Source organism: Cnephaeus nilssonii (assembly GCF_951640355.1).
Source record: "Cnephaeus nilssonii genome assembly, chromosome: 15".
Classification (NCBI taxonomy): Eukaryota; Metazoa; Chordata; class Mammalia; order Chiroptera; family Vespertilionidae; genus Cnephaeus; species Cnephaeus nilssonii.
Window position 1 is genome coordinate 59,924,888 of NC_137086.1, and position 71,874 is coordinate 59,996,761.

At 45.1% G+C, this 71,874-nt stretch overlaps 1 protein-coding gene across 1 annotated transcript; it reads left to right on the forward strand.

The window, feature by feature from the left end:
- Positions 1 to 13,524: 13,524 nt before the first annotated feature.
- On the forward strand, positions 13,525 to 41,939 carry STARD7 (StAR related lipid transfer domain containing 7). Its single transcript, XM_079792434.1, has 8 exons — positions 13,525 to 17,140; positions 33,575 to 33,783; positions 34,118 to 34,167; positions 34,956 to 35,066; positions 35,151 to 35,233; positions 35,978 to 36,077; positions 39,195 to 39,279; positions 40,022 to 41,939. The coding sequence occupies exons 1-8, from the start codon at positions 16,827 to 16,829 to the stop codon at positions 40,204 to 40,206; spliced, it is 1,137 nt and encodes a 378-aa protein (XP_079648560.1). The 5' UTR covers positions 13,525 to 16,826; the 3' UTR covers positions 40,207 to 41,939.
- Positions 41,940 to 71,874: the final 29,935 nt, after the last annotated feature.

The window sequence follows — 71,874 nt, forward strand, 5'->3', positions numbered from 1 at the left end:
TTAGCTCTCTGATTCTTAAACATTTTCATCACTGTAAAAGGAAGCCCTATACCTTTTAAGCAGTATTTCCCATTCTCCCCTCCCCGATCACCTCATTACCACTAACCTCCTCCTGTTTCTATAGCTATGCTTTTTTATATGCTGGTTCTTCACATATTTAACTTCTAATTGACAGAGCTTTATTAATCATTTGTATTATTATTTTACTCACTTTTTGTTTTTATTTATTTATTTACTTATTTTTAGCCATACAATATACAAAATAAATCAGTCTCTATGCGGTCTCCATTTTCGGTCCTCAGGTATCAGGGTTCTCTCCTGGGAGTTTTCTGCTGATTATTTAGGAAGTTTTTCTGTATTTTAGTTGTAATTCCAGCTACTATAATAAAAGTAAAACTTAAATATCAAGAACAAAGCTCTGACTATTAAAATAATAACAAAACAATGCCAATGCAACACAGCAATAAGAGAGAAATCAAATTACAGACATGTTAACATTTTTAGCTACTAAATGAAATTTCTTTTGCTGTTGGTATATATTTACGCAGAGTCCTCGGACTTGGCTGCGCAAGATTTTACAGAAGTCGGGCAGCTAACCAATGCTAGCATAGCCAGAAACATGGTTGAGGAAGTAGCTTCACTTCTTGCTTTTCTACTATCTGCTGGGCTTTGGTCGTTAACTTCTTCAGATGACCCCATGTTGGCACCTTGGTCCCTTGCGTAGCCTTCAGTTTTCTTCTTCTTCCGTTTTGCTGTCATCAGGGCAACTCTCAGTCTTTTGAATGAAGTGACAAGGAGCTTCTCTGGGTCCATTGTGGTGATGCACGTAATGCTCTGGCACCCAAATTGGCTGCTCTGCTCCAACATCTTCAATGTGGCAGCTAATACCATTCCCTGAACTGGTCCAATATCAGCACAAATACGGATAAAATGCTTTCATGAGTAATTTCCAGGTGAGAAACAAGCCTCTGCGACAATATTAAGCCTCTGGTAACCTTCCACTATTAGTTCCCCTGAACTTTATTTGACCTAGGGTGTGGACAGTAAATGACACTAATTGTATTTCTGCTATCAGTCTTTTTGAGTACTTTGGAATAAGCTATTTACCCTCTGTTTGGGAGGCAAAATATAAATCACTGACTTTTAAGTGTCCTTGGTTTAGGGAAGATAGGATTTACCAAATGGCCCCAAACCGCTTGGCATTCATATTTTTTAGATGTTTGCAAACTGCTATTACATGTGAGTCACAAAATTAGAAAATTGACTCTGTAGGTCTTTGCATACACTTAATAAAAACTTTCTTAGGATTCCTAAGTATATTGAATAAATTTGTCATTTCTCCCGTAGAGATTTTTAGATAGGGTCTTAACTAATTAATGTCCTCTTTAAAAGTCATTTAAGATCTCAGAAACATCAACGATGAGAGAGAATCATTGATTGGCTGCCTCCTGCATGCCCCCTACTGGGGATTGAGTCAGCAGCCCAGGCATATGCCCTGACAGGGAATTGAACTGTGACCTCCTGGTTCATAGGTCGATGCTGAACCACTGACCCACACGAGTTGGGCAGTTTTGTTCATTTTAGATTGATCGCTGGAGTAGAGGAGACTTATGTACAGGATTTTTGCATAATCGAATGGCACTGCACGCAGTATTTGACCCTGTGATCCTAGGAAAACCTTTAAAATGGCATTGTCTTTTATTGATAAGGATTTGCTACTGGGTGCATATAAATGGTTATTGAAGCAAAGAAATCCACTAAGAGGTCCTGCAGGGTCCTCTTGTGGAGACAGCAGTCCTACTGAGTAAGCACATAAGAATGCAGGATATTCACATCTACCCAAATAAAACAACTGCTAAGCAGAGCCTTTAGCTCAAGAAGCAATTGTTGGCTGCATGAATGGCTGGTGTGATGTCAAGTAGCTGCTGCCTGTGGCCTGAAGAACATCAGGGCAGGACCAGGAGTCATCATGGGGCTGGTATGAAAGATGAATAATAAATTTGCCCTTTTCTAGGGAGAAAGTGTCTTTTTATGAGATTTTTGTCCAGGTGTGCAAACTAGGTGTGTTTCCCTGGAGCGTCTGATCACATCTTAGCAACAAGGCAGAAAGAAACAAAGGATGCTGAGTGGGTGCTAGGCCCACAGGTGGAGTTCATACAGAAAGTTTTAGCCCCAAAGATTTGGGCAGAAACAAAGTACCTGTCCTGTGGTTTAAGAGTATGCATTCTAGCCTGGCCAGCATGTCTCAGTGGTTGAGCGTTGACCTATGAACCAGGAGGTCATGGTTCGATTCTCAGTCTGGGCACATGCCTGGGCTTGATCTCCAGTGTGGGGCATGCAGGAGGCGCCAATCAATGATTCTCTCTCATCATTGATGTTTCTATCTCTCTCTCCCTCTCCCTTCCTCTCTGAAATCAATAAAATTATATATATTTTTAAAAGAGTATGCATTCCAGAGCTAGAGCCCCTTGGTTTGAATGTTACCTTTGCCCCTTAGTAACTGTGTAACTTTGGACAAGTTACTTAACTTTTCTGAGCTTCAGTTTTCTCAACTGTAAAATATAGACAATAATATAACACCAGGATGTTATAAAGATTTATATTATAATTATAATACGAAGTAATATTTGTATCTTACTTAGAACAGGGCCTTGCACATAGTAAGCATTAGGTGTTTATTAAGTGAACTCATACATCAGACCTGGAGTTCCAGGTGCCATTACTGCCCAATAACCCATCACAAACCAAGTGGCATAAACAACCACCCTTTTAGTATGCTCACATGTTATGTGGATCAAGACCCAATGGGCATGGCTTGCCTTTGCTCCACAGCATTGGGGGCCTTGGTGAGGAAGACTTGGAATGCTGGGAGGGACTCAGGTGGCTGGGGCCGGTCCTTCACTCATATATCTGAGGCCAGCTGAGACCATGGGCAGAGCGTCTGCTCATGCCTTGGTCATGGCCTGGCTTTGCACATCCTGGTAGCTGGGTTCTGAGAGTGAGTGTTTCAAGAGCATGTGAAAGAGTTAGAAGGAAGCCATGTAGCCTTTTGTTCCTGAGCCCCAGATGTCACAGGGAGTCACCCCCACTACCCTGTACTGGTTGAAGCTGTCACCCAGGCTGATATTCAAGGGGAGGTGATATAGACCCCACCTCTCCACGGTATTTGATGGGACAGAAAAGCCTCAACAGCCCCGTCTGCTTTGGGAGTCCCATGTGCACTTGCGTGAGTGGGCAGAGCTGCCACCCAGGGTGCTTCCAGAGGAGCAGAGCCCTGTGTTGACTCTGGTCATGCCCACTGGGTGGGCCTGCCTGAGAGGACTCTAAGACTCATGCCACTTTGCATAGGGACCGTGGTGCAGGACTTTGAAGTGACTGGCAAGGCCACAATGCCAGGATCTGAACCTTGCTCTGCACCTCCTGCCTTCAGCACCAGGGCTGATCTATCCTGGTACCTGAACTAGTGCTGAGTTGCTATCTTTAGCCCACTGAGGTTGCCTGTGCTCCATGGTTTTAGTTATAGACTGCTATTTCATTTTTAAAATCAGCCATAGGATTAAGGACACTGTCGTTTTAAAAGCCACACTCCTGGCCTGAAAACTCATCAGTGAGTCCGAGGACAAATGTTCCCATGGTGATGGTTAAAATAGGAGCTTTGGAAAAAGTGGCAGAATGAGATGAATGTCATTGAAATATAACTGCACTCACTGTAAGGCAAGCAGTTTTATTTTTCATATAATTGGCCATTTGTATGACTGAAAAATTACCTGTTTTTTTACCCATTTTTATTGAGGTATTTTCTTTTTTAAAATTTGTAATTGTTCTTTGCATATTAAGGGTACTAGCATTTTGTCATGTGTTTACTTGTATTTTTTCCTCTGGTTATCTGTTTTTAAGTTGTTTATTTTTGTTTTATTTCATTTTTGTCATATAGAAGTGTTACAGTGTTAAATGTTTCAGTGTTTTCCTTTAAATATCTGGTTGCACAGATTTTTTTAAAAAGCCATCTATGTCCCCCCCCCCTGGTATTTTAGTCTTTTTATCTTCTTTCATTCTGTTATAATCCTATATAATAAAAGCCTAATTGCAAATTGACCAAATGGCATTACGACCAGTGGAACCATGGGTCGCTATGACACACACTGACCACTAGGGGGCAGACACTCAATGCAGGAGCTTCCCCTAGCCTGCAAGCCCCAGGCCAGCCAAGGCAGGTGCCAGTGGGGCCCCTCAATCGCCCTGCTGGTCGCCTCCCGCAGATGGAGGCAACAGGCAGTGGTGGCGGGGCCAGTGAGCAGGTGGCACCAGGCCAGCCAAGGCAGGTGCCAGTGGGGGCCCTGATCGCTGGCCAGGCCTAGGGATCCTACCCATGCACGAATTTCGTGCATTGGGCCTCTAGTTTTAGTATAAGAGACCCAACTCTATTTTTGCTTCCCAAGTGGTTATCCAATTAGGATTTATTTTTAAAGTCTTGGTTAGAAAGGTAGAGAAAAAAGAAGCTGGAGAAAACAGAGGCTAAAAAGCAGGGCTGGGTCCTCTCTGAACCTCCCTCCCAGCATCCTCTCTGCTCAGAGGATCAGGAATAAAGGAATCCAGGATGGCTTCAGGTGTGAGCTTCCCAGGAATGTTGGCTGAAGCCAGAAATAGAATGGGAACCCCCAAGTTTCCTTTAAGGGAATGACAAACAGGATGGTGTTGAGGTAGCTCATGTAATAGAGTTTCCACTGCCCTCAGAAGTCACTCTTCTCCACGCCGATTTCATGACCATTAGAGCCCACGTGTCCTTCCCTTCTCCCTACCATGGTGTGGTATTAGTGCCAATGCTGGCTATGCCGGTGAGCAGCAGTCCATGCTTCTGGCCTAAAGCCCCTTGAGGATTGGTACTGACCAAGGCATCCGAGTGTCCCCATGTACCCACACGGTCCCTGGCTCATAGCTGGCACTCAGAAGGCCCTTGCTGGAACAAAAGGAAATGACCGCTGGAGTTAAGCTGATTTTGTTGGGTTCATGGTGGACACTAGTCACCACTAGATGTCATGATGCATCAAATAAAATGTGGGCTCTTAGCCAAAAATTATGCTTTTACTATATTCATTTTCATGCATGCCTTTATTTTTTCAACAATCACATGTTGGGTCTGCTGCAGTGGGCACTGTGCTGGGTACTGAGAGTCCTGGTGGGAAGAAAGCCACAGTAGGAGCTGAGATGGAGCAAGAGCCCTTGAAGACACCCACAGGCACCTGATCATGCCCAAGGAATCCAGAGTGACTTCTCAGAGAGCTTCAAAACTGTAATTGAAAAATAAAAAATGCCCGGCCAGTGTTGCTCAGTGGTTAAACGTCGACCCATGAACCAAGAGGTCACCAGTTCGAGTCCTGGTCAGGGCACATGTCTGGGTTGCGGGCTCGATCCCCGGTAGGGGGTGTGCAAGAGCCAGCCAATCAATGTTTCTCATCGATGTTTCTATCTCTCTATTTCTCTTCCTTCCTCTCTCTCTAAAATCATTAAAAACATATTTTATAAAAAGAAAAAGTATTTAAAGTTAAAAAAGAAAATGAGTCTTAAAGAATAAGGACAGGTAAGAAGTTCAATTCAATATTTACAAAAACACTTTCTCCTTGGGAACTCAGGGCAGAAGGGTGGCCTGAGAACAGGTCCAGGTATTTTAAAGCCTTAAAGTCCCTTGTAAGCCCTGGTTAAATGATTTTCCTACTCAAATTTGTAGCCTCTATGGCAGAGGTAGGGAACTTTTTTTCGGCCAAGGGCCATTTGGATATTTATAACATCATTCACAGGCCATACAAAATTATCAACTTAAAAACTAGTCTGCTATATTTGATCATTTAATTAACTCACCCCTAATGCCTTGGCAGGGCCATATGACACGCAGGCTGGACATTCCCCACCCGTTCCATGGGAAGATAAGCTCTATGTAATTCACACAGAGTGTGAATTATGGGCTACTGGTACCTCACATTCAGCCAGCTTCTACAAGGAGCAAGACCAGCCATCTCTGATGTGGGCCATCAGGGCTGGCCATTTGCCCACGTATGCTCCCTCTAGCCATTCTGCATAACAGACCAGTCTATGTGGACAATTGGCCATTGCCCAGGAGGCAGCTGGGAGGGGCCTCGCTGAGGCCCAGCATTTTGTGGTAGAACATGCAGTAGCTGCAGTTGTGGACCAGTGTCCTATGAAGAGACACAGACTGAGGGCAAACCCCTTATGAGAAGGTGGCTAAGCAGGAAAGCTCAAAAGTCCCCCAGACAAGAGATCAAATTCTACACTTCCAGCCCCTAGCTGTAGGTGGGAGCTGGTTGTCCCAGCTCCCAGCACTGATGTGAGGACACTCCCATCTCCTAGCTGTGTGACCTAGTGCTGTAGGTGGAGATAACTGTCCCCACCTCCCAGCACTGAGGTATAAGTTGCTCCACTTCCTGCCCTAGCTGGTTTGACTCAGTGGATAGAGCCTCAGCCTGCGGATTGAAGGGTCCCAGATTTGATTCCGGGTTGCAGGCTAGATGCCCGGTTGGGGGCATGCAGGAGGCAGCCGATCAATGGTTCTCTCTCATCATTGATGTTTCTTTCTCTCTCTCTCCCTCTCTCTTCCTCTCTGAAATCAATAAAAAAATATATATATATATATATAAATTGCTCGCCCTGACCGGTTTGGCTCAGTGGATAGAGCCTTGGCCTGCGGACTGAAGGGTCCCAGGTTCGATTCCGGTCAAGGGCATGTACCTTGGTTGCGGGCACATCCCCAGTGGGTGGTGTGCAGGAGGCGGCTGATCAATGTTCTCTCTCATCAATGTTTCTGACTCTTTATCCCTCTCCCTTCCTCTCTGTAAAAAATCAATAAAATATATTTTTAAAAAAATTGCTCCACTTCCCAACCAGGCTCTTCCCTAGTGGCAGTGAGGGAGCCGCTTAGCCTCAGGCTCTCCTCTGAGCACCAAATTCAACAGAAAACAAGGCTCTTTCCTTGCAGTTTACAAATGTTCCAGGGTTCATTCTGATTTGGCTAGCCTAGGATGGACCTTGTTCCTGAGGACAATTCAGTGCCCTGAGTGGCCAGGCCTAGGGTCACTTGTCAACTATGTGGATGAGGCGGGAGGGAAGGTTCCAGGAAAAGGAAAGCGAAGTACTTTTACCAGAGGGAGGGAGGATGGATGCTGAGTGGCTGAAATGCAAATGTCTCCCAGAAATGGAGAAGACTCTGGGCTTGAGGCCATCCTTCATCCTAACCTGTCCCCTCCCCCGTAGGGTTAGGCTCCTGTCGTGTTCCTGATAGGTGTGTTTCCAGCCCCATCATAGGGCACTAGCACTGTTTTTTCCCAGGTCTTTCTCTTCAGTTTTTGTTTACCCAGCTGGTATCAGAGTGTCTTCTCTTAGATTTCAACTAGTGAGGGAAGGAGATAAAAGGCAGTTGCCCAAATAATTAAATGTCATAGTGGATATACACCAAAACCAAAACAAAACAAAAAAAATCCACAAAACATACAGTGGGAACTCAAAGGGCAAGACTGAAGGGATCAGGAAAGCGATTCTAGGGTCTCTAGAAACAATGGAGTGGCAGCAGGGTCCAAAAATGTATTATTGAAAGAGAGGCTGGGCAGGAGTACATAGTGTTAGGTTTGTTTGGGCTAATACAGATCCCATGAGGCTGACCACCCTACCTAGAGAAAGCCCCCCAGCTGCTGCCCTGCTCCTGTAGTCATAGAGCCCACTGCAGCAAGAGCAGTGGGATTCTGTACCTTGCAGGCAGCTCACACAAGAGGAAGGAGCTGGCCCATGCATGACCAGTTTTCCATCTCCATCACCAGAGTGGTCATCTTTTACTTTTCCTGAGCAGCGAGAGGACAGGAGTATTACCCCTATTGGAGCTCCTTGCATGCAGAAGGCAACAGGTCAGGTTTCCAAAGGTTTCTAAAAGGTGGCATTTAAGATGGGTCTACCTAGGTCCTAAGCAGGAGGGATTGAGAGTGTTCAGGCTAACACTCTTACATGCAGCTTCTTGTCACCCCACTGTGGTCCTACCTTTGTCTCAAGGCTCTAATGACCATCCTCCTACTTGCCTCCGGCCTGGGCTGCTATATGCAGAACCTCTACACCCTGGTGTTTGGGTTCTGAGTTGCTGGCACATGGTTTTGCATCTCCGAACCCTAAGATACTCTCCCAGCTCCAGCTGGCTTGGTTCCTCTGCACCTGCTACCTTGCAACAAGCCAGTCTATCTTCAGGTGCAGCAGCCCCTGCTGTTTGGCTTCTTCTCATTGTGCACTGGGCCAGGCTGGAGACAGATAGTAACCAAAGCTGAGCCGCAAAGCGCTGACTGGAAGGAAGAAAGGAAGGAAGGGAGGGAGGGAGGGAGGGAGGAAGGAAGGAAGGAGTAGGAATCTCATTAATTCATTCCGAGCTCTAGGCCTTTCACTGTCCACTTGGGAAAATTCTTGCCTATAGGAGGCAGGGAAGCCTTACTCCCCGAGCAGGGTTGGTGGAGGCTGCCTGAAGAAGATTCTCACTGGGAATTTTCATCTGGTTCTGAGAAGCGTTGACCTATATGCAGCTGCATCCTTGATGACAAACCCGGATGCTTTCATGAATTGTTTTAGATTATAAATCAGGGGGAAATTGCCTGCTATGAAGAGATTCACACACTGATTAGTAACTGGATGGACATTGTAAACACTTTCCATTCTGAATAGAGCTTTGGGTTATATATCACTTTGAAGAAAAGGAAAGGCAATTATCGCTGCCTTGTGGCCTGACCATTGAAGCGGTACTTGCAGAGAAATTTCTACATACAACACTGCTAATTGGTGCTTCTTCACTCTGCCAGGTTCCCAAACTGGGAGAGATGATGTCCAGTCATCTCACCTGCAAGCCACGAGGAAGGGCAGGACAGAGGGCAAGGATATCTGTGGAGGGACAGCGGAGAAGGCTGGCTGCAGAGGGGAGTGTGCAGTGCCCCCAGCACTTCCTGGGCAGAGATGGAGAGCCCATGACCTAAACCTCAATACAACTTCTCTGAACAGGCATACTCTATTGAGCTCAACGACAGTCCGTTGCAGGTTGGGTTCCCCAGACAGCTGACTTTGAGATGGTATTGGGGTTGCTCTCAGGTTCATCACCTATGGAGGAAGGGAAGGAAGCAGCCTTGGGTCAGAGGGAGAAGGCGGGGTATACTCTCCACAAAGGCCTCAGCTGACCCCATTGAGAGGGCCTTTTGAGTTGTCCTGAGGGACAGTCTTTATACCTCAGCTTCAGCCACTTTGAATGCTTGCTGTCCCCAGAAAGGAGAGCGTGACCTTGGGTTAGGTAGCTCTCTTCACTTGGGGTAAATTCCCGAAGAGGGCTGTTAGCCAGCAACAGTTCCAGCAACTACTTTTAGTTATGAAGGTAGACCTAGATCGTTTATCATGTTGTCCATTACTCCTTTGCTACTCAAGAGTCACTTCTTTGTATAAATTCTGGGAGCAGCTCTACTTTTCCTGGAGGAAAGTGATGGTTAATGGGACAAACCACAGTCCGAACCTCTGCAGCTGGTCTTGAAGCCCCAAATGATAATAGTCATCTTCCTCCTCTACTACCCATTTTAGATTATTTTTTAAAATAGTTTTCTTTTTAAAAAAATATATTTTATTGATTTTTTACAGAGAGGAAGAAAGAGGGATAGAGTTAGAAACATCGATGATAGAGAAACATCGATCAGCTGCCTCCTGCACACTCCCTACTGGGGATGTGCCCGCAACCAAGGTACATGCCCTTGACCGGAATCGAACCTGGGACCTTTCAGTCCGCAGGCTGACGCTCTATCCACTGAGCCAAACCGGTTTCGGCTAGATTATTTCTTAAAAAATGTATTTTTATTGATTTCAGAGAGGGAGAGGGAGAGCTAGAAACATCAATGATGAATCATTGATTGGCTGCCTCCTAAATGCCCCCTACTGGGGATCAAGCCCGCAACCTAGGCATGTGCTCTTGACAGGATCTGAACCTGGCGCACTTCAGTGCACAGGCCGACACTCATCCACTGAGCCAAACTGGCCAGGGCCATTTTAGATTCTTCTCCCGCTCAGGAAGGATCTCTGCTGAGCCTCTGGTCACATACCATTTTCAGGCCAGGGCTGCTGTACTTGTCTACTTACCATTAAAACTGAGCAAGGGTGTAACAGACACCCAACTGGGTCATCTGGGTGCCAAACATCTTTTTTGCTCCATTGTGTAACCAAAGCCCTAGCTCTTGCTGATGAGCAGGGTCAATTGTTCCTTCCAGGACGGTGCCTCACCTTTCTTGCCTGCTGGTCCCTTGACATGAGTTCAAAGTGCCTGGTGGCAAGTGTAAATTAAAGTTCAATAGGGCTTTTGCTCTTATCCTCTAATGGAAATATTTCCTTTTTTGGGAACAGGGCTTCAAACCCCTCAAAGCTCAGAGTTGTGGTGACAGAAATACCCGCAGTGGGATCATTGGGTTAATGGCAAGAGGAGCCACTCCTACTTCCACCCCTTGGTCCCTGGACCTATCCATTCTTCTTGGGGACATAGCACCGTATTGATTGTTGATCGAGTATACACCAGTGGTCACCAACCGGTGGTCCACGAGAAAATTTTGGTGGTCTGTAGAAAAATTTGGACATTTTTTGCATTTTTTATGTTTTATTAATCCTAATAAATAATAAAACAAATATTCTAAGAAATTCTTATATTCTGACTGAAGGACAATTTTCGCCTTTACATTGTATTAAATTCACAAAATGTACTCGAGTCTAGTACATTTTGTGAATTCTCCTTTCCAGTAACTAGAGAGCGGGAAACAAGAGAGGTGCAAACGGCTTCAGTATTGTTTCGACCATTACAGCAGTCACCCGCTCGGCGATTACTGATTCTCATCCAATTGTTTTATTTGTGTATTGTATGTAACTGTGTGTTTTCTTTAACTGTTATGTTTAATGGCATCAAACAGTTTGACTTTAATTAAACTATCATTTCTTGTTTGGTTTTAGATTCGAATGAAATAAACCCATAATGAGTGAAAAAAAGCAAAGAAATATTTTTCATTTCTTTAATAATACAAAAGATAATGTAACTAATGATAATAGTAACAATAGTAATTATGTATACTTCACTTAACCCTGAGCTGATCAATGAATCAGAGTCTCCACAGTCCTCGTCAGGCACCATTAGGAAGAATATTCGAACTTGAGGCGGAGAGAAGAAAAAACTCAAAGTATCAAGAAAATATGATTCAAACTACTTGAAATTTGGATTTGTTCAAGGACCTGGTAGTGAGCTTTGGTTGTGTGTTCTGAGAGTTTATCCAATGATGCCATGAAACCTTTGAAACTCAAAAGACACTTGCAATCAAAACACCCGGATTTTGCTAAAAAACCACTTGAATATTTTCAAAGAATGTGCGAAAATATGCAAAAGCAAGTAACTGCTCTAACAAAAATGACTGTTGGAGATAAATCCTTATTAAAAGCTTCTTATCTGATAGTACTTCAGATCGAGAAAAATAAAAAACTGTATACAACTGGAGAAGAATTAATTAATAAGCCTTGTATGTCACAAGCCAGTGAAGAGGTTTTGGGAAAGCAGGCGGTCCAGAAACTGAAAGCAATTCCTATGTCCGCTAACACTGTCAAATACAGAATTGAAGACATGGCTGAAGGTATTAAAAATCAAGTTATAAAAATGGTGAAAAATTAACCATTTTATTCAATTCAACTTGACAAAACAATGGATGTAAGTAACAAGACACTTCTCCTTTGTTTTGTGAGGGTTGAGTGCAAAGGAGAGTTACAGGAAGAACTATTTTGTTTGCTCAAGCTGCCAGGTGGAACAACTAGCTCTGAGATTTTTGAAGCACTTAATAGAATTTCCTGGAACACGGAACTGAATGGAAAAAATGTACTGGGATATGTACAGATGGTGCCACAAACATGACTGGACTCAGGAATTGTTGCAAAGATGAAAAATGTTTGTCACCGAGACATTTTGTCTATACATTATACATCGTGAGCAACTTGCAGTGAAAAAAATGTCCCCAGAACTACACGAAGTACTATCAGATGTTATTAAAATTATAAATGAAATTCGACACAAAGCGCTCAATTCTCGAATATTTGAGGCACTTTGCGAAGAAATGGGTTCCCAGTATACTCACCTTCTTCACGCTGAGGTGAGATGGCTGTCGAGGGGCAAGATACTAACCCAACTATTCGCTCTGCATGAAGAAGTCAAAATATTTTTCCAGTGGCAAAATAATCCGAAATTATAGGAACTCTTCTCTGACGATGAGCGGGTAGCCAAGCTTGCATACCTGGCAGATATTTTTTCGCTATTAAATGAACTAAACATATCCTTGCAAGGACAACTTAAGGACGTGTTCACACTACGAGGTAAAATGGATGCTTTTCAAAAGAAAATATTACTATGGCAAATGTGGTTGGCTGAAGATCTGCAAATGTTTTCAAACTTTGATGAATATATGAGAGAGAAGGATCTCAACCGGCAGGTGGTATTAGTAACCCTTGTTCAACAGCACTTACAATCACTCACAGAATCTTTTAGTCATTATTACCCAAAGAAAGAAGATCCCAGACATGGCAATATGTGGATAATAGATACATTTGCAGCAAACATTGAAGATAGCAATTTAAACGTGAATGAAAAAGAAAGCCTCATCAATCTATCACTTGATAACAGTCTCAAAGCTAAATTCCAGTCATCCTTATCAAGACCTCATTTTTGGATCTCCATTAAAAGTGAATACCCATTGCTGAGTGAAAAAGCAATGAAAATTTTGATTCAATTTTCAACAACATATTTGTGTGAAAAAACATTTTCATCTGTCACAGCAATTAAAACTCAGAACCGGTCTCAGCTTGAAATAAATACAGCTCTCCGTCTTGCAGTAATGTCATTGGAGTCAAAAATCCATAAACTTATTTCAAGCAAACAGGGGCAAATATCACTATAAAATCTATAATACTTAAATAAGCTTCAACTATTTCATAAAAATTAAACTTACTTTAATAAATTTGTTACAATTAAACAACCTCTGAAGATTTTGTTGATTAAATAAGTATAATGTTGTTATATTAAATAGGTGCATTTCATATTAATAAAATGGAAGTTCTCTGATCATTTTACAAATGTATTTATCTTTTAAAAAAATCATATTAGTGGTCCGCGGGATTTAAAATTATGAATTTAGTGGTCCGTGAAGTCCGAAAGTTTGGCAACCGCTGGTATACACTGTGTCCTGGAAGATGGTGCCCCATCCTTAGATGGTAGCATTTCTGTGCTGGCAGCCCAGCTATGCCTTCACAGGCCATTCCTTCTCTCTGTTCAGGCTGGATCTTCTGGATGGTACAGAATGAGATAGGGCTAGTGGATCCCATGGTCTTCTCCCACTGTCATGACTCCTTTGCTGTGTAAGGGGTCCTTTGGTCTGATATGATGTTATGTGGGATCTACCAATGGGTCAGACGTTCAGAAAACACAAGATAGTGGTGCTGGCTGAGGCCCTACAGGCAGAAAAAGCAAACCATATCCAGAATGTGATACCTGCAGTCAAAATAAATTGCTGCCATTTCCAGGATGGATGGTATCCGATGTAGTCATCTTGTCATTAAATGGCTGGTTGCTCTCCTAGAGGAAGACAGCTATTTTTTGAGGAGGGTGGGGAGGGGAGGGGGGAAAGGGCAGCACTGAATTTGTTGCTGGCAGGTTGGACATTCAGCAATGGCAGGATCTCTTTCAGCCTTTGTGAATGGAGCCCATGCTCTGGGGTCAATGTATGGCTCCCATCTCTGCCACCATGGCTACTCCATTCATGTTCCCATTGTGCCAGTGATGAGATGGCCAGTAGCATCTGACATTAATTGGTGAGTCATTCTACTTAGCTGTTCAATGCCTCTTTCATGAAGATGCATCTGGAGGGCATCCACACATTTCTTTCCCACCCACATAGTCCATCCACCCAGCTCTCATCTTTTTTTTAAAAAATATATTTTATTGATTTTTACAGAGAGGAAGGGAGACGAAGAGAGAGTAAGAAACATCGATGAGAGAGAAACATCAATCAGCTGCTTCCTGCACACCCCCTACTGGGGGTTTGCCCGCAACCAAGGTACATGCCCTTGACCGGAATAAAACCTTGGACCCTTGAGTCCACAGGTCGAGGCTCTATCCACTGAGCCAAACCAGTTAGGCAAGTCCTCATCTTTGATATTCTAATCTTTCTCCTCCCAGAACCTGGTCAACCAGCCAAGCCAACAGCTAGTGACATGAGTTGGTATGTATTCTAACCTTGGCTACACTTCTGTCCATGCCAAGTGAATGACCAGGTATACCAATGAGAAAATTTATCCATTGGGAGAATTTCCCTTGCTACTGTCTTTCAAGATCACCCCAGAGTGGAGCTACAGTATAGCCATCATTCATTTTTGACTTGTACCCACATACCATTCAGACATATCAGTAAATTAAGCTTTGCTTTTTTTCCCCTCCTTGGTCAGCTGGTCATAAAGAGACCCATCTCTTATGCAGTCTTATGTGTGAGCTAAGGGAGAGGTGTTGGAGCAAAATGGTAGGTGATATGGATGTCTAGGGCATCTGCTGTGTAGCTTATCAGTACCCCTGGCCCTACTCATGCCCAATTCTGGATGTACCACTTCTGTCTTACTATGGGTTATTTTTGGGCCTACTCAACTTTATGTTTTGGTAATCTAATAGGCAGAACCTAACTTAAATAAGACGAGCTCATGATGAAGTACTTTGGATCAACTTAAAAATATACAAAGGGAATTACGTTTTTCAATATTGTTCTGGAATACACAAGCAAGCTTGTTGCAATGGATTGTGAGGTTGGGCTAGAGAGTACTGTTAGGGTCTAAACAAAAAAGTGTTTGAGAAAATGGTATAGAAGATATGAACATTTAAAATTCTAAGGAGGAAGAAGTGGTCGGTAGATGCAGAAATGGAGACAGCAAGTATATTTATGCTATCCTTTTAAAAACAAAATCAGAGCTGTGAAAGAAAAGAGAAGGGGGTGGTATCTGGACAGAAGAGTTAAAGCCTCATTTTTTTCAAAGATATTTGATGATGGGCTTGGTTGTGTTTATGTACTAAGAGAAAGAGGCAGTAGAGATGGAGGAAAATGGAGGGATTGGAGGGGCTCATTTCGATAAACAAAACAAATTAAAAACAGGAACACAACAAAAAGACCAAGCATAAGTGCTAAGCTTCTTTTAATCATGGGAAGCAGGACAGTAGGCAAGTTCAACCTTTCTGCCAACTGCCCCCTCCTGGCCATCTTACCATCGCTGAGAAAAAGCCTGGCTCAACATAGTGTCAAATACTACTTTCTGTTACATATCCCTTTCTCCTTACCTGTTTTCAAGGGAAAATAAACATCAATACCAACCCCCAGAGTAAAACCAGACAGTCTGGATAGGATAGATATAAATTTCAGCTCCCAGTAAAGCATGATTTTCTTTTTCGAAAAACGTATTTTATTAAAAACATCTAAAATTGCTCCACTAGATAGAGTAAGAGAAAAATTTCTAATGCATTACCTTGGAATGAGCACAGTCCCTTTAACATCAAGATGTCCTTCTCGACATTTTGTCTGTCTACAAGGTACTTTATATAAGTGGAAAAAACCCAGAAACAATTTAGTGTAAGGTTTTCCTATTGGACACTCAGCAGCTTCATTTTTATAAGGTTAGCGACAGAGTAGTCATTGAATGCCCTTGGAGATCATTTAGTCAGGCTTTTCATGAGAGCTGCAAAGTAGGTTTTAGGAAACCTGTTCACCCCCTCAAGCTGGTACCTTTGGGTCACAAGGAGAGGGGCAGGTACTCCCCGACCCAGGGTAAATGCAACTAACTCCAAAGGGCTACCGCTTTTCCAGACTTAGACGGGCCACCTGTCCACGTGGCTCTCCAAAAAGTGTCGGGCTTTAAGGCTGTCCTCCCTGATTTGCAAAGATTAGACGGGTGCGCAGACTCCGACCCCGGGGAACTGTCTCCGTGTCCCAGATATTCGGGGACAACCAAAAAGGGGAGGCCGAGAATGGTGTGATGGCAACTGCCGCCAGGCCACACTACCGCAACTAACTCAACACCCCCACTAATCGAATGCCCCCAGAGCCTCCAGGGAGGCAAGCCAAGTCCCCATCCCACCCAAACCTCAAATTAGTGAGTGCGGCTACGCAACACCGCCCTGGATTCCGATGGCATCTGGCCACACCCCTTCCTCCGCGGGGCGGGGTCGGCAGCCCAAAAATGGCGGCGGCGGCGGGGCCCGACGGTCAATCTCGGGGCGCCCTTGACTAGTTCCCACTGCTGCGCCACCTACCTTGCTAGATAGGGTCCCCAGCGCGTGCGCGAAGGGGCGGGAAAGAACGGTTATGAGCAGTTGGTGCGGCCAATCAGCAGCGAGGAGTCCGGGCGGCGCCCAATTAGAGCCCGGGCTGCAGAGAGGCTAGTAGGTTGTAGGTGGGCCGCGTGTGTGGCGGGTGAGGAATGCCTGGGATCTAGTCGTCTGCCTCGCTGCTTCCCGCACGCTCCGCACTGCAGCCCCTGTAGCCGGCGTGAGAACACTGAAGAGGCTGGTGCCCGCTGCCCGCCAAGTTCCCATCCCCGGCCCACGTCCGCTTCCTGCAGCGGTCACAGGCCACCTCCTCAAAGTGGACCCCTCCTCACCGGCTGCTGCTGAGAGACATGACAGGCTTGGCGTTGACCAACTAGGAGCGTCGGCAGGAGCCCGCCGGGACCGCGAAGACTCGTTCCTCCGTCCAGGGTGTCCGGCTGGCGGCATGTTCCCGCGGCGGCTGGTGGGAGCAGCGGCTGCAGCGGCAGCGGTGGTGGCTGCAGGCGCCGTGCCGCGGGGCGGTGGCCTGCTCGCCCTGCTGGCCAATCAGTGCCGCTTCGTGACGGGCCTGCGCGTGCGTCGCGCGCAGCAGATCGCGCAGCTCTACGGCCGCCTCTACTCGGAGAGTGCGCGGCTGGTCCTCCTGGGCCGCCTGTGGCGCCGGCTGCGGGGCCGTGCTGGCCATGTCTCGGCTGTGATGGCGGCGGTTGCGGGCTTCGTTTGGGACGAGGAGCGGATCAAGGAGGAGGAGCTGCAGAGGTAGGCCCTGCTTTCGGGGGGGATGGGGGGGTGGCGCGGCCCCGGATGGTAGGGCGGGACCTTGAACCTGGGGCCGCACCCGGTAGTCCTTGAAGCGGTGGTGCAGTAGCTGGCTCCTGTTTAAGCAATCCCTGTTGTTGTTGTTGTTGCTTTTAATTTCCTCTGTTAATTTTATTGGTCCGGCTGGAAATAGCAGGTCGTGTAGGTTAATGTAGAGAGAGACTTGGAATGGGGAGCAACAAATAATAGATGTTTAAGGCTCTTACTTGCGGCCATCGTTCGCCTAATCTTGAACACACCCAGACAGGTGCAAATTCAAGAAGGTTTCAAATCTGACGCAAGGGGATAGACATGCAGTTCACCAAGTGACTTCATTCAAAGTGGGACTTGGTCAGAAGTGCCAGGAGAGCTCTCCTCATTGTGACTTTTGTGGGAGAATGATGAAGCTGGAAATGATTTTGCCCTCCTGTCACAAACCAGTAGTCCAGACACTAACCTATAAGAATTAGGTCAGTATTTTACTACTGTAACTAGGACTTTGAGAGTACTATTTCATTAGCTCTGAAATTGTGCTCTCTATTAAACCTCTGCGTGAAAAGTGCGTGTCATTGACTGAATTTGTCAACCTGTGACTTGAAATCGAAGTCCTTATAATTTTCAAGTAATAGCCTAGAGAAGCCTTTACTTCAGCTCTTGCTTTACATTGTCTCTGTATTTTCTTTTTAACAGATATTCTTAAACTGTTCTCTCTCCCCACCACATACACTGTGCCCCTTGAACTATGAAACTGATTTCAGGAACCTGGAACAGCCCGGCCCCCCTTCCCGCCGTAAATCCCACACAAATCTACTTATCCCAGATATTTCTTGTTATTTCACAATTTTAGTTTGGTTAGAAATGGAAATAATTAAGGTTAATATTGTGGCCTGTTTGGAGATGTAGCGCCCAGGTGCCAGGCATATTTGTGCAACACTGTGAGTTGTGGGTATTGCAAGTTTACCTTAAGAATTGGTAATTCTTTTCCTAGCAGGGAGGATGACTGTTTTATACATGCAATTTAAAATCATAACCACAAATAGTCTTATTCACAAAAAAGTTAAGATACCAAAGCATGATTGGTAGTTTGCCTATTTTTTGTTAGTATTCTTTTGCTACTTGGCCATTTCTAATGAAGCAGTTTCAGGTGTAAGAAATAAAAGGAAACTTTTAAATTGAGAAGTTATCCATTAGCTGTTTGAATTTTCATATTGTTTTTGATGGTGAAATACACTTGTTCCACAGTGGTGAAGTTTGTGGGGAAATTGCCGTTGGGTCTCTTTGGGAAAGAGGAGAAAGACCAGAAAAGTGCTCCTGGGTACAAAGAGAGGGAAGATGTTTTGGGGTGGGAGTTGAATGGTGTTGGAGCCTAGGCGGCAGATGGCATTCTTTGGCTTACTCCTTGTGTTTTTATGGAGAAATGACCTGGAGTCTCTGTTTAGTAGATTTCCCATTTGCAGGAGTTAGAGGGGAAAATTAGATAGGAAATCAAAGTTGTAAATGTTTGGATTTAGTAGTTAACTATCCACTGGAGCAGAAAGATCAGACCAGCTGATGACCAGGCCTAGTATTCATTCCATTTCCCTCTCTTCTGACTGTTTCTGAAAGGGGGAGGCAGTTGAAATAATCTTGGTTCTAATCCAACTCCTAAAAGAGGTATTGCTCTGGGTTGACCCACCTGAGAATTTCTTAAGCTTAGGTGAGGGCCAGTCAGAACACGTAAGGTGCCTTTTGACCCTCTCCAGGGTTGGTATAGTAAAGGTCCTCATCTACACTTTATTGTCCAGTTCATGCTTGAATTCATTTGCTTAAAATTTGATCAAGTTACCCATTTTGAGGATTTAAAAAAATATTTTTTATCTTGATATGGAGGCAAACAATATGCTCTTCAACTATATGCAGTAGTTCCATAGATCTTTGTTCTGATAACTTGTCATATTTATATATTATTTAACACAATATTCTGGGTACAGGTTAACTTCTTTTGCCTAGTGTTTGCTTTAACAGAGGCACTGCTGAGGTTGTCATAGCTAGCTTAGAACACCTTAGGTTTTTGTTCTGGTGAGGTGATTTTGGGTAGCTTCCATGGAACACAGTTGAATGTGCCTCAGGACAAGTGCATTTCTTTCATTGTTAATGGAAAAAGAGAATAATTGTCCCATGGTCCTTAAATCACAGCCTTTAGCTCTTCTGTGCTGTTTCTGTACCAACTTGAGCTGGTACACACTAATTCAATGGCTGCTGTCTTGGTTAAACAGTGATGGAGTGTGCAGGGTATCTCTGTGAATGTGTGCTTTAAAGTGGCATGTGTTTTCTTATGTTGTTTGAGTTTCTACTCAGAATGAAAAAGAATAACCTTGGTTTCTATTCTTTTGTGTTTAAGATCATCTTAATAATAAATAGAAATCAAGGCTTTTAATGCTTGGTGTCTAGTATTCTTACCCACTTAGCTTTAATTAAACCAACAAAATAATTCAACTACTATTTTTGGTGCTACCTTGAATTCTGTGAGCCCAGGGCAAATCTTATGGAAAAACACAATAGTTAACTTTTTAAAAATGTGTTTCTATGGATGGATTTTTAAAGAGAAAGGAAGGGCAAGAGATAGAAACATAGGAATATCGATGAGAGAGAAACATAGATTGGCTGCCTCCTGTACCGGGGATTGAGCCTGCAACCCGGGCATATCCCCTGACTGGTAATCGAACCTGAGACCTCTTGGTTCATGGGTCGACACTCAACCACTGAGCTATACAGGTCAGGCGATAGTAAGTTTTGATTACTTTGAAACATTAAGAAAAAATTGCAGGAACAAAAAGAGGAAGGAAATTAAGAAATATGCAAGGCTAGGGGAAAATCTCCCATTAACCTCCCCTCTTTTTAAAAAGATTACAGTTCTTCGCTCTAGAAATTTGAGTAAATAACTGCCAGTAAAGTTTCATACAGAAAATTGACTTGTTCTCATTTTTGCCTTTCAGGGCGTTCAGAATACTTTTCAGTTTGCTATTAACTAGATAAATGATCAATAAAATGTCCTTTTGGCTTAAATGATTTTTTTTTTTAAACCACTGTCACTTGAGGGTATTTTATTGACATACCCTTCTTATAGAACTACATAAAAGCTTACTTGAACTTTTTTATATTGTCTTCACTATTTTACCATTAGCCAGTTGGCCCAGAATTGCAATGAAGTAGTTGATGTCTTTTATTTCTAGCTGAGTCCCATAACAGTTATACTTAAAAGTCTCTAACTTTGACAATATGGAATTTGACAATATGGGATTATGTGAAATGAGTCAGTTGTCTTAATGAATGGTTGGCTTCATTTGAGTCATTTTTGAGCCTTGTATCAAACTCTACACTGAGGGCAGGACCCCGTACATGAACCAACCATGGTTATACTTATTCTTCCGTTTTATGCCTTCAATTTTCATAGCTCTCAGTCCAGCCTTTCTCAAATATTGAGCCCACTTTAGTTTTGGAGAAAGGAAAGAAGCATTGACTATCTTTCCTTGATCCTCTTACTAATCTGCTGATTCTGTTACTATTTTTGGAATAATCTTTTTTGTCCTTATTACTTGTTTAAGTCTCTTAGATAACAAGGTGTAGACATCCATCCTGCCCAAATAAGATTTGGCACAGCAGGCTACACATATATGTAGTGAGAGGTTTTCCTTCCTTTGCATACAGGGTATTGAGGGCTTGGTGCACCTGGATCTGTCATGTCAGCATTTAGCAGTTGAGACCTTTCAGAGATGTTGAACCTGGGGAGGTAATCATTTACCTTTTCCTGATGCAATCTTGCTCCAGCATTCATATTGTGCTATTCAGAGAATAAATGTTATTTATTCACAGGCCATTTCTTGTCCCCTGTAGGAACTTAAGTCTCATAATTTTAATAAAAGGCCACTTCAATTATATAGGTCAGAGCTCTGTGCCACCTGGAGTCTTAGGAGGCCATTAAGCTTATAGTTCTGTAGTTTAATTTTCTTAAAACCCTATTACTGTGTAATTTAGTGAACCTCTGATGTACTTTTAATAAGATATTCCTGCTTGTCTTTATAATGTGATAAGAATGACGTTTGGGAGTGTTGTTTATTTTAATTAAAGGATGCTTTATTAGTCCTGAAAAGTGGCCATGTGATGCCTGACTTGTTCTCTGAGCAAGCCTAGCTGTGGTTATGTTTTTTTCCTTTGCAAGATCTTATTGCCTACTCTAAGAGTTCCTTCCCTATTTCTATACCTGGTTGCAGTGGTAGCAGTCAATCCTATTTTGCAACTTTTAATTCAAATTAAAACTTCTAAAATGGTTAATGTGCGGGCCCAAGGGTTCGGTGAGCCTGAGGGGTGGTGGTGAAGGATTAAAGAAAAGACAGACAAAGAGAACAAGCTGGGGCTGGATGGATCTCCTATGCCTGGCTGAGGCCACAGAGGGAGATCCAGCCCAAACTGAGGCTTTATTTTATAGCCAGAGGTAAACAAGGTAGTGGTCACCATAGTTACAGTGATCTTGTGAGTTTCACTTGTTTTGCCAGCACTTGCTGCACCTCCCACAGCCCATTAGCTACCTAGGAAGGATCTAGGGAGCTCTTAAGGTCAAGCTTAATTATTTTTAAGCTGGGACTTGTTTGTGGCTTTGCCAACAGGTCAGTCTGAGGCTTAACCCTATAGTTGCTCCCTACAGGTTAAACCTTTTATCAGAACAACAGTATAAATAAAAGGTTCTTGTTTGCAAACAAAGAACCAATATTGGTTAACTTAAGACAAAAAGGAATTAATCAGAAAGGTATTAGGTCATTCAAAACATTGGTAAGAATGCCAAAGAACAGGTTGACCAAGAGAACTGCCAAGACCATCTAACTATAGGAATAATCTTAGGGCATTGTTGCTGATTTTGTTTTGGTTGCACTACTGCACTCTCATCTCCCTCAGGATCACTGAGAATAATCTCCAAATGATCCCATGCCTTTCTCATTTCCTCAAGATTCAAAAGTCTCTACCAGATGTCTCAGATGTCTAACCTCACTTAAATCAGGAGCTATGCTCTAAAAGAGAAGGGGTTGCATCCCACCTATTCTTTGATTCCCCAAATGGAAAAAGATTTCAGGCAGTCATAACAAATTTCCCTCTGTAAATATTTTCATCTAAGTTTGTAATTCAGAGAATTGGAATTTTAGAAACTTTCAGGAAATAATGTCCTCACTTTACGGGTGGAAGCAGAGAGGGCTTTAATAAGAATTTGAATTATTGAGGCCTGCTTTCATATTAATTTATTTGTTCAATTTATTCAGTAAACATTTGTTGAGCATCTAATGCTTACCACGCACTTGTTAGGAGCTGGGGATACAAATATGCAAATGACTGATTCTGAGCCATCAGGGAATTCATAGTTTAGTAAGGAAAGCAGATATAAAGATAAATTAATTATAATGTGATATATTTCTGTAGAAAGTAAATGTATATGGTCAATTGCCTGGAAATTAATCTTGAACTTTTGAGGATTTTTTTTGAAGGTTGAAGAGGAGAAAAAAGGGGGGGGGGGGGCATGATCAGTCGTTGGTATCTTTTTTAGTCTTGAATCACAGAAGAGTTGTAAATGACATAGCCAACCATTTTTCTTTCATGTCTGCTATTTAAAGGTTAAGGGGAAAATACAAGCCATGTTTTAAAAAATTATGAAATGCTCCCAGATATATAAAAAGATTTAAAGAGTAACATGAATGTTACATACACAATTATTTTTAAGAAATAAAATACTATAAATAAAACCTATTCTGTTGTATTTTATATATGATGCATAATTGTTACTGGAAAGGGGACCTGGCCCTTGGCTAGTCTGCCTAGGGGCCAGCCTGTAGTGTGTGGGTTCTTTACTTTGTGCAGGAAAAATTTTACAAGACGAGTCCAGATGACTGTGGGGGAACATTTATTAAAGCTGGGGACAGTAAAACAAGAAAGGGCTTAGTATAGGAGAAGCAACAGGAGAGCCTTGGCTGGGCTGCCCTAGCTCTCTGGGAAGTCAGAGAAAAGGGGGACCTTGGGAACAGGTTCAAGGGTCTAGCCTGCAATAAGCTGCCACTGCCCATTGTTCCCTAGGTTGCAAGTCTCACAGAAGATGCATGCCCTTGGGGAAAGAAGAGGAGAAAGGGAATGGGGAGGTGCTCCCCCAAGGGAGAGCACACACTGGCTCCTTTGTCTTGAGGCTTTCTTTCTTTCTCACTGGTGGGAATCTTAGGGAGGTCTCAGAGGAGGGTTGCAACGGAATATTCATGTTTTCTAGGCGTGCTCCTTCAGAGTCGTGGTCTGCACTGGTTGGTCAGAGTCAGGGCAGGGGGTTGTCAGTCATCACAACTGGCTTTGCTGCTTTTCTTGATCTGGAGCTGAAATACATCTGAGGCCTAGATGTTATTTCTAGTGAGGTGACTTGTATCTGCTGTAAATTGCCCTGTCAGTTTGTTCAGCTTTGTCTCAGTTTCTCTATTCCATTTGTCCTGGCTTATTGGCCTGTCTTAAAATGTCACATCCTATCTAATAATAGACAAATATGCAAATTGACCATACCTACGACACACCCACAAGCCACGCCCACAAGCCACGCCCACCATCCAATCAGAGCGAGTATGCAAATTAACCCAAACCAAGATGGCTACAGCCACAGAGAGCAAGGTTTCCTAGGTAACAGAGGAAGCCAAGCTTTCCGCCTGCTCTTGCCAGGTCTAAGCCTCCACTCAAGCTACAAAGTTTCAATTATAGAAGGTAAACAAATTCAAACAAATGGCGGCAGAATGGAGCTTGAGAGAGCAGGCCAGGGTTGCCGCCGGCAACAGGGGAAGCAAAGCTTTCCACACACCCTGGCTGGGTCCACCCGCTTAAGGCAACAAAGTTTCAATTATAACCCCAACACAAATGGCTGCGGGCCTCGGAGGGAGCCCCAGGCTTGGCTCTGCTCCAGGCTACAAAGTTTCAATTGTAGAAGGAAAATAAATTCCAGATACCAGGGCCTCCGCTTAGGGTAGCCAGGGGGCGTGGCCGGCCTGCAAACGACCACAAGCCCCTCGCTCAGGCCGCCCCACGGGAACCCCACCCTGATCAGGGACACCCTTCAGGGCAAACCAGCTGGCCCCTACCCCTGTACCAGGCCTCTATCCTATCTAATAAAAGAGTAATATACAGATTGATCATCACTGCAACACACAATATAGCTGCCCCCATGTGGTCAAAGATCCTGTCCCCATGTGGACACAAGGTGGCCACCACAAGATGGCCAGCAGGAGAGGGCAGTTGGGAGGCACCCGGCCTGCAAGGGAGGGCAGTTGAGAAGGACCAGGCCTGCAAGGGAGGGCAGTTGGAGGTGATCAACCCTGCAGGAGAGGGCAGTTAGGGGTAACCAGGCCGGCAGAGGAGGGAAGTTGGGGGCAAACAGGCTGGCAGCAGAATGGTTAGGGGGTGATCAGGCTGGCAGGCAGAAGCGGTTAGGGGCAATCAGGAAGGCAGGCAGGCAAGCAGTTGGGAGCCAGCAGTCCTGGATTGTGAGAGGGATGTCCGACTGCCCGTTTAGGCCTGATCCCAGGGATCGGGCTTAAACGGGCAGTCGGACATTCCTTGAGGGGTCCCAGATTGGAGAGGGTACAGGCTGGGCTGAGGGACAACCCCCCTCCGTGCACGAATTTTGTGCACCGGGCCTCTAGTAGTGTGATAAACAGGCAGCCCAAACCCCAGAAAATGTATTGTTGGACAGCCCCAAGTCAGAGGGAGAGGGCTTGTCCCTACTTCGATTCTAGTACAAATGAATTTAAATGAGATCCTGATTGAATTGTGATAAACCCAATTTATTGAAGCAATTAAAGCAAACAAATTTGCTAAAGAAGCATGGCAAGCAAATCTATCATCCAACATAACGTGTGCATGGCTTCTCAGATAATCTGAAGAGTGAGTTGGGTGGGGGTTTCAGGCTTTCTGTATATACCCTCCTGTCTATAGGTTTCAGATTCCTCTGTTGAATATCTTGGTATAGATTAATTCTCATGATCTTTTTTTTACCTTGTTGTGGCCTTCCCAGAATTCATGAGAAGTACCTGGCAATTTTATCTTACCACGTCTTGAGACTGCTGGCTTCCCTGTTAGGGGGTTATAGAGACAAAAAACTGCCCTTTTTTTTCTTTCCCCTTCCCCTGTCCTTTCCTGCTTTCTCTTCTTAAGGAGGCTTTTAACCATTTTCTCTCAAGTGTCCTTGGCTGGGGAAGATAAAGGGCTGTACATTTACAAGTTGGCTGCGAAATGCCACACTGTTTGGCCTTGTTAAACTTGCCTGTCTCAGTTTCCCTATTCCACGTGCCATGGAATTTTCCTAGCTTTTCACTATCCTGTAACAGTATTGTTTTGAATGTTTTAAAGCTTTATGCAGGCTTGTACAAAATAGTAACAAATGAATCCAGCAGCATATAAAAAGGATTTTATACACATGAACAAGTGGGATTTACCCAGGCAAAGCAAGGTTAGTTCATCATATATAAATAACCCAGCTGGTGTTGCTCAGTGGTTGAGCATCGACCTATGAACCAGGAGCTCACAGTTCGATTCCCAATCGGGGCACATGCCTGGGTTGTGGGCTTGATCCCCAGTGGGGGTGTTTGTGGGAGGCAGCCTATCAATGATTCTCTTTCATCACTGATGTTTCTATCTCTCTCTCCCTCTCCCTTCCTCTCTGAAATCAATAAAAATATGTTGAAGAAATAAATAAAAATTTAAAAATCAATTTAATATACTATGTTAATAGACTAAGGGAGAATAGAGGGCATCTGTAATATTGTCAACAATAAAAAATAAAAAATAAAGGACAAAAACCACATCATCTCAATAAATGCTGGAAAAAAATTTGACAAAATCCAACCTTCCATGTTAAAAAAAAAACATTTGACAGAGAAAAGAAGGAAACGTCCTCAAGCTGATAAAGAGCATCTATGGAAAACACAGCTAGCTAACTGCATAGTGAATGGTGAAAGACTGAAAGCTCTCCCCCTAAGATCAGGAACAAGACAATGTGTTCTCACAGCTTTTATTTAACATTGTACTGCACGTTTTTGCCAGGGAAATCAGGCAAGACAATGAAATTAAAAGGCACCAAGATTGGAATAGAAGTAGTAATACTATCTCTTATTTGAAGCTGACCTGATCATCCTATAGACAATCCTAAGGAATCCACAGGAACCTATTAGAGCTAATAAATGAGTTCACCAAGGTTGCAGGATATGTAACCAGACAACCAATGGAATGGGTCTAGGCTGCCTGTCACTACTTGAGCCAATTAAGCAGAGACAGGGTTGAATCATCTATGAGTGTTTATTCCAATAATGCCAGCAGTATGGGAGAGCAGCAGGTCATCCACAAAAATCTGCTCTACCCCTCCCATTAGCCAGCTGCTTATATTGGGTAGAAGGGCAAAGATTACATGGGAAAGTAAGAATTACAGGTATGGGAAAGTAGGCAAGGTATAATGGTTACAGATTACAATGCTGGCTGGGGGGAGGAGGGTCACAGTGGGCGGGTGCCTCTGGGCGCCTCAAGGATCAGATTACAGGATATAGGAGCTGGGGGTTGAGGGTGGGGACAGGGAAGGGGGGACTTCAGGACTAGATTGTTTCAGCCCCTAGGTTGTAAATCTATCCTATATAATAAAAGCCCAATGACTGAATGGCAGAACGACTGGTTGACTAGTCGCTGTGACGCACACTGATGACCAGGAGCTGCCCCCTAGTGGTCAGTGTACTACCACAGTGGGAGCGCCGCTTGGCTGACCTGGGTGAGCGGCTGCTCCCAGTGCAAACCCTGGGCTGATGTGCAGGAAATCGGGCTTCGATTATTGCCTCCTCGCCCCAGGCTCCTCCTCCTCACTCCCTGCTGCTTCCTTTGGACGCCCACAGAGCTGACCCCGGAGGCTGGGAGGTGGGTTCATGGCCACTGCAGGACTGAGGACTACTCCACCACCTCTCAGTGCTATTGTCCCTGGGCCCGGCCCTGACCGGGTCCCCTGGAGAGGTGACCAGGTCCATGGAAGATGCCAGATCAGGGAGCAGCTGCTCAGAGGGCGGGTCCACAGCCGCTGGGCTGACAGGGATGAGCGGTGCTCCCACAGCGGGCTGAGCCCCACAGGCTGCGTCCCCTATGAGTGCATGAATCTCATGCACTGGGCCTCTAGTATATACATAAAAGCCTAATATGCAAAGTGTCCCCTCAGGAGTTCATCCAGGAGACTGGGAGTTTAATCATTCACTATGACATGCGCTGACCAGCAGTGGGTGGCTCAGAACGAAGGAAGGCCCCGGCCAGCAGCTGGGGAAAAGAGGCCCTGGCTAGCAGCTGCTAGGGACCCTACCCATGCACGAATTTCGTGCACTGGGACTCTAGTCTTTCTATAATGATAAGCAGTCTTGGGAAAGGAGGATGGACTGCATTCCGATGTTAGTTCCCATGTCCCAGGGCATACAACTCCCAGGCAGGTTAGAATGTTCTTTCTCTAATCAGAACAGAACAATCACAGTAAACAGAGCATGACTAATATTTCTTATAATTATAGCTAGTCCCCAATATTCTATTTCTGCCCCTAACACATACATGATCAATATTTAAAAATTGTATTTCTATATACTAGCAATGAACAATCCAAAAATAAAATTAAAACAATTTCATTTATAGTTAATATAAAAAAGAATAAAATCTAAGGAATAAATTTAACAAAAGTGCATGATAGTGAAAACTACCAAAATCATTGAAAGACATTTTGAAAGACAAATAAATGGAAAGCTATACTATGTTCATGAATTAGAAGACTTAATATTGTTAAGATGGCAATACTACCCAAATTCAACACAATTCCTGTTAAAATCATAGGCTATTTTGTGGAAAAAAACTAATAAGTATTTTTAGTGATTTCAGAGAGGAAGGGAGAGGAGGAGAGAGAGAAACATCAATGATGAGAGGATGTGGAGTAAAGGGAGCTCTAGTACTTGCTGGTGGGAATGCAAAAACTCCCATTTGACCCAGTGATTCCACTTCTAGGAATATATCCTAAGAAACCAGAAACACCAATCAAGAAGAATATATGTACCCCTCCCTATGTTCATAGCAGTGCAATTTACAATAGTTAAGATTTGGAAACAGCTCAAGTGCCCACAGCAAATGAGTGGATAAAAAAGCTTTGGTACATTTACACAATGGAGTACTATGCAGCAGTAAAAAAGAAAGGATTATTATCCTTTGAGACAGCATGGATGGACCTGGACCAAAATAAGCCAGTCAGAGAAAAATAAGTATCACATGACCTCATATGTGGAATCAAATGAACAAAATAAACTATTGAACACACTAGATCCAGAAACATAGAAGCATGGAATGAACAGACTGACGAATTTCAGAGGGAAAGTGTGGGTGGGGAGTGAGTAACTTGAGAAACTATCATCCTATCTAATAAAAGAGTGATATGCAAATTGGCCATCACTCCAACACACAAGATGGCTGCCCCATGTGGTCAAAGATGGCTGCCCCCATGTGAACACAAGATGGCTGGCAGGGGAGGGCAGTTGTGGGCGATTAGGCCTTCAGGGGAGGGCAGTTAGGGGTGACCAGGCCGGCAGGGGAGGGCAGTTAGGGGTTACTGGGCCAGCAGGGGAGGGCAGTTAGAGGTCACCAGGCCGGCAGAGGAGGGCAGTTAGGGGCAATCGGGCTGGCAGGGGAGTGGTTAGGGGGTGATCAGGCTGGCAAGCAGAAGCGGTTAGGGGCGAATCAGGCAGGCAGACAGGCAAGCAGTTGGGAGCTAGCAGTCCTGGATTGTGAGAGGGATCCCAGATTGGAGAGGGTGCAGGCTGGGCTGAGGGACACACACACACCCGTGCATGAGACCTCTAGTCCTATCTAATAAAAGAGTAATATGCAAATTGACCATCACTCCAAGACACAAGATGGCTGCCCCCAGTGGTCAAAGATGGCCGCCACAAGATGGCCTGCAGGGGAGGCAGTTGTGGGCAGTAAGGGGTGACCAGGCCAGCAGAGGAGGGCAGTTGGGGGAGACCAGGCCAGCAAGGGAGGGCAGTTGGGGAAACCAGGCCTGCAGGAGAGGGCATTTGAGGGGGACCAGGCCTGCAGGGGAAGGCAATTGGGGGGGACCAGGCCTGCAGTGGAGGACAGTTGTGGGGGGACCCAGGCCTGCAGGAGAGGGCAGTTTGGGAGGGACCAGGCCTGCAGGGGAGGACAGTTAGGGGTGACCGGGCCAGCAGAAAAGGGCAGTTGGGGGAGATCAGGTTTGCAGGGGAGGGCAGTTGTGGGCAATCAGGCCAGCGGGCAGGGAAGTTAGGGGTGACCAGGATGGCAGGGGAGGGCAGTTAGGGGCAATGGGGCTGGCAGGGGAGCAGTTAGGCATCAATCAGGCTGGCAGGGGAGTGGTTAGGGGGTGATCAGGCTGGCAGGCAGAAGCAGTTAGGGGCAGTCAGGTAGAGGCAGGCGAATGGTTGGGAGCCAGCAGTCCTGGATTGTGAGAGGGATGTCCGACTGCCCGTTTAGGTGGGATCGGGCCTAAACAGGTGGTTGGACATCCCTCAAGGGGTCCCATATTCGAGAGGGTGCAGGCTGGGCTGAGGGACACTCCCCGCCCCCCCTGCACGAATTTTGTGCACTGGGCCCCTAGTATATAATAAAAGGCTAATATGCAAATCGACCAAACGGTGGAACAACTGGTCGCTATGATGCGCACTACCACCAGGGGGCAGACACTAAACACAGGAGCTGTCCCCTGGTGGTCAGTGTGCTCCCACAGAGGGAGCGCTGCTCAGCTAGAAGCCGGGCTGGCAAGCACAGCAGCGGTGGCAGGAGTGTCTCCCAGGATGCTGCTCCCTGTGGGGAGTGGGTCTAAGCCATCAGTCAGACATCCCTTGAGGGCAACTGGACTGCGAGAGGGCGCAGGCCGGGCTGACGGCCCCCACGCAACCCGAGTGCACGAATTTTGTGCACTGGGCCTCTAGTATGTATATATGGACACAGTGGTGAAGGCCTGGGAGAGGTGGGTTGAGGTAGAGGGGGTCAGTGTGCAGCCACTGTGGAAAAACAGTATGGAGTTTCCTCAAAAAATAAAAAATGGAACTCCATTTGACTCAACAAACAAACGGGGGCATCGGTAACACTTTCAACAATAAAGAAAAAAACAATAAATGAAAATATGTTCAATCAAAAAAGCTCACGTCAGTGATGAGAGAGAATCATTGATCAGCTGCCTCCTGCATGCCCCCTACTGAGGATCAAGCCTGCAATCCAAAATTTTTGCAATAAAAATTGAGAGTTTAAAAATAAGCCCTTAAGTTTATGGTGAATTAATTTTTAGCAAAGGTACCAAGACAATTCAATGAGGAAAGAATAGTCTTCAACAGATGGTACTGGGACAACTGGAGATACACATACAAAATAATGAATTTAGACCCCCCTACCTCACATCATACACAAAAATTAAGTCAGTGATCAAAGACCTAAATATAAACTAAAACTATAAGAAGAAAATCCTATCTAATAAAAAAGTGATATGCAAATTGACCATCACTCCAACACACAACATAGCTGCCCCTATGTGGTCAAAGATCCTGCTCCCATGTGGATACAAGATGGCTGCCATAAGATGGCCAGCAGGGGAGGGCAGTTGTGGGCAATCAGGCCAGCAGGGGAGGGCAGTTGGGAGGGACCAGGCCTGCAGGGGAGGGCAGTTAGAGGTCACCAGCCTGGCACAGGAGGGAAGTTGGGGGCGGTTGGGCCTGCAGGGAAGGGCAGTTGCGGGGGGGGGGCAGGCCTGCAGGGGAGAGCAGTTGGAGGGGACCAGGCCTGCAGTTGAGGGCAGTTGGGGGGGGACCAGGCCTGCAGGGGAGGGCAGTTAGGGGTGACCAGGCTTGCAGGGGAGTGGTTAGGGGGTGATCAGGCTGGCAGGCAGAAGCGGTTAGGGGCAATCAGGAAGGCAGGCAGGCGAGCAGTTGGGAGCCAGCAGTCCTGGATTGTGAGAGGAATGTCCGACTGCCCGTTTAGGCCCGATCCCGGCAGTCGGACATCCCTCGAGGGGTCCCAGATTGGAAAGGGTGCAGGCTGGGCTGAGAGGACCCTCCCCCCTCCCCCCCAAATTTCATGCACCGGGCCTCTAGTATAGGGACTTATAGACTCTGGATTGGGCAAAGGTGTGATATAATTCCAAAAACATAAGCAATCAGAGAAAAATAGATTAACTGGAATTTATCAAAGTTAAGCTTTTGTGAATAAAAGGTCACTATCAAGAAATTGAAAAGACAACCCCCAGAATGAGAGAAAATACTTGTAAGTTGTATATCTGGTAAGGAATTAGTATCCAGAATATATAAAGAACTCTTGTAATACAGCAATAAAAAGATAACTCAATTTAAGAATAGGCAAATATTTCAATAGATATTTCTCCAAAGAGACACAGATGGCCAATAAGCACATGAAAATATGCTCATCATTAGTCATTAAGGAAATACAAATTGAAGGCCACATGAGTTACCATTTCACATGCTTTAGGATTGCTGGGATCAAAAAGATGGACAATGACAAGTGTTGACAAGGATGTGAAGCACTTGGAACTCTCATACATTGTTGATGGGAATATAAAATGATGCAGCTGCTTTGAAAAATAATTTGGCAGTTCCTCAGAAAATTAAAATAGTGTTAAACATGACCCAGCAAATCCATTCCTAGTAATCTACACAAGAGCACTAAAAACCTACATTTAGACAAAAACGTACACAAATATTCAAAGCCATATTATAGTAGCCAAAAGGTGGAAACAATCTGTCATCCGATGAATGAGTAAGTGATAATATGCAAATTGACCCCCACTCTGTCACACCATCACAAGATGGCTGCACCCACAGTGGAGGCAGGGTTCCCGTAACACAAGATGGCTGCGCCCACAGCGGAGTCAGGGTTCCTGTAATGAGCCATAATGAACAATCAGCAGGGACCTGAGGCTGTGTGGCGCTGGGCTGGGGCGGGGAACCTGAGGCTGCGTCCCCCGCCCAGTGGGGCTTGATGGTGTACCTCAGGCCGCACCCTCTGCCCCAGCGCTGGGCCAGGGGACCTGAGGCTTTGCTCCCGGCCCAGCGGGGCTTGACGGGGGAATCTCAGGCCACGCGCGCCCTCCCCATTCTGATGCGGGGCCAGAGACTTGAGGGTGTGCCAGGGGACCTGAGGCTGCGCCCCCTGCCCTGCGGGGCTTGACGGGGGTGGGGCCGGCCGGGTCTGGATCTCGCCCAATGGGGGTGGGGTCAGCTGGTTCTGGGTCTCGCATGATTTCAAGTTGCACGTGGGTGGGCATGGACTTGACTCGGGGTCCTGCGGCGTGCCCCAGACTCTGACAGGAGGAAGATTTTCATATACACTTATTAATTTTCTTTCATCTCTGACACTTATGTTATAGAGGAAGGGCAAATAGCAATATTAAAATATTTCCTCTAATTCCCTTTTAGTAGTGTGCACAAATTTCATGTACTGGGCCACTAGTTTAGTCATAAAAGAATAAAACCATGAATGAACCTTGAAAATAGGTTAGATGTAAAAAAAAAAAAAAAAAAAAAGACACATGCAATCATAGTGTAGGATACCATTTATATGAAATGTCCAGAATAGGCAAGTCAGAGAGAGTAGTAGTGGTTGCCAGGAGCTGTGGGGAGGCAGGAATGGGAAGTGACTGTTGATGGGTATAGATTTCTTTCGGGTGTGATGAAAATGTTCTGGAATTAATGGTGATGGTTGCACAACCTTATGACTATATTAAAAAGCACTAAATTGTATACTGTAAAAGGATGGTATATGAATTTTGAAGAGGAGAGGAAATATATATATAAATACTCATAACGTAATAGGAAGATAAAGAACCCAATAAAAAAAAAACAATAAAAAAGGGCAAAGGGTATTAAATGATCTTTGACAGTCCTAAACCTTAATAGTTAACATTTGTGGGCTAATTATGTGCCAGGTACAAATCACTTTACATATAAGTGTATTTAATTTTTACAATCAACTTTGAGATAGGCACTATTGTTAGCCCCACTTTACAGGTTTAAGAAATAGGGACAGTAATTCAATATGCTAGTTAATGAATATTGGAGTCAGAATTGAACCTGCAACCCTTTGGTGCATAGGCCGATGCTTTAACCACTGAGCACACCAGCCAGGGCTGTCTTATTTTATTATTTTAATCCTCACTGGAGGACATGCTTAGAGAGAGAACTCACATTTTTATTCACACTTTATACTGTTTTAAACCCACACCATTCTTTTACAAGTCTTTGTGTGGACATGTTATTTCCCAGGGCTGACTCCAACCATCTGCAACATAACTATTGTTTTTTTCCTTTCCAGGTCCATTGATGAGATGAAACGGTTGGAGGAAATGTCAGCTGTGTTTCAGAGCCCTGGGGTTGAGCGCCACCCTCCAGAACCAAAATCCCAAACAGAAGGAAATGAAGATTCAGGGGGCAAAAAGGCACCATGGGAAATGGTGATGGATAAGAAACACTTTAAGCTGTGGCGTCGCCCTATTACAGGCAGCCACCATTACCAGTACAGAGGTGAGCCCAGCTTGGCTGCCTTGTCGGTTTCATGGTTACCCCAGGTGCTCAGGACTTGTGTTCCTCAGACTGTAAATTGTCTGTTCTGGTTGTTTCTCAGGGAATTTGTCATGGTTTACTGTTTGTTGTTTTTCGTCTCCTAGATGACAAGAGTCTCCCAATGTCTTCTTTGCTGTACTATGCAGTAGGGTGTCTTTGCCACCCCAATATGACTTCTAGTTTCTGAATCTGCCTTTAAGATCTGTCAGTATTATAATTGAAATACAGTAAAATGATAAGAATATATGGTGAGTGATGAGAGTGTGGTAAACATCCCTGATTCTTATCATTCTAGTTTTTGGAACCTACACAGATGTTACACCCCGGCAGTTCTTCAATGTTCAGGTGAGTAATTTTTCTTCCCTAATTTGGAGCCGTTAAGCCTGAAAATTCACTTAGCCACCATCCACATGAATAATTTCTCTGACTCAGAAAATGTGTTGTGGCTTCAATACATTCATCCACCTTGGTACCCCTCATCTCACATTGAATAGCATCGGGATAAACATTTGACTTACAATTTCTTTGTCTAGTGGGGACAGGACCACTTCTACCCCCTCAATAACTAGTTGATGATTATAGCACCCACTATAATATGCAAGTGCACACATTTCTCTTAAGGACTGAACTTTGTGAATTTACATTGAATTTTTATTGGTTTCGATGTGTATGATAGTGTCTTATTTTATAATTCCTTAGTTACTAGTGATGCTGGAAATTTAAAAAAATATGCTACTTGCATTTCTTTGTAAGAGGTGTCTGCTCATCCTTTTGTACTTTTTGTCTGTTTAAAACTTCTAGAATTGTTTTACCCTTACACATTTGTATCACTATCTATTGTATTTTTCTCAGATGTATGTACCTGTTAGAGTATTATTTTATTTTTACATTGTTCTTTGGTTTATCTTTTTCTTAAGATTCACTTTCAAGGTACTGGTATTGGCCGACAAGAAGAGATTTTAAGACTTATATGTAGTAAACCAGCCATGTCTTTCACACTGTAGCGCTTTCTGCGCTGTCTTTTAGGTTGGATCACAATTTCACAAGAAAGTCCTTATGTCAGAGGCCCAAGCGTCTGGGGAAGGCTTCTGCAGCTTTGTTTTAAATCTCTTGGGTCTTTTCTCTTTCCATAGCTGGATACAGAGTACAGAAAAAAGTGGGATGCCCTGGTAATCAAGCTGGAAGTGATCGAGAGGGACGTCATTAGTGGTTCTGAGGTTCTTCACTGGGTAACACATTTTCCTGTGAGTATTTTTACTTCTGGTTTTACTTTTACCACATACATGTGAGGCAGAACAGTAATCCTGCTCCTCCTTTTTGTTTTTTAGTATCCAATGTACTCCCGGGATTATGTGTATGTTCGGCGGTACAGTGTGGATCAGGACAACAATGTGATGGTGTTGGTGTCACGGTATGTATGGTTACCTGGGATTCCTGCTGAGTTCTGTTAGCTGTGTCCTTTACTCATATATGTCTGTAGTGGGTTTGCATGTTCTCCATGCCCTTATATAAGTGAAGCCCAGGCTCTACCCATCCCAACTAGAACATGAGTTTAAAGGGATATATGCTTTTCATTTAATCGTTTCTTCAGTTTCTTAATATTGATTTAAAAAAGAAGTGCTCTGTCTTCAACACCAGGCCTAGTGAACTGGGATTTACCAAGTAAACTCTCTTTGTCTTAGAAGTTAGTTTGTGTTCATTTGTCTTGGTGACTCGTCTTTTATTTATTTATTTTTTGGTTAATCCTCACCTGAGGATATTTTTTCCATTGATTTTTAGAGAGAGTGGAGGAGAGGCAGGGAAGAGAGAGTTTCATTTTATTTATTTATTTAATCCTCACCAGAGGACATGCTTAGAGAGAGGGAGAGAGAGAGAAACATTGATATATGAGAAGAACATCAATTGGTTGCTTTCTGTACACTCCCCAAGTGGGGATTGAACCCGCAACCCAGGTATGTGCCCTGACTGGGAATCAAACCTGCAACCTTTTGGTGTATGGGATGACACTCAAACAACTGAGCCACTGTGGCTGGGCTTCTCTGTTGTATTTTACATATTAGTGTCAGCTTTTTAGATTTTTCTCATAACTTTAGCTCCTGTGCTATTTTGTATGTAGACATTATTACTCAGTTTCCTTAATTTTTCTCCTTATCAGCGCTGTGGAGCACCCTAGTGTGCCAGAGTCTCCAGAATTTGTAAGGGTCAAATCATATGAATCCCAAATGGTTATCCGTCCCCACAAGTCATTTGATGAGGTGAGTTTACATCATTCAAGAGGTGATGTGTGGTGGCTTTGGAATTTTCTCAAGGAACGCCTTTTATCTGAAATGCAGAGGGCCTGGGTGCATTGGTTCTCAGAATCCACTGGAGCCTGAGAAGTTGCATTTTTATTAGTTCCCAGATGAGGCTGATGCTACTGGACTGGGGACCACACTTTGGGAACCTCTGCTGTGGGCTGACAGACATGGAGGACGCCCCTATGACAAAGTCCCATTTATCTGAGAGACAAGAGAAGATGATAGCCCCTAACTCAGCCTGTGGTTAGCAGCATTCTTTAGGAATCATTAAAATTTCACCACAATTGGCAGATCATATATAACCTTTCTTAACTTCTGTTTCCTTGTCTGTAAAATGAGAGGGTTAGACCAGCACTACTTAACCTTTTCATCTCATGGCACATTTAAACTAATTAAATTCTGTGGCACACCAAAAAATATTATAATTTTTGCTGAACTGACAAAAAAAAATAAGTATAATTGATCATTCACACCAGACAGCTATTGTTGTGTGGGCTGTCATTTTTTAATTTACAGTCCAAAGGAAAAGAGGCCAGTGCCCCTGACTAAATAGTCGGGTGTTGCATGTTTTAAAAATTCTTGTGGCACACTGGTTGAAAATCACTGGGTTAGACTGACTCTGCCTTCCTTAAAATTCTGTAGCCATTTTTTGAAAATGCGTTCTTTAAGTGGGGTGTTTTATTTGTTTTTACCAACGTTTTTGTTGAATGTACATGTTGATTCTAATGTTTGCTGTTTTTAGTTCCATTTCACTTTATATTTTTGTGCTGCCTTTTAAAACTGTATGAACTGTATTCTTTAGTACGGTTTTATTGTTTTCATCAAGTTGTCACCCATAAACTTACAGAGTACGGGATGATGATCCAACCAGCTGAGCCACACTGGCCAGGGCTCAAGTTGTTTTATTTATACCACTTTAAAAACCACATAGAAATTGTGGTTCACCTCAGGCAATATGGTGTTTGCCTCTCTTTTTACTGGGAGATCTGTGTGTTTAATTCAGAACTATTTATAGAGAAGAATTTTTTTGTTTTATTTTGTTAATCATTCAAGGATATTTTTCCACTGATTTTTAGAGAGAGTGGAAGGGAGGGGGAGAGACAGAGAGAGAAACATCAATGTGAGAGAGACCCATCGACTGGTTGCCTCCTGCACAATCCCCAACTGGAGCCAGGGATCAAACCTGTGACCCTTTGATAGCACAAGCCAACAATCTAGCCACGAGGGCCAGAGCGAGGATTGTATAGTTGTTATTTATATTTATATCTACCCTTTTTCCCTGTGCTGAAACTAAATTCTCACCACCACCCCAAGGTAACACTCATTCACTTTAACCTAAAACACACAAACCAGCCTCAGACTAGTAGTACCAACAAGATTAATAATGTGATGATCGAAAAAAATGTGTGTCTCCTAAGTTTTATAACTGGCCTCTGTGGTGGGTACTGTTCCCATTCCTATTGCCTGGGCCTTACCTCTCCTTCCTCTTTACTTCCATAGTATTCATCTATGGCTCTGTTATGGCATACATTTAGGTACCCAGTTAGCCTACTAATTGGAAATTCCCAAGTACAAGGACTAGCACATTTTTCTTTTCTCTATAGCGCCTAGCAAGCACAATGCCAGACATATAGCCGGCATTCAGATGATATTGAGTACATGAATAAAAGAATTAACCATTCACTCAGGGAAGAGGATATGGACTTTGGTATAAAGGCACAAGAGAAAGTCTAGGTCTGCCACCTGGAGGTGTGGCTATCTGCCCTACAAAGTGCAGGCACAAAGTAGTTCCCTCTTACCCCTTTGGGTGGAGCATAATTGATTCGGCCCCCTTTCCTAAGATCAGGACACTTATAAGTCTCTTAATCTTCATTCTTCACACTGTCAGGCAGTGAGAGGGCTGACCCAGGAAATGTGGATACATGGGCCCCATGGTCAGAGTCTTGGGTTCATGTTGGCTCTCGAGTATATAGGGGGTGACCTTGGGCCAAGTTACTTAACCTCTCTGAGCTGAGTTTCCTCATTTGTAAAGCTAGGGCTAATAGGTCCTACATTCTGGGATTGTTGTGAAGAATTGAAGCAGTTCCTGACAGATAGTTAAGCACTATGTAAATGTTTGCTGTCAGTAGTAGAGTTAATACCATTCTGGCAAAGGTTAAGATCTTTAACCATTGGGGGTATGTGTTGGGGTACTCAAGACCACCCTCACATTAGAAAATTCACTAGAAGGACTCACGGGACTCAGCATGAAGTTGAACTCACAGCTAGGTTCATCATAGTGACATCTCAGAATGCACAGCTGGCCATAGGGAAAAGGCAGAGTCCACCTCAGAAGACTAAAGGCACGTGCATGCTTCCCATGCCCTCTTCCTGTGTGAGAGTCACAGAGCCCATTCTTTTGCCAGCAACAACAGTGCAGCAACATGGTTGTAATGTTCCTGCCCAGGGAAGCCCATTAGAGACTTGGCACCTGCTATTTTTTTTTAAAATATATTTCATTGATTTTCCACAGAGAGGAAGGGAGAGGGACAGAGAGTTACAAACATCGATGAGAGAGAAACATCGATCAGCTGCCTCCTGCACACCCCCTACTGGGGATGTGCCCACAACCAAGGTACATGCCCTTGACCGGAATCGAACCTGGGCCCCTTCAGTCCGCAGGCTGACGCTCTATCCACTGAGCCAAACCGGTCAGGGCAGCACCTGATGTTTTTATTGGGGGTGGTCACACAGGCACCCTCTGTCCAGCACATAACAAAATTGCAGAGCCCCAGGAGGAAAGCAAGTGCTCAACATAAATGGTTTGTACTAATAGACACACAGGGGTCCCCCTTAACAGTTGACTGGGGACACTCTGGGAGCCAAGTTCCCGGACTCCAGCCAGGGCCAGCCTCGCAAGCAGGCCTTCCATGGATGCCAACCTCGCGGTCTTCAGTGTTAATTAACTCCTCTGCTTAATGTAAAACAAATGGCACTCTTACCCACACTCAGGTCATGGTCATGCTGAGGGCCTGGATAATGGAGGCTGTGGTGGGTAATTCAGGTACCTTCATCTTCGCTGTTTTTCTTTTCCAGAATGGCTTTGACTACTTGTTGACATACAGTGACAATCCCCAGACTGTGTTTCCTCGCTACTGTGTTAGTTGGATGGTTTCCAGTGGTGAGTGGGCTCTTGTGTGCAGGGTCTGGAACCAGTGTTGAGCATTTTGTTTTTCTCTAGCTTCTTATTGACAGCAGCAAGCTTAGTACTTGTGTCACTGGAGCCCTGTTGCGGAAATTCAGTGTCCTTCCAAGCTTGTGCTTGAATATTGTAAAGCTGTAGAATCATCCAGCTAGGTTTAGAGGGATGAGAACTATGAAGCCCCAGAGAGGAACTGTGCTCAGAGGGGAGTTTTAAGAAGAGCATTTGTTTGAAGCCTTAAATATGGACTGTGGGCATTAATGCACTTAAAATTTTTCTTCTTGGATAATGTTGGGGACATAAACTGGCAGAGAAAATGTGGTTGTAGGACAGTCACCTGGAGAAAGGGGCAGCAGCTGTCCTAACAAAGGCTACACATCATGGCTGTGCCTACACCTTTCCCTTTCAATGTCTTGCCTTATAAAGCACCCTGATGTGATTTTCTTCTGGAATCTTCTTGTACGTCAGGGGAAGAATGCAGAGGATATTTATCGAAATAAAATAGGCAGATATATAGGCTGTGCCACTGAAAAGTGATGTCTGTATCACCTGAAAGAGCTACTTAGGATTTAAGTGGCCTGATTCACATGCCTTTTCAAAGGATTTCAGAGGTCATGAGTTGTTTTCACTCCCTATACATTAAGGATAGGCTCCGCCATGAAGGAATTTTGAGCCCACTGCTGGTTTGTCAGCCTATTCACATTCCCCTCTCTCCCAATAGGCATGCCAGATTTCCTGGAGAAGCTGCACATGGCCACTCTGAAAGCCAAGAACATGGAGATCAAAGTAAAGGACTATATCTCATCTAAGCCTGTGGAAATGGGTAGTGAAGCCAAGGCCACCACCCCGACTTCTGAGCGGAAGAACGAGAGTAGTTGTGGCCCTGCCCGGATCGAGTATGCTTGAAGGGCTTTGGGATAAGAAGGGACAGGCTGCTGCTAGCCCTGTCTTGTTCCCTCACTCTGATTCAGAACAGGGACATGTACTGGAAGGCGCCTGCTATAACCACCAGTGCAAGATAATTCAATAGCTGGTGTCTGATTTCATTCAGAACCGCCTTTTCACTTTATCAAAACAGAGAAGAAGGAGGCATCCATGGAGGCGTTGTCATATTCTCAGGCCAAGCATTTTGCAATTCAGTATTCCATTGAGCTAATCTGGAACAAACTGCACCTCAGGCCAGAAGAGGATAACTTGTTTTGCTTCCTCTGAATAGTTTCCTCTGCCAACATTCCAGTTTCCACCATCAATCCTGCCGCATTTGGACTTCCTTTAGTCTGAAGGTGCAACTGGAAGGTGAAGGTGGCCAGTTGATGGTTCTCTGAGGGGTCATTGGGAGTCCCTTGGTACTGGGTATCCTATTGTTGAATGGATGTGAACTGTTGCTTGGCAGTGTAAGTGCCTTGTCCTCATCTTGCTTCTATCTTTAGGAACATCAAGTTTGTACCAGGAAATTTCTTCGCCTCCCAAATACCACCCACTGACGATCCAAAGCCTTGTCTTTTGGACTGGCTATATTCAAACACTATGTTAATTTGGCTTGGCCCCTCCTTTCTTGGCCCATTTACCAAGAACACTGGGAAATGAATCCTTTCAGACAGTAGCTTCCTGTATTATTACTGTTTTGATAGGATCAGTGGAGATGCTCAAAACATCCCACATTAATATATATATTTTTTGATGTTAAAAGTTTATTAGTTCAGTGTTTCACTTAATTGAATTTGAAGTATATATATTTTTTAATCTTTTTGTCAAAAAGTAGGGATTGGGGAGTTGAATAGAATTTCTCTAGTCCATTGTCTAGAAAACATTTTGATTTAGGCATTATTTTTCACACTTCACGTTTGGATGCTGAGGACTTGTCCACCTCAGAAGGCTAAAGGCAGAGGAGTGGTGTTGGGCCACTCCCTGGAGCTCTCAGAGCTATAGACAAGCTGTGTGAACCATTAGATGAAATCTTGCCCCAAACACTAGTGTAATGGGTTTATGTGACTCTTGTTCCTCTGAAAGTTTTTCCTCTTCAGAGCTAAAATAAAAGCAAACTATGCTGTTTGGATGAAGTCACAGTCATATTGGATGCATCAGTTTGGCCTTGCTGATTCTGCTTATGGTCATGCTGCCATCTGCTGGAAGAATAGGGATCAAGTTTTAAATTCTCCCCTCCCCCCTTAAAAAATAATCGAAATGATCAGATTCTCCCCCCCTCCCTTTTTAACTTGCTTCTAAAACTGAGACTAACTTAAGCCCCTCAACCTTTTTGTTGCCTGTGAAGTTTTGTGCCAAGGAAATAACTGCCCGATGTTTCCTGTCTTGCCTTCTTTGAGTTTGGCAGAGCAGAGATGCACTAGACAGCCCCAGCTTTTATTGATCAGTTCTCTCTTCTCATCCCTAGGACCTGACAGGCCAGGAAGAGGCCCTGGTTATGCCTGCACTTAGCGCCTGTGATTGCCAGGCGTGGGTGGATGTGGGCAGTAGTGTGAGGGTAGAGCTGTTAAGGAGCTGGGTGTTGCTCATGTTCTGATTTTGGGGAATTTGATTGCATTGCGGTAGGTCTGTACAGTTACTTATGTCATCATAATGATTTCACTCCTGATATTTTTTTCAAATGTGTGAATAAATACATAAAGATTGGTATAAAAGAGTGTTTGTTTTCGGACAGATGGTGGTGGGGAAATCCTGCATATTGGGCTTATCTTTTCTTCCTGACTATAACGTTTGAGAAGAATAGTGTTTCTACTCAGAATTGGCATGTGGAAGTCGTCGCGATCTTTCCTGGTGGTGGCTGCCTCAGCTAACCACTTGGTCTAGACACTGAGCCCTTTCTAGGTGACCAGTTGGCAGCTGAAAACAAGCCAGCATTTCCACTTTGTGCTGATCTACTAACACATGTCCTTTGTTTTTAAAGAAGGGGTCAACTTGGAGGAAACAGTGATAGAGCTTTGCTGATAAAAACTTGAGGGAATGAGGAGAGGAGGGGACTTGAGCAAGCCCAGGTCTAGATTGTGGAGGGGTGAATTCAGGGCCCTGTTGGAGAGGGAGGGTGGTGAGCTCAAAACACACGTGGCCTGTGGAAAGTAGTGTCACACAGGCAATTATGCTAGAATGCAGATTTGTTCCAAAGCAACTGATAGAGACACTGGGAACATAATGTGAAACTTTAATTGATGTGTGATTTTGCTCATGGGAAACACTAGCTCAACACAAATGCACACCCAGACTCTTAACTCTTTTCTCCCAGATTTCTCCAAGATGACTGGAGAGACAAGTCAGGGAGTGTATGCTTGCAGGTGCACATGTGTCTGTAATATCAAAAGGGCTATTCCGGTCTCCCCGCTGCAGAGGCCCCTACACGTGTCCCTGCTCTGGTTCTCCAGGTTGAGTTGAATGCTGATACTCAGCAGCTGAGCTCTGGCTGAGAGCAACATGTCCCGGGTCGGACAGCTCTGGCTCCCAGAAGTTCTTTATGTCCTCGGATTGGCAGGAAAAATGCTGCCATTCCTGGAGACAGTGTTCATGGGATTCAGCTTTTCTCAAGCTTCATGTCTCCAGCAGCTTCAAAAATCTTCCAAGTTGAAAGAGTAATAATACAGGGTGTTGCAGAAGTACATTTATAGTTTGAATGGAAAAAGGCAGGTTATGATTATTACAATAGCTTTATTAACTTTTGTGTCCTCACAACTGTAAACCTACTTTTGCCCTACCCTGTAATAAACCTTGTAGACCCGCCCCCCCCCCCCCCCCCCCACCTTTGCAGATAGTTAACAGCTTGCTGTGGTGTGTGCCTTTTCTCTCTACATATACTGCTGTGGACAGAACTGTGTCGCTATAAAATTCATGTGCCAGGGCCCATGTGATGGCATTCTAGGTGGAGTCTTCGGGAGGTGATTATTATTAGATGAGGTCAGAGTGAGCGGCCCCCATGACAGGATTAGTGCCCTTGCTTGTTCTACCTTCTCGCCATGTGAGGACAGGAGGTGGCCATTGGCAAGCTTTACCAGTGAGACAGCTCTCTCCAGGAACAGAATTGGCCAGCACATCGATCCTGGACTTTTAGCCACTAGAACTGTGAGAAATTCTGTTGTTCATAGGATTTTGTTATGGCAGCCAAAGTATAGAGTGATACACTTTCATCACCATTTGAAAGTAAGTTGTAAACATCACCATATTTCACCCCTAAACATGTGAGTGTGCTCTTTTATTATGGTCTGTGTAACAACACTACCACTCGCATACATAATCTAATAATGTAGTCCATATTAAAAGTTCCCCACTTGTGCCCCCAAAGGACTTTCCTAGCACCTCTCCCCCAAATCCAGGCTCAAATTAAGTGTCCCGTGTTGCATTTGTGTCTTCAGTCAATAGCCACATAGCTAAGGCAGCCCAGCATGTCCTTCAGGTGGAATCAGTTTCACAGGTGCTTTTGGGTAGTACAGTTTAGTGCAGGAGTTGTTCAACTCAGCTGTGCCTGAGCCCCACCTGCAAAGACAAATCGCAGAATTACTGGGGTCCAAAGTGGAATGTTCATGCAGCCAAAAGGATCCAAAAGAGGCAGCAGCCTCCCTTGGTCTGGTACTACCAATATAAGCTAAGCTGTCGTTAGTTTGTCACGCTGTTGGCTTATGTTGGGATTACTGAGCACTCGCTATGCTGGACGCGATGCTTCAACATTGCTGTGAGTAGGTAGCTATCCTGTTTTATAGGGAGGGAACGGTACCAGAGAAATCATTCTGTTGCTCAAGGTCACAAGAAGTGACAGCCTTAACACAGACCTGGCTTAGACCTTTCCAAAGACACTTCTAGCAGCATGGCCCGGTTAGTTTCTCATAAATGCTGCCATGCAAATTTCTTCCCAGGGCTATTGACTTATTTCAGGACCTGGATCATAGGCTTTCTTTTGATCTATCTTCGTTAAATTTTATGTACTTTAAATCCCTACTTCTCCTCTTGGAGGATCAAAGCATAAATATCTCTTTCCTGAAACTTTCAGGGTATACAACACTTAATATAAAGGGATGGGGCAGTATTCTTGGGGACATCTGGAGGTTTCATTTTCTAAAAACGTTTATTACAAGATGACCTGTCTCTACCCAGTGTGGTAGGACAGGAGTCTGAAAATAATCTTCATAAAATCTAACAACTATGATTTCCAATGAATAAACTTGAAAGTGTCTAAAAAAAACTATAGCACGTGGATGGAAGTGATCTTAATGTAAAATATGCTTGTTTCTACTAACTTCAGTGATTACTTGATAGAGCATCATTCTAAAAGAATCCTCAGGCCACATACTGTCACAGTTGCTCTTAGAGCCTCCTGGTTGATTTTGCTCCACAAATACACTTAAAATTTTTTCAAACAACTTACAAAATGACCTAACTTTATCATCTACTTTTAAAGAGCCTAACCATGCCCCAAAAGGTAGGATGAATGTTTGAAAGTAGTAATATTTAGATGTTTTTATGGTTAGTGCATTTTTTCATATCTTAAAAACTCTACTGTGTGTGTGTATATGAGTTAGGATTATGTCCTCCCAGACCCATGCTACTGCTGTCTTGAACCCCCTTCCATTACATGGCATTGTGTTATATTTCTTGATAAACTATAATTTGTTAATGCCTTTCCTAAAATGTGGAATCCAGGACTGGACCCAACTGCTCCCTGGTGGATAGCCACCCTGAGGACAGAGGCTGTGCCTGCTCATTGCCTGCTTGCTGAGTCCTCCATGCCTCATGTGGGAAAAAAATGTCCCTTGCTGAGTCCTGGATGCCTCGTGTGGAAAGAAAATGTCCCTCCCCTTGAGGACACTTCCCAGAATGCCACAACATTCCTGCTTATATCCCAGTGGCCAGAACTTAGTCAAAAGGCCACACCCAACTGCTGAGAGGTAATCTAATATACTTCAGGCAGCCAGAATGGAAATGGGGATAACTGACAGGCTTTGCCAAATTATAGCTAAAACATATTTACCTCAACTTTAAAGGCATCGCTTCAAAGACTGGATTCAGTTAGAAATGTCACTGGAAATAGGGCCAAGCCCCCAGTGGGTCTGCCTTGGCACAGCCTGGGGTGTGTGGTTTGTTTGTTTTTTGTTATTTATTTCAGAGAGGAAGGGAGAGGGAGAGATAGAAACATCAATGATGAGAGAGAATCATTGATCGGCTGCCTCCTGCACGCCCCCCTACTGGGGATCAAGACCGCAACCCGGGCATGTGCCCTTGACTGGAATCGAACCCAGGACCCTTCAGTCTGTAGGCCGATGCTCTATCCACTAAGCAAACCAGCTAGGGCTGTGGGTTCTTGACTTGTGCAAACAACATGTCAAGACGGGAATCCAGGTGAAAGAGTATATTAAAGCTTGGGACAGGATCGAGGAAGCAAAATCACAGGAACAGGATGGAGCTGAGGCAGAGCTGCTCCGGCTCTGAGAAAAGTGAGCCAAGAGGAGGGTTCTTGAGCTTAGGAAGAAGAAAGGAAAGTACCTGGGAGGAAAGGGAGGCTCAAGGGAGTGAGCAGGGCAAGTGCTGGGACCTTTGTCTTGAGGGTTTTACCTATTTTCCTAGGTGGGAGTTTTAGGGTGAGGATCTTAACAATATTTAGCTTTCCAGGTGTGTCCTTGAGTATGTCAATTTATCAGAATGAGCTTGGTCACTTTCAGCTCTATCTTGGATTAGTCTTCACTCTAATTGGTTTTCTGGGTTTGGGTGTTTGTTATGTGTTCCCCTGAGTAGGGTGGCTTAAGCCATTTGCTCTTAGATCTCTTTGGTTGGGGAGGAGAGATTTAAACCATCGGCTCCTAGGTGTCTTTGGTTAGGGAGGACAGGGCCCTGCGGCTCTTTAGCTGGCTGGTGATTGCTCAGCCGCTCAGGCCATTTGTTTCCTCATTCTGATACCACTGTGATTAGCTAATCTTAAATAATAATAGACAAACATGTTAATTGACCATACCTCCGCTACACCACCAGCCAATCAGGAGTGATATGCAAATTAACCCAACAAAGATGGCAGTTAATTTGCATACACAGGCACCGAGGGATGGGGGCGGAACGCTTGCATCATTGCAATGGCAACGGTGCAGGCATTCTGCCCCACCCCTGGTTTCTCAGGGCCTCTGGGCAACGTGGGAAGGTGGGGCCAGAGCGGAAAGGGGCCGCTCCGGGGCCTGAGCAGAAAGGGGCTGGTCCAGAGTGGAAAGGTGGTGCCGGCAGCCAGGGAAAGCAAAGCCTATTCTAGCACGAATCTTCGTGCATCGGGCTTCTAGTTATTAATAACAGCAAAGGAGCAAAAGGAAGGCTAGACATAGGCACGTTCCCTGCTAAACACTGGGGCAAGGAGACTGAATAAGGGGAAGATAGACACATACCCAGTTAAGTTGGGGTGACAGGGAAGATAGTTGCCTGTGAATCACACCTGGGGACAGGTGGTTGGCCAGAATGGGCGTGGCCACTGCAAGCTCATGAAGATTTGGAATACTTAATACCCTGAACAAAGACACTCACTCTCTTGGTTCCTCTTGGCACGCTGGCTCATGGTTCATGCTTGGCTTCCTGGCCCATGGCCATGTGGACCCCACACACAATGGACTAATGGACCTCATCTAGTGTGATGCTCTACTGGATCTGCTACGACATGGGACAGACACTGGACACTGGCTTCTTATCTCTACTGAAACCCCAACTACACTTCTGACTGGACTAAGGGAAATGGGACTTTAGAAACCAGGGATTTAATTGCACGCAAATAAAAATCATTCTCCCATGTGAGTCTTAGAACATTCTTTTTCTGGGGATATCGTAAGAAGTCCACCCTCAGCAGCACCCAGTGGGGAAGAGAACCCCTCACTTCATCCGATATCAATTCCACTTGCCAGGGAATTTTCCCAGTTTCTTACTAACCTGCCCCAGAAAAGCAAAAAATTCCCAGCAAATTTGCTGGGGCTGCTGTGACGAAGCACAAACTGAGTGGCTTGCACAGAAGTCTGAGATTGAGGTGAGGCAGGGTGGGTTCCTTGTGAGGCGTGAGCGTCTTGGAGCTCCTGATGGCTGGTGGCCTCCTGGGCTTGTGGATACATCACCCCGATCTCTGCTTTCATGTCCACACGGCCTTCTCCCTGTGTGCCTGCCTCTGTCCAAACGTCCCCTTTTTGTCAGGACACCAGTCACGTGGGATTAGAGCCCCACTTTATTCCCGTATCATCTTAAGCCACCTGATTACATCTGCACCAGCACTAGTTCCAGTTAGGTCACACTCTGTGGTCCTGGGGGCTAGGACTGCAGTGTAAGAATTCTGAGGGGACACGATTCAATTCGCAACAAAGGGAGACTTCAGGGAATGCAGTTGAAGGATAGCTTTTCAAAAGAAATGGCCCCTTATGGAGTCCCGAGAGACTTCCCTGCCTGGCGGAGCCCCTGTCCTGTAGTGTCTGTGTGTTGGCAGCAGGGGGCAGGGTTGCACCTCCTACCTGCAGCCTCTCAGGCTGCCCTGGGCTGCAGAGGGATCTTAGCCCATAAAAACCCATGGTTCAATGTGAGTCTATTTGGGCACCACCATCCCACGCAAAGCCTATGAATAAACGAGAGGAAGTGGGTCAGACGACCACAACCTGTGTGCGTACAGGGGGGAAGAGGAGGCTGAGGGCCAGTGGGAGATTCCCAGCTCCCAGCCCTGAACCTGCACCAGTCGGGGACAGGGGTGAAGAGAAGGAGGCAGAAGCCCTGATTTGCTGCCTCCTTCCTCTCAGCCTTCTTGCTCCTGGTGGCCCATCCAATTCTCAGTCTAGGGAGGTGGGGTACCCACAGGTCCAGGCAGGACTGGTAGGCCAAGTGGGGGACCCAGCCCTGTGAGGTTCCAATCCTTCTTCTTTGCCTGCTGTGTTCTTTGATATTCAGAAGAAATTAATGAAGGCCCACTATGTGCCCGAGGGCTTTCAGAAGCCCTAGGGAGATGACACTAAAGTAGACGGTATGAAGGAGTATGATTTCTGTGTGGTGAGGAGAGGGTAGCCAGGCAGGAGAGCCAAACAGCCTGGAACATCAGAGACCACTGTCTGCTGATTGATTCTTCACTGAGAACATTCTTGACACTTATTTGGATTTTGCCTTCATATTTTTGTTTTCCAAAGTAATTGTGTGATTGAAAGGGTAAAATATTTTATGCATAAAAATATAAAGAAAAATGATCTTTAATCCTTACAAACCAAAGAAATCAGTCCTTTTCTACCTCCATCTGTACATAACATTTTTGTAGTTTTATCTAAACATTGGTGCACACAGTTTAAAAAGTCAACTTGTTCTTGTAAAGTAAACTGCCACTTCCCCTTCCCAGGGATGGCCTGCTTCGTCTCTCAAAGGGATTATGTTAGTGTTTTCCTTCAGGTCAGTAGAGAACCTCCTACATTACCACTCCCTGACTTGTCATTTTAGGCATTATATGAAAACTAGAGTCCCAGAGCATGAAATTCGTGCTTGGGTAGGGTCCCTAGCAGCTGGCTGCCACCAGCCAGAGCCTCCTTTCCCCACCTGCCGCTGCTGGCTGCCAGCTGGGGCCTTCTGTTGTTTGGTGCTGCCCCCTGGTGGTCAGCGAGCATAGCAAGTGATGGAACTCCCAGTGGGTCAAACTCTTGAGGGGACACTTTGCATATTAGGCTTCTATATATATAGACTAGAGGCCCGATGCATGAAATTCATGCAAGAGTAGGCCTTCCTTCCTCCGGCTGTTGGCACGGGCTTTCCTCTGGCATCCAGGCGGGACCCAGGCTTCCTTGTAACCCCAGCTTCATCCAGAACGTCGTCCGGAAAGACGTCCATTCTAATTAGCATATTGTGCTTTTTTTTTTTATTATGGAATTCTCTCTTCCTTCCCCTTCCTCTGCCCCTCCCATATCCTCATCCTCTCTAAGTTACCTTGAATTTCAGTCCCAGCATTATTGCACATTTATGTTGAGATGAGCATGGAAATGTTATTCACAGACAAGACAAGGCACCACAGTGACTTCTTTCTTGCACACCTTTTCAGTTCTGAGAGTGAGTGGTTGGTGTTTCTTTTGCTTCCTTTGTTGTGTTATCACAAATTCAACTCTATCCTCCATGACCCTCATGAACCCTCAATATTCAGGGAACCAGGTATTAAGTTTCCCCTCCCTGAGGAGGTCTGGGCAGGTGGTGCCTAGCTTGGTGCCCATTTGGCGCTTGAGACCTCCCTTCCCCTTCACCTGGGACCCTTCCACGTCCACCCGGGTGATCTGTATCCCATTCTCCCTCTGTTTTCCTTGATGGGCATAGGAGAACGGATCCACAGGGGGTGAGTTTTTCAGCTTCTTATGGGTTGGCTAATTCAGCAAGTCCTGGTATATCATGAGAAGTGTCAGTTGGAAATATTTTGCCTTTAGAATTTGGGTGAAGTCTGACAATGTTTTGGTTCCTGATCTTTTATCCGTGATGTGTAGCATCCCCAAACCAAATTGAGAGTTCTGCTCTTCTGCTCACCCCCATTGATTCTTTTTTTTAAAAGAAAAACGATCTTAAATATAATAACACATGCAATAAACATTAATATCTCAAGAAAAACGATTTTAAATATAATAATGTTACATGCAATAAACACCAATTATTCAAGAAAAACTATCTTAAATATAATATTACATGCAATAAACATTAATATTTCAAGAAAAAAAGGATTTTAAGTACAATAATATTACCAAAACTGTACTAACATAGTATGATATCACAAAAGTTGTGGAAATATTAAAAATCTGCAAATAACAGGATTACTTCTATTATATTCTAAAATATCATTTTTTCCCTCTGGCTCTATTTTTGTTCTTCAGTTTATGATGTTCATTATATTCCACAAATGAGTGAGACCATGTGGTATTTATCTTTCTCCGACTGGCTTATTCCATAATGCTCTCCAGGTCCATCCATGCTGTTGCAAATGGTAAGAGTTCCTTCTTTTTTTACTGCAGCATAGTATTCCATTGTATAGATGTACCACAGTTTTTTAATCCACTCATCTGCTGATGGGCACTTAGTCTTTTTCCAAGTCTTAGCTATTGTAAATTGTGCTACTATGAACATAGGGGTGCATATATCCTTTCTGATTGGTGTTTCTGATTTCTTTGGATATGTTCCTAGAAGTGGGATCACTGGGTCAAATGGGAGTTCCATTTTTAATTTTTTGAGGAAACTCCATACTGTTTTCCACAGTGGCTGCACCAGTCTGCATTCCACCAGCAGTGCATGAAGGTTCCTTTTTCTCTGCATCCTCGCCAGCACTGGTTGTTTGTTGATGATAGCCATTCTGACAGGTGTGAGATGGTACCTAATGTCATTTTGATTTGCATCTGTCGGATGATTAGTGACTCTGAGCATGTTTTCATATGTCTCTTGGCCTTCTTTGTGTCCTCTTTCGAAAAGTGTCTATTTAGGTCCTTTGCCCATTTTTTGATTGGATTGTTTATCTTATGTTAAGTAGTATGAGTTCTTTGTAAATTTTCGAGATTAAACCCTTATCAGAGATAACATTGGCAAATATGTTCTCCCATGCAGTGGGCTTTCTTGTTGTTTTGTTGATGGTTCCTTTTGCTGCAGAAGCGTTTCATTTTGATGTAGTCCCATTTGTTTATTTTCTTTTTAGTTTGCATTGCCCTAGAAGCTGTATTGGTAAAGATATTGCTACAATATATGTCTGCAATTTTGCTGCCTATGGATTCTTCTAAGCTTTTTATGGTTTCCTGTCTTACGTTTAAGTCCTTTATCCATTTTGAGTTTATTTTTGTGTATGGTGTAAGTTGGTGATCTAGTTTCATTTTTTTGCATGTAACTGTCTAATTTTCCCAACACCATTTATTGAAGAGACTGTCTTGATGCCATTGTATGCTCTTGCCTCCTTTGTCAAATATTAATTGAGCATAATAGCTTGGGTCGATTTCTGGGTTCTCTGGTTCCATTGGTCTATATGTCTGTTCTTGTGCCAATACCAGGCAGTTTTGAGAACAGTGGCTTTGTACTATAGCTTTATATCTGGTATTATGATCACTCTAACTTTGTTCTTCATTCTCAGGATTGATACAGCTATTCCGGGGCCTTTTTTAAAATTTTATTCCAGATGAATTTTTGGAGAGTTTGTTCTAGGTCTGTGAAATATTCCGTTGGTATTTTAATTGGGATTGCATTGAATCTATAGATTGCTTTGGGTAGTATGGACATTTTAATGATGTTGATTCTACCAGTCCATGAACACGGTCTGTTCTTCCATTTGTTTATGTCTTCCTCTATCACTTTTTTCAACGTCCTGTAGTTTTCCGAGTATAGGTCTCTTACCTCCTTAGTTAAGTTTATTCCTAGTTATATTAATTTTATTGTTGCAATAGTAAAGGGGATTGTTTGTTTAGTTTTTCTTTCTGTGAGTTCATTATTGGTGTATAAAAAAAAATCCATAGATTTTTTGGGTGTTAATTTTGTATCCTGCTACATTGTCAAATTCATTTATTAAGTCTAGTAGTTTTTTGATGGAGCCTTTGGGGTTTTCTATGTGTAATATCATGTCATCTGCGAATAATGACAGTTTTACTTCTTCTTTTCCAATTTGGATGCCTTTTATTTCTTCTTCTTGTCTGATCACTATGGCTAGTACTTCCAGTACTGTGTCAAACATGAGTGGTGAAAGTGGGCATCCCTGTCTTGTTCCTGTTGTTACGGGAAATGGTTTTAGTTTTTACCCATTAAGTATGATGTTGGCTGTAGGTTTGTCATATATGACCTTTATCATGTTGAGGTATGCTCTCTCTATTTCAACTTTGCTGAGAGTTTTTATCAAAAATGGGTGTTGGATTTTGTCAAATGCTTTTTCTGCTTCTATTGATATGATCATGTGATTTTTGTCTTTCAATTTGTTTATGTGATGTATCACATTTATTGATTTATGAATATTGTACCAGCCTTGCATCCCTGGAATATATCCCATTTGATCATGGTGTATGATCTTTCTAATATATTGCTGGATGCGATTTCCTAATATTTTGTTGAGGATTTTAGCATCTATGTTCATCAGGGATATTGTCCTATAATTCTCTTTCTTTGTAGTGTCTTTATCTGGTTTTGGAATTAGGATAATGTTGGCCTCATAAAAAGAGTTTGGAAGTGTTCCTTACTCTTGAATTTTCTGAAATAGTTTGAGGAGTATAGGTTTTAGTTCTTCTTTGAATGTTTGGAAAAACTCCCCTGTGAAGCCGTCCCGACCTGGGCTTTTGTTTGGTGGGAGTTTTTTGATTACTGCTTCTATTTCATCAGTTGTTATTGGCCTATTCAGGTTTTTGATTCTTCCTGATTCGGTTTTGGGAGATTGTATTTTTCTTAGGAATTTGTCTATTTCACCCACATTGTCCAGCTTGTCGGCATATAGTTGTTCATAGTATTTTCTTACAATCCTTTGTATTTCTATGGTGTCCATGGTTGCTTCTCCATTTTTATTTCTGATTTTATTTATTGGGGCCTCTCTCTTTGTTTCTTGATGAGTCTGGCTAATGGTTTATAAATTTTGTTGATCCTTTCAAAGAACCAGCTCTTGGTTTCATTGATTTTTTTGTATTGTTTTTTTTTTTTTTTTTTTTTTTTTTTAGTTTCTCTCTGTGTTTCTTCTTCTCAGCAATCCCTTACAGCAATTCCTTTAGCATTTCTTGTAATGCTGGCTTAGTGGTGATGAACTCCATTAGCCTTTTTTTGTGTGTCTGGGAAGCTCTTTATTTGACCATCTATGTTATTTATTTTTGCTCTAATCTTTGTTATTTCCTTTCTTCCACTTACTCTGGGCTTTTCTTGTTGTTCTCGTTTTAGTTCTTTAAGTTGTAGGGTTAAATAGTTTATTGTTGATTTTTCTTGTTTTTTTGAGGTATGCCTGTAGTGCTATGAACTTCCCTCTCAGGACTGCTTTTGTTATGTCCCAGAGATTTGGGGTTGTTGTGTATTCATTTTCGTTTGTTTCCAGGAAGTTTTTGATTCCTTTTTTTATCTTGTTGGTAACCCATTCATTGTTTAATAACATGCTATTTAGCCTCGATGTACTTGAAAGTTTTTGGGTGTTTTTACTGTAGTTGATTTCTAATTTCATTCCACTGTGATCTGAGAAGATGCTTGATATGATTTCAATCTTCTTGAACTTGTAGAGACTTTTTTTGTGTCCTAACATGTGGTCTATCTTTGTGAATGACCCATGTGCACTTGAGAAGAATATATATTTTGCTGCGTTGGAGTGAAATGTTCTATAAATGTCAATTAAACCCATCTGATCCAGTGTGCCCTTTAGAGTCTCTGTTTCCTTGTTAAGTTTTTGTTTGGAAGATCTGTCCAGTGAAGTCAGAGGGGTGTTAAAGTCCCCTACTATGACTGTATTGTTGTCAATCTCTCCATTAAAGTCCTCTAGAACTTTTAAAAATATATTTAGGAGCCCCTATATTGGGTGCATATATGTTTACCAGGGTTATATCCTCTTGTTGGATCGACCCCTTTAGTATAATGTAGTGACCTTTGTTGTCTCTTGTGATGGCTTTAATTTTAAAGTCTATTTTGTTGGATATGAGTATTGCTACTCCAGTTTTTTTTTTCTTTTCCATTTGCATGGAAAATTTATTTCCATCCCTTCACTTTCATCCTGTATGTATCTTTTTTGAGGTGGGTCTCTTGAAGACAACAAATAGTTGGGTCAGGCCTTTGTATCTATTTAGCTACCCTATGCCTCTTGTTTGGAGCATTTAATCTATTTACATTTAGGGTTATTATTGAGAGGTACTTATTTTTTAAAATATAGTTTTATTGATTTCAAAGAGGAAGTGAGAGGGAGAGAGAGATAGAAACCTCAATGATGAGAGAGCCTCATTGATTGGCTGCCTTTTGCACACCCCACACTGGGGATTGAGCCTGTAACCCGGGCATATGCCCTGACTGGGAATCGAACCATGACATCTTAGTTCATAAGTCAATGCTCAACCTGTGAGCCATACCAGCTGGGCTTGAGAGGTACTTATTTATAGCCATTTTAATTCTGTATGGCAAGGTTCTCTCTCTGTTTCTTCTTTTCAGCAATCCCTTACAGCAATCCCTTTAGCATTTCTTGTAATGCTGGCTTAGTGGTGATGAACTCCTTTAGCGTTTTCTTTTTTTTTTTTTTTTTGTCTGGAAAGCTCTTTTTTTGACCATCTATTTTGAATGATAGCCTTGCTGGATATATTAATTTTGGTCTCCGATCCTTGTTTTCCATTCCCTTGAGTACTTCATGCCATTCCTTTCTGGCCTGTAGAGTTTCTGATGAGAAATCAGGTGTCAGCCTTATGGGAACTCCTTTGTAAGTAACAGGTTTGTTTTTGTTTTTCTGTTGCTGCCTTTAACCTTTTGCACTCAGATGTCAAGTGTGACTCGACACGGTTAGCATTAGAATAAAAGAATCGAGAAAAAAGCAAGCGAGTGCAAAGGGTTAAGATTCTCTCTTTGTCTTTAATTTTTGGCATTTTAATTGTTTTGTGTCCTAACATGTGGTTTGGGCGTGGGTCTGTTTGGGCTCTTCTTGTTTGGGGTTCTCTATGCCTCCTGAACTTGTGTGACTTTTTCCTTTACCAGGTTAGGGGAGTTTTCTGCCATTATTTCTTTAAACACGTTCTCTAGTCCTTTCACCCTTTCAGCCTCTTTTTGCACACCTGCTATTCTAATATGATTACTTTTCACATTGTCCCACAGCTCCCTTAAGCTGTCCTCCTGTTTTTTTTTTTTATTGTTTTTTCTTTTTGGTTCTGATTGAGTGATATTTTCAATTCTGCCTTCTAATTCACTGATTCAATCCTCAGCTTCCCCTAATCTGCTGTGTATTCCTCCTAATGTGTTCTTTATTTGTGTTATGTCATTCTTTATCTCAGACTGTTCTTTTTTCATAGTTACTATATGTTTTTTCATGCTGTTGAGCATCTTTACCATCATTACTCTGAACTCTGCTTCATATAAATTTCTTATCTCTGCTTCATTTATCTCTTCTTCTAGAGAATTCTCTAGTTCTTTCATTTGGGGGTTGTTTCTTTGTCTCCTCATTTTGGTTGTCTGTTTGGGTTTGTGACTATATAATTGGTAGATCCTCTTCACCTCTCAATCTCTAGTACAGGACAGTGTTAAAGGCTATTTCAGACTAATTAGATCAGGCAAAGACTAGAGACTGCCTCTGTCTACAGACTAATAGGATTCTGACTTGAATTGACCCCAGGCAATCGTCCTCAGGTGTGGTGAGAGTTTTTTCAACAGTGGAGGACATGCAGTGGAGGACATCATTCTCATGCAGTGGAGGACATCTTTCCCATATAGGCAGTTGCTTCTGCCTGGAGGCTAATTGTTACCTTTAATCTTTAAGTGGCCTCAGGGCAAGGTGTTTTCCAATAGGGTGTGTCAACTGTCTTCCTCCCAGGCAAGGCAAATGTCTATATGGGAAAGATGTCCTCCACTGCATGAGAGAATGACTCAGCCCAGGAAACTTGGGGTGTCTGCCTTCTGAGCTCTATCCCCCGAGTCCCCAGTCCTGGGTTCTGCTCTCACAGCTCCAGTCCACTTCACCCTCCCTCTGCCAGAGCACAAGGTGGGTGGCTCCACAGGGAATGTTTGTGCATTGGCCCTTAAGAGAGTGCCCGAACTTTCAGCTGCCACTCCCTGGCAGACAGCACCCTGCTGCTTTTCACAGCTAGATGTCATGTGGGTTCCCTCCTCAGTTTGGTGCTCTTTGCTGGGGAGCCCAGTTTGGGGATTAGATCCCAGAATTCTCAGTGACACCCCCCACAACTGAGATATCTCTTTGGGACTTCAGTTGCCGTCTGTGGGTGCCTGGCCAGCCCTTTTGCACCTCTGCCCCTCCTGCCAGTTTCTATGTGGTCTCCACCTTCCATCCTCAGGTATCAGGGTTCTCTCCTGTGAGTTTTCCATTGATTATTCAGGAAGCCTTTCCATATTTTAGTTATAATTTCAGCTTTTTCCTGGGAGCATATCCTTGCAGCATCCCTCCATTGATTCTTAGAGAGAGTAGAAGTGAGGGGGAGAGACAGAGAGAAACATTGATGTGATAGAGACTCATTGATTGATTACTTCCTGACCAGGGCTGGGGATGGAGCCTGCAAGCAAGGTACATTCCCTTGACTGGGAATCTAACCCTGACCCTTCAGTCCATGGGACAATGCTCTAACCACTGAGAAAACTGGCTGGGGCTGTGAGGTCTGCTCTTCATTCCTGGTTTCTGTCTGAGTTATTTTACCTATTGTACTCTCATTGTACCCTCATTTGTAAATTCACATGTCTCAGTTCTGGGGAATTTCCTGGAATTATTTCATTTTCTCTCTTCTCTCTTTTGGCCCTTCTGTTATTCAGAAGTCCACTCACTTGAACTTGTCCTCTTATTTTCTTTTTTCTCCTGATCTTCACCTATTTGTCTTCTTGCTCTGCTTTCTGGAAGTTTCCCTCATCTTTATCTTTCAGCCCTGATATTGAATTTTAATTTCTGCTTTCTTATTTTTACTACCCAAGATAATTGCTTTCTGAATGTTCCCTTTTTGTGGTAACCATCCTTGTTTTATGAGTGCAATATATTCCCCCTCTAAGCATGTTTGTGATTTTTGTTAAAGTATTCTCTTCCCCGCTTAATTTGTTTAGTCCGAGTTGCTTTTTTTCTATTAGATCCCTCTCTTGCTCAATAGTGGCTAAAAGCTGTTGGCTATTAGTTCATATTAAGAAGAAACTCAGATTGGGGACTCTGAGCATGTATATGTTGGTGGCTGGCTGTGAGCTTCACTCACTGTAGGGTGGGCTGGCTGTGTGTTGCACAGATTTTCTGCTATGTAATACACAGAGCCCCTCTCTTTAACCTCTTCCCCCACCCCCCCTTGCTGTGTCTCACTTATCTTGAGCCTTTTAAGGATTCTGCTGTGCAAATTGGATTGGCTCTTGTCCCCACACCTGGCTAGGAATTCAATTTTTTGTTTCTCCTAAGCCTTTTACCATTTTGTGCACTGCTTTCCAGTTTCCAGAACATTTTCCTGTTTTCCTTCTTCTTGATCATGAGGGGTTTGCCTTAAACTCTCCCTCCTTTACTGTTGTTGAAGTGGGGTTGCCAGAGCGAGCAAAAGTAAACCTATGTTTTCAACCTGACATCTTTACTTGGGTCTGTTTTTGTTTGTTTATTTATATACTTTATTACATCAACTCTATTGATGTTTAATCAAAGTACAGTTAACTGAATGTATTTAAAATGAACAATCTATTCCATTTTGACATGTGTATACACCTGTGACATCATCATCACAATTAAGATAATGAATATTTCATCACCCACAATGGTTTTCTTGAACCCCTTTGACATTCTTTCCAGCCCCATCCCCAGGCAACCACTTATCCTCTTTCTTTCTTTCTTTCTTTCTTTCTTTCTTTCTTTCTTTCTTTCTTTCTTTCTTTCTTTCTTCTTTCTTTCTTTCTTTCAATACTTTTTAAAAATCCTCACCCAAGGATATGTTTTTTTTCTTCTTTTAATCCTCTCATGAGGATTTTGTTTTATTGATTTGAGAGAGAGAGAGAGAGAGAGAGAGAGAGAGAGAGAACATTGATCAGTTGCCTCTTGTACATTCTCCAGCCAGAGATTGAACCTGCAACCCAGGTATGTGCCCTGACCAGGAATCAAACCCACCACCTTCTGGTGTATGGGATGATGCTCCAACCAACTGAGCCATCAGTCAGGGCAATACTTTTTTTTTTAATTGATTTTTTTAGAGAGGAAGGGGGGGAGAGAGAGAAACATCAATTTATTGTTCCACTTATTTTTGTATTCATTGGTTGATCCTTGTATGTGCCCTGACCCAGGATCGAACTCTCAACATTGGCATATCAGGATGATGCTCTAACCAACTGAGCCACCTCAAATGTTGCCCAGCCGATGTTGCTCAGTGGTTGAGCATTGACCTATTTTTTTAAAAATTGATTTTAGAGAGGAAGTGAGAGGGAGAGAGATAGAAACATCAATAATGAGAGAGAATCATTGATGGGCTACTTCCTGCACACTCCCTCCTGGGGATCTAGCCCGAAACCCGGGCATGTGCCTTTGACCGAATCGAACCTGGGACCCTTCAGTCCACAGGCCGACACTATCCACTGAGCCAAGCCAGGTAGGGCAGCATTGGCCTATAAACCAGGCAGTCAGGGCACATGCCCAGGTTGTGGGCTCGATCCCCAGAAGGGGCATGCAGGAGACAGGTGATCAATGACTCTCATCATTGATGTTTCTCTCTCTCTCTCCCTCTCTCTTCCTCTCTGAAATCAATAAAAAAAAATATTTTTAAAATATCTTAAGTATTCCCTATTGGTTGATTCTTGTATGTGCCCTGACCAAGGATCAAACCTGCAACCTTGGTGTATCAGGATGACACTGTAACCAACTGAGCTACTATGGCTTTTTTTCATTCAGCACAATTATTCTGAGATTTGTTCATGTTGCATTATCAATAGTTAATTCCTTTATATGGCTAAGTATTATCTATTGAATGGAGACATCAGTTTGTTTATTCATTCACTATTGAGGGACATGTTGGATTACTTCTAGATTTGGCTATTACAAGTAGAGCTGCTCTAAACATTTATGTACAAGTCTTTGTGTGAATATGTTTTTGAGGTGTTTTTTTAAGTGGAATGGATGAGTCATGTGGTAGGTGTATGTTTAAACGTTTTTGAGTAACCACCCAACTGTTTTCCAAAGTGGTTGTAACATTTTATATTCCCACTAGTAGTATATGAGAGTTCCAGTTGCTCCATCTTCTTGCCCAAACTTGTTATGACCAGTCTTCTCATTATAACTGTAATTTGCATTTCCCTAATGACTAATGATGTTTAGCATCTTTTTATGTGCTTATTGGCATCCATAAATCTTCTGTAAAGTGTCATTTTAAATCTTTTGCTCATTTTTACTGGATTGTTTGTCTTATTACACTGTAAGAGTTTTTACAACATAAGAATTTTAATTTTTTTCTCCTTTAAAAAATGAGTTATAGTTCACATACCATAAAATTCACCCTTTTAAAGAATACAATTCAGTGGTTTTTTAAGCATATTCACAAAGTTGTGCAGCCATCACCACTATCTAACCCCAAACATCCCCCCACCTTATTAATCCCCAGACCCTTAGCAATTACACCTCCAACCCTCTCCCCCTAATCCTTGGCAACCACAAATCTACTTTCTGTCTCTATGGGAAATTTGATACAAATGGAATTAACACAATATGTGGTCTTTTGTGCCTGGCTTCTTTCACTCGGCATAATGTTTTCAAGGCTCACCCATGCTATAGTGTGAATCTGTACTTCATTCCAGTTTATGACCAAATAATATTTCACTGTATTAAGGACATACTGCATTTTGTTTATCCATTCATCAGTTGCTGGACATTTGAGTTTTTCTTACTTTGGCTATTATGAATAATAATACCATTATGAAAATGTATGTACACGTTTTTGTATGTACACATGCTTACAATTCTCTTGAGTAAACACCTAGGAGTGGAATTGCTGGGTCACATGGTAAGCCTATGTTTAACTTTTCAGGAACCGCCAGACTGTTTTCCAAAGCAGCGGCACCATTTTGCATCCCACCAGCAACTTAAGAGGGTTCAATTTCTGCACATCCTCACCAACAGTTTTTATTGTGTGTGTTTTTCGAGTGGGTGTGAAGTGGTATCTCAATGTGGTTTTGACTTACATTTCCCTAATGACTAATGATGTTGAACATTTTTGCATGTGCTTACTGCTCACTTGTATATCTTCTTTGGTGTAATGTCTGCTATAAACCTTTGCTTATTTTTAATTGGGCTATTTGTCATTTTACTGTGGAGTTGTATACTTATATATTTTAGATGCAAGTCCTTTGTTTGATATATGTGTTGGGGATATTTTCTCCATGATTGTGGCTTGCCTTTTTTTTTTTTAATTAGGTCTTTCAAAGAGCACAAGTTCATAATTTTGATAAAGTCCAATTTATCCATTTTTTATTTTATGTTTTTTGTGTTCTACCTAGGAAACGTTTGCCTAACTCAAAGATGCAAAGATTTCCCCCTGTGTTCTCTTTTAGACATTTATAGTTTTAGGTTTTACATTTAGGTTTGTGATCTGTTCAAGTGTTTCTGTATATGATGTGAGTTAAGCATCATGTTTGACTGAGGATATTTTCAATTATTTCTTTTTTTAAAATATATTTTTATTGATTTTAGAAAGGAAAGGAAAGGGAGAGAGATAGACACATTAATGAAGAGAGAGAATCATTGATCGGCTGCCTCCTGCATGCCCCCTACCGGGGATCGAGCCTGCAACTGTGACTTCCTGATTCATAGGTCGACACTCAACCACTGAGCCATGCCGGCCAGGCCAATTATTTCTTGTTCTATGTTATTACATATATGGTGACATTGCATTTTATTTTATATTTCACGTGAAGCAAAACGGGAGTATCATTCTTCTTAGCCTAGTCCACCCATCCCACAACCCTTATAGGGAAGGTTTTTCTGGGTTGTTTTTTTGTGCTTGTCTTTTTTTAACAGTAAAGATACAGAGATATTTTGCCAATATGTAGCATACTTTTTTGATTCAATACTGTTACATTTATCTCCATCTTTGATAACACCTGGTAATATAGTACTTTTGATTTTTTTTTCTGGACGGTGTAAAGGGATATCTCACAGTTTTATTGTTGATTTCTCTAGTTGCTAGGAAGTTTAAGTATTTCTTAAACTTATTAACTATCCATATTTCCCTTATATAAATTGTCCATTATGGATATATCCATTATTGATATTTTTATGTAATTCTTCTATTTTTCTTCTTGAATTGCAAAAATTCCTTGTATATACTAAATTAGAATTCTGTAATAGTTTATTTTATTTGTGAAACCAAATATTATGTATAATAGAGGCCTGATGCACGAAATTTGTGCAAAGGGCTCAGCCCTTGCAGCTGTGGTGGCTTGCCTCGGCCCTCCCAGCCCTGGCTTTGTCCGGAAGGTCGTTTAGCTGTCCGGTCTAATTAGCATATTATGCTTTTATTATTATAGATATGCAATAACCATGGTCAGTTTCAGACATTGCAAACATTTTCTTTGTTAACTCTGTCTATGGTGTTGTTTAGTGAACAGAGATCTTTAATTTTTACGTGGTGGAATCCAGCATTTTTTCTGCTCTAGTCTGTGCTTTCAAAATCTCTATTGCCTCAAGGTATAAAGGATGTCCTCCTTCATGCTCACCTCTTAGCTTTCTGTTTAGATATGTACTCCATCATGTATGTGTTGTGAGGTAGGGGTTCAACTTTATTTCTTCTATCCTGGTTTACAAGCTCTGTGTCCTAACTATAGTTAGCACAGCTGCTAGGCAGCCAGAGCAGGGTGGCGAGGGGCCCGGGACCCTGAGGGGGGTGCAGAGACTGACCAGCTTGTGTAGTTAGCACAGCCCTGGCAGCTAGAGAGCTGGATTGAGACGACATCATAATGGAGTCAGAATGGCAAGGAGGGAAGGGAGTTCAGGGTTGGGCAGGGGCAGGAGAGGCGCGATAAGCCATGAAGTGCTGTGGACAGGAGCAAGCGGTTTGGTTCCTGTGCGTAGGTGCTGGAGACACAGGAACATTCCTAAATGACAATAATTGAAAATATTACCCATAGGCCAGTTGTGAGCAGTCACCCCGGGCCCCAGTGTGATAGGAGGGATTGCCTTTATACCGCCCACACTCCTTGGAGTTGTCACAGAGCAGAGAGTAGACCAGCTAGACTGATGGCCGAGGCGCTAAGAACAATGGTGACCAGAGTTGGGCCCCCCGGCAGCTACCCTTCCACAGGGGAGGCTGGGTTCTCCTGAAGGTGCTGGCCCTCAGGCCGGAGCGGGGAGCCCCATTCCCTGTCCAGGACCTGGGGTGGGTGACAAGCTGCATGTGACCAGCTGTCTGAAGGCTGCAGAGGTGTTGGGGACCAGGATGGTGGTGGGTGGCAGGAAGCAGAGGGACCTAACAGTCCTAGATGTGAGAGGGAAGTTGGGGGGCAGGGGAGCAGGGCCCCAGGGAGTGGTTTGTCCCAGTGGAAGCAGAGGTGGAGCTGTGCAGCTGAGCCGTGGTGGTCAGGGGGCTGGGTGACACTTCGCTACAGTCCCACATGCCGGCCACGTCACCCGTAGCCCATAACCCGTCAGCAAAGGTTCAGGGCTGGCTCCCAGGCCTCCCGCCGATAGGCTGCTCTGCCTCGAGGGACTCCCCGCCCGTGGGGCAGAGGGACAATCCCACAGGGCTCTGTAGGCCTCAGCTTAGAAGTGACATTTCAATGGCTGGAATGTGTCCTATGGCTCTGCCCGCCTGCCACCAGCAGTCGTCTCCACCACAGGAGGTGCGATGCCTCAGGACTGGCCTTCTCCTGGGCCTGCCTGGGCTTCCAGACCGCCAGGGACCTGTACTGGAGGGGACGTGTTGCTGATGGAGGCCTTGCAGGGCCCGCGGAGACCTGCCCTCCCCGGAGGGGCTGTGGGACCAGCCTTCAGGAAGGAAGGGGAGGGGGGGGGTGCCTTCCTGCCCTTTCTTACTACAAAGGGCTCACACCTGGGAGGAAGTGACACCATAGTGAGCCGAGGGGGTGGGGGGGCGGGTTATGGGAGATGCTGCACTGTCTGCTCCCCTCCCCCGTCCCAGCTTCCATAGAGTGGAGAGACTTCTGGGACAACTAGGAAATAACACGTGTGATAATGTGTGCGGTGGGTGTGGTGGATGAGGCTTCTGTCCCTGGAGAGACGGGACTGGGGGTCTCAGGGCCTCCTGGCTGGTCTGTGGTGCCCTTGTCCCTGGCTTTCACCAGAGAGGCCACCCCCTTGGGTCCTACTTGGTAGGCAAGGAAAGTGGGGCTCGGGTCACATAAGGGCCTTGACCAAGGCCAGGTGGCACTTGGGAGGGACCAGGTCGGGAGCCCAGCCTCCTGGCCCTGACCTGACCCTCACCCTCACTCCTTTCCCTCCACCTTGGCACTTGCCTAAGCTGAGCCTGCTGCTCAGACCACATTTGACACATTAAGACCATCCCTTCAGGAGAGCAGAATCAAGTATCAATGCCTTCCAACCCCCAGGAGTTGAAAACAAGAGGCCTGTGTCCCCTAGACCGACCCAGGAAAACCCAGGGGTCGGGGGCGGGAGTGGGGGCCCAGGGCAGCGGCCCAGGGTGTCAGAGGAGTGGAAACAGGATGTGAGCAGAGAGGGGGCTGTGAGAAATAAGGTGCCTCCCAGCAAAGGCCGCCACCTGGTGCAGCGTGCTCTGAGCCACGGAAAAAGACCCTGGGCTGCGTGGGAGGCGTCACATCCGGCTCCCGCCAGGCCTTCCCCAGCCAGAATCTGACCCCTGGGTGGGTGCGGGTGAGAGGACAGGAATGTGGCCCTTCAGAGAGATGGGCGGGGGGGGGGGGATGCCTCCTAGCTCCCCCAGGGAGGCCTGGTACCCAAGGGCAAAACTGGAAATAAAAGGAGGAGCAGGACAAAGAGCTCACCGTCCTTGCAGCCAACACTGATAGAGGGCCTGCTCGGCCAGGCTGAGCCAGGAGCCGGGGAAGCGAAACTGCCGGCCCACTCCCTGGCTTCAGGGAGGCCCATGCATCGGAGGGTCTCCCGATGAGGCCTGTGAAGGGCAGAGGTGGCCTGTGCTCTGGGGGCCCTGAGAGAGGCCCTGGACTCAGCCTGAGGGTCTGCGAGGGCTTGAACGATGGGCGGGTGAGGGGTGAGTAAAGGCGTCCCTGCTGGTGCCGGCCAGCACAGAGCACTGACAGGACACCTGGCCTGAGCTCTGTGGGTCAGTGCCACTGAGGGCCTCTTTGCTCACCGGGCCAGAGTCCACCCTGTTGGCCTGCTCAGGACCGGCAGTCTCCCCTCTGGCCTGGCCTCTCACCAGCACTCTCCTTCCTTGTCAGAGCAAGACCCCTGCCCCCTGTCCCCCAGCAAATACAGACAGTGCTGCACTGGACATCCCTGTGCAATTCTTTTTTGCTAGAATAACACCCAGAACCGGGCCTGTGGGTCAAGGAGTATGTGCTTTAACATTTGGATAGGTCCTGCCCCATTGCCCTCTAGAAAAAACAATGCCACCACCCTCTGCCACCGAAAGGGCATGAGGTTACTCATTTACCTGTCCCTCCCGAGCTAAATGTTTGCCTTCACCAAGGCCATATGGGCCCCGTGGGTACGACATGCGTTTCCCATATCTACTGGACACTTGCATTTCTTGGCCTGTTGCTGTTCTTTGCCCCCTTTCCTATTGTGCTCGTGGTTTTTTCTTTTCTTTATCTTTATAACTGTAAGTATCACAGATGTCCCTCTTTCCCCACTGACCCCCTTCCGCCCACTGCAGCCTCCCCCACCACGCCGTCACTGCATTCCTATTGTGCTGCCTGTTTCCCAGAGGCCTCACATCTTTGCTTGCCTTCCCCGCACGCCCTTCCCTCCTTCCTGTGGGGTTTCTTCCCATGACTGCCATCTGACACACTGTAAGTTTATTTCCTTATTGCCTGTTTCTCCTGCCCCATGAGAATGTACGAACCAGGAGGGCAGAGGTTTTTGTCATTTGTTTATTTTATTGTTTCTAGCACCTAGGACAGTACCTGGCACATAGTAGGTACCCCCCTAATCAATTGTTTTATGAATGAATGAATAAGTGAATAATAACCTTTTTCTAATTGATCTTTTCAGAGAGAGAGAGGAAGGAAGAGGGAGAGAAACATCCATGAGAGAGAACCATTGATTGGCTGCCTCCTGCACGCCCCCTACTGGGGATCGAGCCCACACCCTGACTGGGAATGGAACCCTAACCCGAGACCTCTTGGTGCATGGAAGGACACTCAACCAACTGAGCCACATTGGCCAGGGCTGAATAATAATCTCTTATCGCTATTTGTTTTTCAAATATTGTCCCCATGTCTCTCACTTGATTTTACCTTTGTTTATGGTAAGTTTGATCAGACAGAAAATTTTAATTTATATGAGATCAAAGCTGTTAGATCTTTCACACATGCTTTTGTGTTCTGCATTTTGCTTAAGGTCTTTTTTGACTCAAAGTTATAAACATATTCTGGTATGTATTTTCCCTAATACTTGTATATAAATCACTTACTTTAAGTGATTTATTCCTCATGGAATGCATTATTTGAATGCTATGAGAATGGCTTACCAGTTGTCCCAATGCTGTGTTTTAAAGTCTAGTCTTTACCTTGCTGCTTCTAAATGCCACCTTTATCACTAATTGGACTAGCTAGTTCCATGGGTCCATTTGTCCATTACTATGCCAGGACCACACTTATAAAAGCACTAGACTTTTGTAGTTTCTTTTTAAAATTTATTATTTATTTTTTTAAATTTTTGTTGTAGGTTATTTTTATATCAAGTGGGACAACACCCCCCTCCTTGTTCTTAATTTGCAAAAATGGTTTTGCTTTTTTGTACCTTTTCTCTCTCAGATGAATATGAAAGCCAGCATATCAGGTCCCGTGAAAACATCTTGTAACTTTGGGCTGTACATTTACAGATCAAGTCAGGTCAGACCTGGCACCTTTATGTCAACTCTGTTCCTGGGACAGACACAAGTCTCTGTACAGTTCGCTTCATCCTGTTCTTCAGCCACATTTCACTGCCATCTTCCTGTGAGTCTTACACATTTCCATTAGGCTTATTTCTTGGTGGTTTACGGTTTTATCAATATTTTTAATGGCATGATTTATACAATTTCTCATTGTTTTCCCCAGTGTGTGGAAAAGCAATGTTTGTTGTAAGGTGACCTTGTATCTGGTTCCCTGGCTGACCTCCCTTTTTAGTTCTAATACTTGTTAGCTGCTTCTCTTAGATTTTTCTGATGGGCAGTTGTATTTTCTGCAAATAACAATGGTTTCCAGGGGTCCTCAAACTTTTTAAACAGGAGGCCAGTTCACTGTCCCTCAGACTGTTGGAGGGCCGGACTATAGTTTAAAAAAAAACTATGAGCAAATTCCTATGCACACTGCACATATCTTATTTTGAAGTAAAAAAACAAAAAGGCAAAAACACCCGCATGTGGCCCGCGGGCCGTAGTTTGAGGACGCCTGGTTTAGACCCCACCCCCACCCCCAACTTTCTTTGTCTTAGTGAAAGGCCAGGACCCCAGCACACAGCCCCGCAGCCATCCAGTGGGCACGCTGGTCTCCTTCCCGCTTTGAGGAGAATGACCCTGGAGCTTCACCCTTAAGCACGATGTTTGCTGGAGTTAAGAAGGCTTCTGTTTTTCTACTTCTTGTGTGCCACTTCTCAGGTGCCACTTTTCTATTGTCTTCAATGGGTGTGGAATGGTATTAGTGTTTCGACATGCTTGCTCGGTGTGGGAGGAACTGTGGAATATCAGCTGGGCACCCGGCTGCCCAGGATAACGAAAGCCTTTCTTGCAGTTGGGTGTGGCCAGGTGACTACATTCTGGCCATTGGAGTATAAACAGAAGTGACCCCAATGTCCCAGAAGTGCCCTTCAAGCTTTTAAGGGGGCACGTCTTTCTTGGCCCTTTCCTCCTTTCTGCTTGGTGGAATGTTGGTGTGAACGCAGGAGCTGCCATCTGGGACCTTGGAAATGGAGGTTGTACACAGGATGGAAGGACCCAGATGTTTGGATGCTTAAAGGAGGGGCGCCTCCAGGCCAGGCCTGAGTACCTACATCCCAGCTTACACCTGAGTTACTTACTGTCCCATCAGCCCAACCCAACCCTGCTAACACACCTGAGTGTCGACAAGGGTGACACAGTCAGACTTGCATTTTAGAAAGTTCATTCTGGCTGCTATGGGGGACATGGACAGGCAGGAAGCAGGTTGGAGGTGGGGTCTGCCGGTCCCTTCAGCCACAGGCCAGGCCGCAAGGAACACACCTGAACACACCCATGGTTGAACAAGCCGGCTTGTTTGCAGTCAGGGAGAATGCCGCCCGCCCTGCCCCCCAAGGAAACCACAGGGCATCTCCGTGAGCGGATGTTGCAGAACCCGGCTGTCCCTGTGACTCGCTTTGACAAAGTCAGAGAAGCAGACTCCAATTCTTGATGGCAGAGCAGCAAAATGTTGCGTTATTGCTGCCCGCACAGGCCAGCCCTGCATCTGGGGCTGGAGAGGAAGGGTGTCCTCTGAGCCTCGTGATGGCTGGGGCTGGGCAGAGGGGCATGCCCTGGGTCACAGAGGGGGCCCACCACTGCCCAGACCGTGGAGCCACAGCAGTGAGGGAGGGAGCCGAAGCACCCAGGCTCTCCTCCTGCTTTCCCTTTGCTGACGGGCACCTCCTGGCTGACCATTAGGAGGCAGAGGGCCAGGGAGCCAGAGGAGGTGTCCACACAGATTGGAGCAGAGAGGGAAGGGCCTGGGCGGGAGGGAGGGGCGGGGCGCAACAGAACAGCCAGCATAGCCTTGCATCCCAGAACCTGGGGTGGCCCTGGCAGGGAAAAGCTGCTCTACAGACGTGTGGAGTGAATATCACAGGGGTTCCTGGCCCAGGCTGGGCCCCTCTAATGTGTGTGGCTGGGGTCTGGCAGCCCTGGTTCCTCCAGGGAAATTCCAGGGTAGATGAAAGAGGTGCAAGAGGGGGTGGGGCCAAAACAGAGTGGGCAGCCCCCACAGGAGCCAGGGCGCCCTAAAGGGCCAAGAGCTTGAGTATGAAGACCAAGAGCAGGAGGGTTCTGGGGGAAGGTCTGTCCCGGCCGTGGGAGGATGATCACATGTGGCCGAGAAGGCAGTCCTGTGCCTGGGGAGCGGGTGGGGAGGGAGAAAGGGCTTTCCTGGGGTCTCTGCAGAGGTGGGGGCTGCCCCACATCCCAGGAGGCCAACCCACTTTCCCACACTCATGAGTCTGTTGTTCCCTAATTATTTACGTGATTTACAGGAGGGCAGCCCTCCACAGTTTCCAAAATGCCTTCCTGCATGGTGGCTCTTTCAATTCTCAAAACAGCCGGGTGGGCTGTGCTGCTCTGGCCCCTGGCCCAGGGGTGACTGAGGCGGGGGTGCCTCACTGAGCCGCCCTCCAGCCCACCCGGGGCTGCCCAGCAGGGCTCGCTGGGAAGGGGAGGGCACCGTTGTTGGTATAAGCGGTTTCTGTTTCCCTTAGTTGCACTGTGGGGAGCCTCTGTCCCCACATGGAGCTCAGTCTGCCCTGGTTCCCTGGTTCCCTGGCCTCACCTCAGCGCTTCCAGGCTGCTGTGCACTGCCTGGCCCCACCACCTGGCCCGTGGCCCCAGAACTATGTGGCCACCCCCTGCTCAGACAGATACTTCTCCTGGGCCCCCGGGGCTCTGGATAGGGAGGTGAAGATCACAGAGAAAGCTAGGAGGCTCCTCTGTGACCTGCTTCACAGCCCCACTGCCCAGCCTGGCTCTGGCAGGGGCTACTCCATGGTTGGGCATGGGAGCTGGCAGAGCTCTGCGAAGGGGTGGAGGGAAGGGAGTGCAGCCTGAACAAGACTTGCCCTCTACCCGCCAGCATGTGGCCTTGGACGTGGCCTTGCAGGATGCACATTCCCTCTCTGGGCCTGTTTCCTCCTGTGAAAAGCAGGGCTGACGCACGTCCCCAGTGTGAGGCCTGGGTGAAGCAAAGCCAAGAAGGAAAGCAGGACGCACCAGAGCCCTCTGTGCCTTCCTCCTTTTTTGTTTTTGTTTGTTTGTTCATTTTTATTGATTTCAGAGAGGAAGGGAGAGGGAGGGAGAGATAGAAACATCAATGATGAGAGAGAATCACTGGTCGGCTGCCTCCTGCATGCCCCTGCTTTGGGGATTGAGCCCGAAACCCCAGCATGTGCCCTTGACTGGAATTGAACCCGGGACCCCTCAGTCCACAGGCCAACGCTCTATCCACTGAGCCAAACTGGCTAGGGCTACACCTTCCTCCTGGACTGTAGTCCTGTGCCTGGCACAGACGCAGCAGATCCCAGAGGGACAGGTGGGCCGGTGGCAGCCCGAGTGGAGAGACTCCAGTGGGAGAGGTGCCTCCCAGCTGCATGCCTTCCGGCTGCTGCACAAGATGCCTCTCCAGGACACGATCCTCTTGCCCTTCTCGGGGTCCTCCTGTGGGCATCCTCCCTCACCCTCAGCACCCAGACCAGCAGGGGGGAGGCTCCAGCTGTTAGCATAGGTAGCTAGATATTCACAAGGGAAGGAAGCAAAGGGAGTCGGACATTGTGAGCCTAATGGGCCGGGAGCTGAATGGGACACTGAGCCAGCTTGCTTCCCTGGGAAGTGACAGCTCCACACACTCCCCAGAGAACCACCCGATCCACAGGGGATAGAACAATAAAGGGGGAGGTAAGCGAGGTGGTGACCATAGAGGCCTGTCAGTCTAACCTGGGAAAGGGATCAATTGGTTAGGCCAGTGGTCGGCAAACTCATTAGCCAACAGAGCCAAATATCAACAGTACAACGATTGAAATGTCTTTTGAGAGCCAAAGTTTTTAAACTTAAATGTCTTCTAACGCCACTTCTTCAAAACAGACTCGCCCAGGCTGTGGTATTCTGTGGAAGAGCCACACTCAAGGGGCCAAAGAGCCGCATGTGGCTCGCGAGCCGCGGTTTGCTGACCACGGGGTCAGGCAGTGGGCCCATCAGAAGCCTGCCAAAGCTTGGGAAGTTGATTGGTTATTTTGAAAAAGTGTCTGTCTGGTTCTTCTCAATCCCAAGATAATATACTCAGCTTAACAAAGAAGCCCTTCTCTCTCCACCCCCACAGCACGCACTGGCCCTGCTCATTCACGTGCTCTCTCCGCAGCGGCCATGTGGGACTAGCAGCCGAGCCCGGCAGCTGCACAGACTCTGAACGCAGGCCCAGGCCGGGCAAACAAACTCGGCTAGCTGGATGGTGAGAGAGGCTGGGCACGGCACAAAATCTGGGCCCAATGTAGGCAAGACTGGCCTTTTTCCGTGGTGAGACAGACAGAGATGGGGCATTGGAAACCCAGGGGAACCCCTTGGATTTTGTATCTGGCACCACAAATAAATCTCACCACCAGACCTCCTCCTCCCTGTGTGTCTCCTGGAATGCTTTCCTTGTGACACCGCAAAAACCCCACTTCCACTGGCAGCACAGCCACCTAGGTTTTTAGCCCATGATTATTGTCCTTGGGGCTGTGCCCTGGAGCCCTGGGCCTCAACCGGCTTCCTGCCCTCCATAACTCAGCCCACCGCAGCCCAGCCAACCCGCCCCAAGATGGCAGGAGCGCCAGGCATCTGGGCATGCCCGGCCCCGCAGGCTCCGGGGAGCTGGCCTACGTCACTACTGCCCTGCCTTGCCTCTAGGGCGTTTCCTATCTTAGACTAAATTCGAGGCCTGCCCTTGCCCTTGGGGAAACTGAGGCAGACATTCCTTGCTCAGGGCCTGCTGTGTGTGAGTCAAGCTGGGGACAGGGTCAGCAGCTACACCCAGGAAGGAGCAGTGGCAGCAGAGATAAGCTTTCCGGGTTGAGGTGCTTGAGAATGAGCCCCTCCATCCCGACCGCTCTGCTGGGCACCTCTCCCTGGAGCAGTGTTGTGACTTGGGACAGTGGGTGGGCTCCCCGGGATTATGTCAGTGGGGTGACAGCAAAGCCCAGCTCACAATGAGGTGCCCTGGAGGCACCAAGCATGGGGCCTGACCTCCATGGGACCCTCACCACCACATCTGCAAAACCAAAGACCAATATAGAGCATCTTGTTTTAGCCTCTAGTCCACGTGAAGATCACTCCACAGAGCAGCACTGACCATGCGCGTGTGTGTGTGTGTGCTTCTAGAATGCCAGGTTCTGAGAAGCGGTCCTGCTTGGACCCCTGCAGTCTAGTTTCCTTCTGGGGCAGCAAGGGTGGGTGGGGCAGCCGCGAAGAGCAGGGGAAGTCACACCTGAGCTGTCTGAATGGGCAATGCACTTGGAGAGCTGTGTCCAGGCTGGACTGTGTTCCAGGTTAGACGCAGGTTGGTGCTGGTGGGCAGGCGAGTCTCAGGGCTGGTGGTCAGATGTGCAGGTATGTGAGCTGCATAGGGTAAGTGGGGCATATGTGACAGGGCAGTGGGCCCCGGAGCCAGGGACGAGCCTGCAGGCCTGTGGACTAGCCCCTGCGGACACCGGGGTGGGGGGTTGCTCATAAAGGGGCTCCTGTGGGCTGTCTTGGAGCCTGGGAGGACATCCCAGTGTCCAGGGGTGAGGGAGGTGCTTGAGTTTGTGGTGTGTGATGGTGTATGGCACCTTGTGTACAAGGTCAGGCATGTGAGTGTATGAGTCTGGGTACATGTGTGTATGTGCGTGTACAAGGCCTTCTGCGGATATCCAGGGCAGCTCTATGAGCAGTGATGGCTTCAGCTTTGTTAGGAGCCCATCATATTCAAGGGCAGTACCATCCAATTTCGGGCCCCCTAACCCATCCTCCCTAATCCTCTCCAACCACGTCCTCTCTGGCCTCCACCCTCCAGCCATCTGTGCTGCCAATCCAGCCTGGGCCCCAATTAAGACTGCCAGCCCCCCTGCAACCTCCCCTCTCTGCCCCCTTCCCTCTTCCAGACTATAAAACTGCGTCCTGGGGTGAG

Bases quoted from the DNA above. Each gene is read 5' to 3' on its own strand.
- STARD7 (XM_079792434.1), top strand. From the start codon at position 16,827: ATGTTCCCGCGGCGGCTGGTGGGAGCAGCGGCTGCAGCGGCAGCGGTG. The intron at 34,168-34,955 runs GTGAGTAATTTT...CTCTTTCCATAG, and splicing joins GGCAGTTCTTCAATGTTCAG to CTGGATACAGAGTACAGAAA. The intron at 35,067-35,150 runs GTGAGTATTTTT...TTTGTTTTTTAG, and splicing joins ACTGGGTAACACATTTTCCT to TATCCAATGTACTCCCGGGA.